The sequence below is a fragment of the Dendrobates tinctorius genome, unplaced genomic scaffold (genome assembly GCF_039654945.1).
Source record: "Dendrobates tinctorius isolate UK_male_01 unplaced genomic scaffold, ASM3965494v1 ptg000015l, whole genome shotgun sequence".
NCBI classification, from domain to species: domain Eukaryota; kingdom Metazoa; phylum Chordata; class Amphibia; order Anura; family Dendrobatidae; genus Dendrobates; species Dendrobates tinctorius.
In genome coordinates, this window is record NW_027361683.1 from 33,136,303 (window position 1) to 33,208,391 (window position 72,089).

Consider the following 72,089-nt stretch of genomic DNA (forward strand, 5'->3'; position numbering starts at 1 on the left):
CTGACAGCGATATGGATCGCTGGTGCATCGCTAAGTGGTCGCTAGTGAGCTGCCACACAGGCAGATCTCACCAGCGACATCGCAGGGGTCGGGGGTCGCTACTTACCTGTCAGACGCGGCGATCCTGACGTCCTCCCGCCCGCGTCCACGCGTCGCTCGTCAGCACCACAGGAAGCGCCGCAGTAAGCACCCGACGAGAAATGATCCAGGACGTTCTCGCGCGATCAGCGATGAGCAGCGGGGGAGCGGTCGGAGGTAAGTATCACATGTAGCAATATCGCTGCTACGTCACAAAATTGGTGATGTTACAGCGATATTGCCAGCGATATCGCTATGTGTAACGGGGGCTTTAGAATCAGCCTAAGGTCAACAGTACATATAAATCCTAGAAGTGCCATCTTCTGTCAAGGTGTAAAAAATCAGTAGGATTGAAAACTTGGCAAAAAGGTAATACGGCTGCCACTACAGACCCGGAAGATATGGCATTTCCCTAGTTCCTATACTGCTGCATAAATTAATTTAACATTAAGATCACTAGAAGGCTCTGGTCGCCAACTTGTATTAGAAATGCTTTTGTTGTCACCTAGCTATCCCAAAAGACTCTAGGACACAAGCTTATCCATAACTCTTTTTTTTGTGAAATTCCTCTATATCTTAGATAAACTTTTTTCAGTTCTTCAATTATAAATCTATCCCAGTTGTTATCATTCACAGTATCATCAGCAGAATCGGCTCTTTTGTTGTCCAAGGTTGAGTTCGTAGAATGCCCAGCTTCCCCTAAGACCACCAGCAATCTTTGTCCAGGAACTTCAGCTAAAACTAACATTGGAAAGCATGTATAATAAGTAAGAAAACTATGGATGACTTAAGGTACTGTCACACTTGGCGATGTACCAGCAATCCCGACCAGCGATATGACGCGGTCAGGATCGCTGGTGCATCGCTAAGTGGTCGCTAGTGAGCTGCCACACAGGCAGATCTCACCAGCGACATAGCAGGGGTCGGGGGTCGCTACTTACCTGTCACACTAGGCGATCCTGACGTCCTCCCGCCCGCGTCCACGCTCGTCGCTCATCTCTCCACAGGAAGCGCCGCAGGAAGCTGACGACGAGAAACAGTCCAGGACGTTCTCGCGCAATCAGCGATAACCAGCGGGGGAGCGGGTCGTAGGTAAGTATCAGACACAGCGATATCGCTAGCAATATCACTATAACGTCACAAAAACCAGTGATGTTATAGCGATATTGCTAGCGATATCGCTTAGTGTGACAGGCCCTTTAGGAAGAGAACTATGGACAACAATGAAATGACCTTTTATTAACATTCAATGAAGATCAAGTTGATGTTAAGAATTTATTCCGTAAAATGATCCTTTATATTACAACTATCCAATATAGATAACAAGGTAAGAGTGTGATGAGCTTAAAGAAATCAATGTGCCTTTACTGCAAACTAATATCCTTATATACATTGTACTGAAAAGCACAGACAAATTCATTTTTCATTATTCATGAGGCTGCAGAATGGAAACTTATCATGGCCTAGTGTATAATAAAATTACCCTATTTTGGCACATTTGCCCTTTAAAATGTACATATATAGGTTCCTCATTGCATACCTAAAAAATATCCCAGCACATAACCTTAGAGGTAAATAGGCTGTCCCTCAAAACACCAGTTATCACTAGATAGTTCATAAATGGCTGATCACTATGGATCCCATCAGAGAAAAAACACCAATCACTAAAATGAGGGTCCTGAGTCCTCTTTCCTTCCTTACTACATAACCACAGTGAAGAAACTTGATTGGAGCAGTAGTGTCCAGCTTGATTATTATTATTCTCCATTTTTAGTGTATACCAAACCACGGGCAGTATGACTCAGAACCTGTCTGTACGACTGCAGTGTGGTAAATTTTTCTCTGAAACAATCCCACGTTTCGAAGAATATATAGTTAGAAGATTCAGTTGGTGACTACTATAACTTAACTAGAGATTAAAATAGTCCAGTGCTGCCCCTCTCTTGCTATGGGAGAGAACTTTCAATCTACTACAGTAGTGCAGGGTGCCGCCAGCCGGGATCGGTGCCGGACTAGGCACTTCTCTGTGTATGAGTCCTGGACAATTTTTCTCACAATATTTTCTATCAAATTCTAGAGTCGACTCTATGGAACACCAGTGATAAATCCAACTCCTCTCTCACTCTTGGGGGGGGATCTGTCAACTATTAAAGCATTAAAGCAGTCAACCACTTGGATCCCAGATGGATTTTCTAACTGTATTTTCTATGAGACACTCCTGCATTTAAGGGAAAAATAAGATCTAGTTGCAATCATGTAGCCAGGCTCTGATTCATGCTGCCAGTGGTTTGCACAGCACAAATCACATAAGAGGTTCCTCATGACAGAAGGAACTGTTTTTACTCTCCCCCACAACCACATCCTTACCCAGACCCTTGCTTGACCCAATTCTCTATGCCTTGCTATCAATGAAGTCTCCTATTGGACTCGGTCATAGGCTCTTGTCACTCTTTCTCAAAGTAGATGGATCCACCCAAGCAAGTGCCACATGTGTTTAAAGGTCTTATAGGAAGCAGGCACATTGTCTACCTCTATTATTTCTTCACCCAGGAGCAGAACTGCCACATGAGGAACCAGTTCCACTCCACAGAGGTCCAGGTGGTAAAACTACAGCTAGCACATTCTTTCTTCCTCCCAAATTCTATATACGAGGCTGAGATTTTTAATTTCACAGCTCTCATTTTCTGGGGAATTGTTATAGAGACATGCTTCTTTATGATGAATTATTACAGCGGAAGGGGTCGATATACTGTTCTTACACAGTGGAGTCTCCTTTCTTTGTTTGCCCCTATGTCCTTGTAAGAGACACAGACAAGCACAGGAGTAATTTTTGTTTATTATCAGCTCTCCACACATTTCTATTGGGTCAGAAATCAGTTGGAGTTTCCAATTTGTCCAATTTCCTACCTTATCTATCTAGAAGTATCCATTTTTCTGTGGGACCATGCTGCTTTCTCAATGTGACCCCCTCCTTTTACTGCCTGGGATCAGGAGAGTAAGGGGCAATGACTGCTCATTCTCCAATAATGACGATGGAGAGGAAAGGTTCATCACAGATCTTATATGTGTTATATATAATATATGTGTATTAGGTAGACATTTCACATTAATTGATTAGGTAATTCATTAGGTAGACATTTCACATTAATTGATTAGGTAATTCATTAGGTAGACATTTCATAGTGCTTTCATTTGTAACAATGGACATTTGGCATAATAAATAATAATAATTTTATTTCTATAGCGCCAGCTTATTTTGCAGCACTTAAGGCGTATATACAGTAGTTATACATATGGTATATATTTATTAAGGAAACGGTTGGTTCTTGGATATGATTAAATTCATTCAATATGATTATTCTAGTTGTCATTCCCTGAGGTTTTTCCTTACAAACAGAAACAGCAGTACTACACTTACTTGATAGCAGAGCCATAAGGCATGCCACCCCCTGCCGTATACCACTCATCATCAGCCTTCAGCCGTCTGCAGCCCCTGGCACACAACTATTATCTCTGGACCCACAGAGAAGTGGTTAATAAAAATCTCCCTTTTCCATATAAAACCTTATTTAATCTTTTCTCCTCCACTTTTAATAGCCCATCAAAAATCTCTTTATTATAAGATTTTGTCGGGATTGATATAATAAAACTGTAGGTCTGTGGGCAGGGAAGATAATATCACTTATTTAATGCGAGGATCATAAATCAAAGTCAGCAGGATTCTCTCTACTCTGACAGGCACCTTGGAGAGAGAGAAATCCTATTTGGGATTAATTTAGTAGTGGCCATAATGTTTGTGATTCACATGCATCCTGTGGACGTAGTAAGAGGTAGGATAATGATTTAAAATTGAGATTTTGTGGCATTGGAATTCACTTTTGCTTTTTAATATATTGCAATCCCTAAAGCATGCTCCTAAAGAACATGGAAGAGAGAAACTGATGAAACCAAGGGGATGAGATGAAAAAGTAGCGCATTGCCGAGTCGCTAGAGTGAGAGTCTGCAGTTATTGCAAAAAGATTTTTAAAGCATTTTACCTAAAATTATGAGGAGCGCTGATGAGTGTTGTAGCTAGCAGCTATCTGCAAGACTAGGCTTGATGACTGTCCTTAAATTACACAGGGTGGCTTTGATTATTATGGGAGCATAATGTGAAATCTGTGTATAAAATTGAAGCGTAATGGATCATTTTACATCATAATTACTAACCTAGCAATTCTGTTATAGAGTCTGATTCTCACAATTGTTTTGCAGTTGTACATCAATTTTAAAAGGGTCTGCAAGTCCAAGGTGCCATTAATGGCCCTCTCGGACTCCAGACTATAAAACAGCTTGCAGTCTGCTATCAGAAAGCGCTGTATGTACAAAGTGATGAGCCAGAACCTTTTACAACCAGATCAATGTGCTGTAATCCCATCATTGTGCAAAGAAAACCTCTAGTTGGCCCCTACAGGTAACTCCCATTTTTGTCTACAATTGTTTTATACACTCACCTGATTTTTATTGCATTGTGACTGCAATTGCAATGTTTCCAGAAGTTTGTCAAATGTGGAAGACTGATAGATATGAGCTCTCTTATCCATCTGTAGATGCCTACACAACACAGTTTGACTTTATTTTCTGTTTAAAACAAAACGAATAAATAGCGGTGATAAGTAAAATAGTAATAGTACATATAAATAACACAGGGTTATTATAATAAAAAAGTATAAAGCTATGCCACCCCCACAAGGTGTACCCAATCAGGATGGTACCTAACTCTTGCAGTTCACCTCACTGTCAACAGATGTCCAAATAGATAAGAGCAGGATCGGGTCCCAACTGTGCAGCCACCTGTCCATAGAAAACTATATAAACAAAATGGACAGCCCAAAAGTGGGAGCCAATGTGTTATCTAAGTACGCTATTTTATTTACATGTTCGATTACTATTTATTCACTTATCATACGGTATTTGCTCATTTTTTTATCTTGGGTTGTGTCTATTTTATGGGGACAGTGTTATTATTGCACACCTATGCATTGCACTCATACCAACATATGCTCTGGCTTCTGGCTCATGTTTTTGGTTTTGTTTCAGTTTTTTATACTTTGTACAAACATGGATCTGCCTCCCTCTTTTGATCTACAGAATAAAAAATGCATATCTGTTTTTAGTGCATTTTCACAGCAGAAGCACATTAAAAACACATGAAATTCACACATGACACTATCAATAAAGTTTTCTCAAAGCTAAGTAATAGGAAGTATACAAAACAAAAGCAATGTTATTTAAAACATAATATATCAAAAAAGAGACAAAAACTGCAGCTAAAAAAGTTATAAAAATGCATGTAAATAAAAATTACTGTGTATACTCGTGTATAAGCTGAGATTTTCAGCCCATTTTTGGGGGCTGAAAGTCCCCCTCTCGGCTTATACATGAGTCATATACCTGGGGGTTGTAGGGGGAGAGAGGGGTGTCACAGATCATACTTACCCCCCTTGGTGTGGCCTCTGCAGCCCCCCCGCTTCTCGACGGTCTCCCCTCCTGCCTTCAGCGGTCACATGACACCGCTCATTAAACTCATGAATATGCGTATATTCATGAGTGTAATGAGCAGTATCACATGACCGCTGAAGGCAGGAAGGGAGACAGTGAAGAAGTGGGGCTGCAGAGACCACGCCAGAAGGGGGTAAGTATAGTGATATTCACCTGTCCGCGGGGTCATCGCTGTCTGCTGTGTCCTGTGTCAGTGACGTTTAGGCAGCAGGGGGCACGGTGACGTGGTTAGTGCATGCTGTGCCCTCTACTGGCTAAACAGTCACTGACACAGGAAGCGGGCAGACAGCGGTAAGCAGCAATCGACCCCGGACAGTTAAATATCTCAGGTGCCGGGTCCTGAGCAGGAGAGGTGAGTATGGCATTTTTTTGCAGCAACAGCATATGGGGGCATAATATATGGAGAATCTTATGGGGGCAGCATATGGGGGCATAGTCTATGGGGCAGCATATGGGGGCATATTCTATGGAGCAGCATATGGGGGCATATTCTATGGGGCATCATATGGGGCATATTCTATGGAGCAGCATATGGGGGCATAGTCTATGGGGCAGCATGGGGGGCATATTCTATGGAGCAGCATATGGGGGCATAATCTATGGGCAGCATATGGGGGCATATTCTATGGAGCAGCATATGGGGGCATAGTCTATGGAGCAGCATATGGGGGCATATTCTATGGAGCAGCATATGGGGGCATAATCTATGGAGCAGCATATGGGGGCATATTCTATGGGGCATCATATGGGGCATATTCTATGGAGCAGCATATGGGGGCATAGTCTATGGGGCAGCATGGGGGGCATATTCTATGGAGCAGCATATGGGGGCATAATCTATGGGCAGCATATGGGGGCATATTCTATGGAGCAGCATATGGGGGCATAGTCTATGGAGCAACATATGGGGGCATATTCTATGGAGCAGCATATGGGGGCATAATCTATGGAGCAGCATATGGGGGCATATTCTATGGAGCAGCATATGGGGGCATATTCTATGGGACAGCATATGAGGCATATCCTATGTGGAAGCATATGGAGGCATATTCTATGAGGCAGCATATGGGGGCATATTCTATGGAGCAGCATATGGGGGCATAGTCTATGGGGCAGCATGGGGGGCATATTCTATGGAGCAGCATATGGGGGCATAATCTATGGGCAGCATATGGGGGCATATTCTATGGAGCAGGATATGGGGGCATAGTCTATGGAGCAGCATATGGGGGCATATTCTATGGAGCAGCATATGGGGGCATAATCTATGGAGCAGCATATGGGGGCATATTCTATGGAGCAGCATATGGGGGCATATTCTATGGGACAGCATATGAGGCATATCCTATGTGGAAGCATATGGAGGCATATTCTATGAGGCAGCATATGGGGGCATATTCTATGGAGCAGCATATGGGAGCATATCCTATGGGGCAGCATATGGGGGCAAAGTCTATGGAGCAGCATATGGGGGTATATTCTATGGGGCAGCATATGGGGGAATAATCTATTGAGCAGCATATGAGGGAATAATCTATGGATCATCATATGGGGCATAATCTATTGAGAATTTTATGGGGGCATAATCTATGGAGCATCTTATGGGGGCATAATCTATGAAGCATCTTATTGGGGCATAATCTATGGTACATTTTATGGGGCATAATCTATGGAGCATCTTATGGGGGAATAATCTATGGAGCATTTTATGGGGGCATAATCTATGGAGCATCTTATGGGGCCATAACCTTTATGGAGAATTATATGGGCATATTATTCTATGGAGTATCTTATGGGGGCATTATTAACCTTTGTGCAGCATTATATGGGGTGTATTTTGTATGGAGCAACTTATGGGGACCATCATGAACTGTATGGAGCATTATATAGGGCTCCTGATTTAATATGGATATTCAAAAACATTTAATCTACTGATGTCTCAATTAATTTTACTTTTATTGGTATCTATTTTTATTTTTGAAATTTACCAGTAGCTGCTGCATTTTCCACCCTAGGTTTATACTCGAGTCAATAAGGTTTCCCAGTTTTTTGTGGCAAAATTAGGTAGGTCGGCTTATACACGGGTCGGCTTATACACGAGTATATACGGTATTTAAAAACGCAATGAAAACACATGTAACCTAATTAAGCGATTTTGTTACGGTTTTGTCATGTCTTCCTGGGGTTAGATGATCACTACATATTGTGAATCGCATATCTTCCATTTAGCCTGTGTGTTTGTGTCCCATGTTACATGGATTTGGTTTCCTTTGGTGCTGAAGAGGTTAAAGTCACCTTCTATGCTGTTCAGTAACTTGCAGCTCCATTTTCAGCTGCTTCTGATCTGGACATTACCTCTCCCTATAACAGCTGGCCAGACCCTCTCTGCCTTGCCAGTGAAAGCTTTGCTTCCTAGCCTCTTGAAGATGCTGTGCTGATTAGAAGTTTAGGGGTTAACAGGAGCACAGTAAGGTCTGAAACTCAGGTCTCTCAGTCTCTTCCTTCAAGAGTACTCTCAAGACAAGGAAAGTTAGGGTTCCAGTTTTAGGGACAGTTTGAGGTCTGCCCTTCCTTCCCAAAGACTATCACAGCATGACAGATTTAGTGCAGAAATGCTGCAGGAAAATCTGCAACAGTAGAAATGCAGTGAATACTCATTGTGGGAATGTTGCCTAAAGTTTTTTTTTACCTGCACAAGGATATGCCGGGGGTGGATCACTGGGACTCCTGGAATGATTTGGCGATGGCACAGTTCTCTGCACAATGTGCAAGTGCAGCATTATGCATAGGAAATATCAAAGATGCCTCAACCTTTCTTGACCTCTGGAACGCACATGATAAGCAATGACTACCATTACTTGTTTGGGTGGGATTGGATAACTAGTTTATTAAGGAAAACACTGTAACTATTTAGGTGGTGTTATATAGTATGTATTGCACTTCAGCTTTGACGAGTAGATCTTGGGGACACCACTGCTTGTTTTCATTGACATCAGCGTAAACAAACATTTTGCTGCTTATAGCTATAGTCCCTGATATCAGAGTACAGGGACAGGATTGGAAGACATAATATATTACTATAATGCTTGCGTTTATGCAGTGTTCTCTTCTGTGAACTGCTTATCCAGGTCCGCTGAGCATTTGGTCTTTCCTTCCGGCTCCAATTTAAGCCGCTGTAACTTTACACACAATCCATCTTGTTCTGTAACTCAGACTTAAGAATAGTTGCACAAACTGAAATAATTGAAAAATGCAATCCTTTACTTTCTTCAATGAGAGTGAAAGCATAAAAAGACACAAGTACTGACACGATCTTGTTTTATCACTGGCTGCAGAACATTTTTCTCTGCACATAGAGACGTGGATCACCATGCCTCTTGGTATATAATTCCAGTTAGACATCTTTGGAACCTTCCAGGTAAACCTTACATTGGAAATCCATTTTTATTCTGACAAATTAAAGTATTAAATTAATGTTGTCGACAGTTTTAGTGTTGCCTTAGGACTCCATCGTACATATCCTATAGCTGTTGCAACCTATTACAATTGGTTCTACGTTGATGTTCTGTTGGCATTTGATGAAAATTGTTTTCTTTTTCTGAAGCATATGAATGCAGGGTTGGAGAGTTATCTGCCAAATGCTACAAATATCAAAGATGAAGGCAGAAAGCAGCACAATCTTAGCTTAATATATCTTTTCCTTTACTGTTGTCCCCCATTAAGACTTCAGGTATAGTAAAAATAATCAATATGACTTTATATTAATAATAGAAGATTTCAGGGCATTGAAAATCCCACCAAGCCTCTTTGAGTGAACGCTTTAATGTGAGCAACATTGTTTATTTGCCGTGCTGTACTGGCCCATGATGTACATTGCAGCTAGCAGACTTGGAACCTGCGGAATGGGAATACGGTAGCTAAAGGCCTTGCTGTTTCATTTCTCTATGGCTGATTCCATCAGTTCTACTTTGAGATTGAACCTTCGCCACCTGATGATTTCATAGTGTTCCTTCATCTCTCGAATAACAAAAGAACAGTGAGAGAGCTATTTTTTTTTATCAGCTTTCTCAAAACAGTAGCACAAGGCCATACAATCAAATCCAAAGCCAAACTATCCTACAATATAAAAAAGCTACTACTTAGGATGGCCACGTGGGAGAAAGTTATTAGTATCAGCATTTTAGAATTACCTTAAAATGTTAACAACTTATAAAATCACAGAAGATGCAAAAATGAAAGAGCACTTTATTACTAAGCAAAAAAAAATATGAAACAAAGCTCCTCAAGGCACAAAGGAGGGGTTAACAGCAGTTGTCAATGAGTGCTGGAAAAAGCAAGAACAATAGTAAACCATTTTAGCAATTCTATTTATCAAAGAATCAAAGAAGATTCAATCAAGAACTTCAGAAATAGCATCATGATCCAAGGATCCCACCATATCGAATATATAATAGACAGACAGACAGACAGACAGACAGATAGATAGATAGATAGATAGATAGATAGATAGATAGATTATGATATACATATATACAGTGGGTACGGAAAGTATTCAGACCGCTTTCATTGCAGCCATTTGGTAAATTCAAAAAAGTTCATTTTTTTCTCATTAATGTATACTCTGCACCCCATCTTGTGCAAACAAATGTACCAGCAAAGGTCCTAAATTAAATACCCATTTTATATGGCAACTCAAATATAACTAAGCAAACGAGGAGAAACAATGATTATTTATTGCCAATATTGTATCAGAAAATCATGTAATTTATTAATTAATAGAATAATATATAAAAGTGCAAAAAATGCCTATCATACATATTACATGGGTATATTTTACAATCTAATGACTAAATCCATAGGTTAGACATGACCAAAGGATACAAAACAGGGTAAAGTTATGACACATGCAAGTAAATAATATCATAACATGCGAATTCCATATCATTGAAGAATAGAAAAACATGTGCCAACCAATACAGTGTAAGAAAGTGGATTAAAATTACCAGTGCTATGACTACCGCATATCCCCCTAACACTGTACCACTTCACATACATAATAAAAAAGTGAGTGATGAAATTTATAAGATGTTCAGTAGTCCTGTCCTGATCCCGGTCACATACAAATTCCACAAAGTCAACTATCACTGCAGCCCTCCACCAGTCGGGCCTTTATGGCAGAGTGGCCAGACAGAAGCCTCTCCTCAGTGCCAGACATATGAAAGCCCACTGTTATGATCGAGTCACCGTAGGAGGCAAAAACAGAAATGCTAGCTAAGTCCTGAAAACCAGAGAAGTTGGCAACTATCAGATTGCAGACCCCTGAACCTATCAACACAACTAGCAGTAGCCGTGGGGGGTTCCTACGATGACCTAGACCCCTCGATCACAGCCGGAGAGATACATAGGCCTAAAGAAGGAAAGGGGAAATCTAACTGCCCCAGAGCAGACCCCAAAGCAATAGGCAGCCCCCCACATATAATGACGGTGAAGCAAGATGAAAACACTTACACAGACAGAAAGACAGGCTGAGCAAAGAAGGGGCCCAAAAACTACCTAGATAGGAACGGATAGGAAGGCTGCTGTCTGCAATCTGCCAAAACCCTATCAGAGACAAAAGCCAACAAGCTGATATAAAAATGGCCCTGAAGTAACTAAGCTTCAAAAACTAAATCAGCACTCAGGTACATTCAGAAGACAGAGCTCACGGAACACTGCACACTCCAGCAGGGAGTGGCAGAATCCAAAAAGCAAGAAAAACAAAAACAAATCTTAAATGCAAAAAGGCAAAACAGAAAACTTAGCTTTAGGAGAGCAGGAATCAGACTGGCGTCCAAGGGTCCACAGAGAAATCACCCGCAGGGCAGAAAGGGTGTAGGCTGCCTTAAATCTAGTCAGTGACTCCACTCAGCCAATCGTCCTCATCAGTCCCAGGTGTCTGATAATCAGGCTCACTACCTTCCTTCACTAGCCCACATAGCGTTTGCTAAAAACCACATGAAAGACTCCCATACTATGAGAAATAAGACGTCAAGGACTTCAAGCTGTCATTGATGTTAGAGGGAGAAATACACGGTATTAAGGAATAGGGTATATACAGTTGTGGCCAAAAGTATTGCCACCCCTGCAATTCTGTCAGATAATACTCAGTTTCTTCCTGAAAATGATTGCAAACACAAATTCTTTGGTATTATTATCTTCATTTAATTTGTCTTAAATGAAAAAACACAAAAGAGAATGAATCAAAAAGCAAAACATTGATCATTTCACACAAAACTCCAAAAATGAGCCAGACAAATGTATTGGCACCCTCAGCCTAATACTTGGTTGCACAACCTTTAGCCAAAATAACTGCAACCAACCGCTTCTGGTAACCATCAATGAGTTTCTTTCAATGCTCTGCTGGAATTTTAGACCATTCTTCTTAGGCAAACTGCTCCAGGTCCCTGAAAGTTGAAGGGTGCCTTCTCCAAACTGCCATTTTTTGATGTCTCCACAGGTGTTCTATGGGATTCAGGTCTGGACTCATTGCTGGCCACCTTAGAAGTCTAAAGTGCTTTCTCTCAAATCATTTTCTAGTGCTTTTTGAAGTGTGTTTTGGGTCATTGTCCTGCTGGAAGACCCATGACCTCTGAGGGAGACCCAGCTTTCTCACACTGGGCCCTACATTATGCTGCAAAATTTGTTGGTAGTCTTCAGACTTCATAATGCCATGCACACGGTCAAGCAGTCCAGTGCCAGAGGCAGCAAAGCAACCCCAAAACATCAGGGAACCTCCGCCATGTTTGACTGTAGGGACCGTGTTCTTTTCTTTGAATGCCTTTTTTTCTCCTGTAAACTCTATGTTCATGCCTTTGCCCAAAAAGCTCTACTTTTGTCTCATCTGACCAGAGAACATTCTTCCAAAACGTTTTAGGCTTTTTCAGGTAAGTTTTGGCAAACTCCAGCCTGACTTTTTTATGTCTCGGGGTAAGAAGTGGGGTCTTCCTGGGTCTCCTACCATACAGTCCCTTTTCATTCAGACGCTGACGGATAGTACGGGTTGACAGTGTTGTACCCTTGGACTGCAGGGCAGCTTGAACTTGTTTGGATGTTAGTTGAGGTTCTTTATCCAACATCCTCACAATCTTGCGTTGAAATCTCTTGTCAATTTTTCTTTTCCGTCCACATCTAGGGAGGTTAGCCACAGTGCCATGGGCTTTAAACTTCTTGATGACACTGCGCATGGTAGACACAGGAACATTCAGGTCTTTGGAGATGAACTTGTAGCCTTGAGATTGCTCATGCTTCCTCACAATTTGGTTTCTCAAGTCCTCAGACAGTTCTTTGGTCTTCTTTCTTTTCTCCATGCTCAATGTGGTACACACAAGGACACAGGACAGAGGTTGAGTCAACTTTAATCCATGTCAACTGGCTGCAAGTGTGATTTAGTTATTGCCAACACCTGTTAGGTGCCACAGGTAAGTTACAGGTGCTCTTAATTACACAAATTAGAGAAGCATAATGATTTTTCGAACGGGGCCAATACTTTTGTCCACCCTCTTTTTATGTTTGGTGTGGAATTATATCCAATTTGGCTTTAGGACAATTCTTTTTGTGTTTTTTCATTTAAGACAAATTAAATGAAGATAATAATACCAAAGTGTTTTTGCAATCATTTTCAGGAAGAAACTGAGTATTATCTGACAGAATTGCAGGGGTGTCAATACTTTTGGCCACAACTGTAAACTTTTAAACTTTTGATCAGGGTCATTTGGATGTTTTGGGTTGCATTATGATTTAAAAAGAGAAAACAAATGGCTTCACCCAACTACTAACCATGAGTGGAGAAAAAGTTTTGGTCTTATCATTCATATTCTCTGATAAAAGGCCAAGAAAGCTGGGGTATGTAAACTTTTGAGCACAAATGCAGCTTTTGGGAAGGGCCCCTAGAGGCCATTTTCCATGTGGGCCCCAGATGTTAATCACTGGTTTGGGTGGGCTGTACAGAACTCAGCAATCTGAGAACAGGAAGATCTTTCTGCCTGAAACAGCAACAATCCTAATAAGTGATACATTGCTGGAATCAGGCTCTCTGTCTCTACATCAAGCTGCTTTCAGATGGTCTATAAAACCTAGTGTCAGATTCCCTGTAAAAAATTGTGCTGAATATTTTTCACTTTTCTTTCTAAAATACTTGCTGTGCATAGTTATGTCCAATAAATAGACTACAGTATTCACACTACAGAAGTACTTTGATCCAGATGTAGGGAGAAGGGTCCCCACAGAGTGTCCGGGCCAGAACCAAGGGGACCGCCATCTAAGTTCCTAAGGGAACTGTACCCGGGGAACAGAGGAGGAGAGTGGACTGCTGGGAGTGACACGACAGCAAGGGGAGGGGCGAGTATAAAAAGGACAGGGAGCGCGCAGAAGAGTCAGTTGGCGGAATGGCAGACACGAAGCAAGAGACTTTGGGAGTTTGAGAGAGCCAGAGTGACAGACGGTGACCAGAGGGGAGACTTACAGTGGCCTGCGGAGAGTAAGCGCCGAACTTACCATCAAGAGACTGCCGCTTCACTCCAATCCGGGGTCACTACCTGCCCACGGTCGTCCGCAGCTGTTACCGCTGTGCTCCAGCCTGTTGCGGCCTGTCCGCCGCCCCTCGCAGCCACTGCTACTTCACTCCAGCCCGCGGCTGCGGCCTGTCTGCTACCGCCCTGCTTCAGCCCGCGGCTGCGACCTGTTCATCATCGCCTGGAGTTGACGTCACCACGCTGCAGTCGACAGTTGGGGGTACTCCTCTCCTACAGAGAAACTCTTTGCCTAGGCCCAGGCCGTGCACGTGGCCTGCCAACCGCCACTCCTGGTAACTGCGACACAACCCTGCTTGGAGACTGGAGTCTCATTGAACTCGCTTACGAGCAGAACCCCGCTGTTTCTGCAGGGAGTTACCTCATCAAAGGACTTCCTCAGGGCCTGTTGTGCCCCAACTCCTCCTGGGTGCCGGGGCACCCGAAGACTACGACAGATCTTCAGCAGCTGGGCCCAGCGGCTGCGACACCAAAGCAGCCTCATCAGAGATGCCGAGGGACGTCAGGATGGATAAGTGACATTATAGGAAATAAGGACCCGTAGTCAGCCATATCGCGGCCCTATAGCAACCAGCCTTTGCCGGGTAAGGCCTCTTTCACACATCAGGTTTTCGCCGTCAGGCGCGATCCGGCGCTTTTGACATCCGGTTTTCGCCGGATCCGGCAATGTGTCGCGATCCGGCGTCTGGAAAAAACGGCTACTGTAACGTTTTTTGTCTCCGGCGAAAAAGCCGGACACGCCGGATCCGGCACGTCCGGCTTTTTCACACAATGAAAGCCTATGAGCGCCGCAATGCGCCTGATCCGGCGAAAGCCGGATCCGGTGGCCGGATCCGGTTTTTTGGTCTGAGCATGCTCAGTAGCTCTGCCCACAAGACATATATAAAAGCAAGACAGTGGGACCCACAGCCACACCCAACATGCCACCCAAGAAAGCAACCAAGCGCAGCAGGAGAAGGCAGGAGACCACTGCAGCACCATCAGCACCACCACCACCCCAAATGGAGCAGCAAATGGAACATGCTGAGGAGGGGAGGCCAGCAGCAGATGAGAGACGGTAATTATCAAATCCCCCATTCCTCCAAACTAGGGCTATTGAATATCAAGATATTCATTGGCCCTTTGTTTCTCTTTATTCAACAGCCACCCAAGAGATGCAGCAGCAGCAGCAGCAGCAGAAATGGCATCACTGGCAGCAGCAACAGCAGCAGCAATACCCACAGCCATGGAGTCTGGCCATCAACAGGACAGCACATCTTCTTCTGGGAGCCCTCCCTCGCATCGTCAGCGTTTGACGGTAAGTTTTTATTTCCAAAATCCATCATCTCTGTAATATATGTCTATTCATTGCCTTTTATTTCAAAACAGGATTCACAAGATGAAGAGGAGCTCCCAGAAGAAGAAGGAAGGGGTGGACAGACACTTGGAGTGGGCTCACAATTGGTAAGTTTTTTGCATCAAACGCAGAAACACAACATCACACTACACACAACACATAGAAAACAATGTTCTGCAGACCACACACAGCAAACAAATGCCTACATCCAAAGACATAACATTTTTTGTTTTCTTCTCTAGTCTTCCCAATCTGGTGCTCGGCCAAGAGGTCCTCGCAGTGCCTCCCAGGGTCGTCGGCGACAGCAACGCGGCGGTCACCAGCGTGTAAGTATAAATATTTTTGCTTTGTTTTTTTGCACTTTTTATTTCATTTCTTTTGTGGAGGCTAATTATGTTATTTTTGTCTTTTTCTTTAACAGCCTTCACAGCGTGCTCCCGACTCTGACGGTGAGGATGGAGGACTCGATGTGGACCACCTCATCGATCTCGTCAGAGAAAGGGAGCCGCTCTGGAATATGGCTGACTGCCGCCACGCTGACCTTATCGTTACCCGACGACTCTGGGAGGAAATCTGTTCGCTCCTTGTGGGCCGCTGGGAGGACCTCGATGTTCGGGCCCAGATTAAAGAGCGTAAGTATATACAGTACCGGTTGCTTGATGTAAACCAGTGTTTCCCGAACTCCAGTCCTCGTGGTCCCCACGGATCATGTGTTCAGGATTTCTATTTACTATGGAAATCCTGAAAACATGACCCCTGGGGACCATGAGGACTGGAGTTTGTGAAACACTGATGTTGTATACTAACCACTCCTTTCTCATTTCAGGGAACAGAATTGTGAATTGGTGGCGGTCTGTGAGGGATCGTTTCAAGAAGGAGTTCAATAAAGAGATGCGGGCCCCGAGTGGATCTGGAGGACGCAGGAGCAAGTACAATTACGCACAAGCCCTGTCGTTCCTCCGGGAAACAATGGTCACTAGAAGGTAAATATTACACACCACATGTGAAAAAAAATGTTAGATGTAACTTTTTTTTTTCAGCCAGGGCCATACCATGTCAGTATTTTAATTGTTTTTTTTTCTCTTTATTCCACAGCACGGTGAGCAGCACTCGGGAGCCTGCACGATTGGACCCTTCTGAGGCGATCCCTGAGGAGACCGGCACCGAGGGACACTTCGACCGCCCCGGTACATCTGCACCTTCCCAGCCATCCCACACATTCGACTCATCTGTCCCATCCACCAGCACAGGAGCATCGTGGCCGCCTACATTACATGAAGCTGCTGGTGAGGAGATCGCTTTCCCTTTACCCCACCCTTCTGCCCCTGCCACCTCTAGTACACCTGCGGGTACTGGGCGGCAGCGGCAGAGGGGTCAGGAAAAGAGTTATGCGCCAGAGTTCTTGCATCTGAATGCATCTTTCCAGAACTGTCTAAAAGTCTTGTCAGAGCAAATCTCCGCAGGCTTTCAGCAGATCAACTCCAGCATTCTGGAGGTGAAGACACTTCTGCAAACCATGCATTCAGAAGCAAGATCTTCGCCAAACCACACCTTTTTCAGGTCTGTTGTGGAGCGCATGGCAACACTATCTCCTACCCAGCAGATGCATGTAATGCATTCGTGCCACGGTGCTCTACAGCAGGTTACCTCCCAACCTCCACCTCCCACCACTGTAGTTCCTCCACCTGCACCCCCTCCAGCCACTTTCCATCCTCCCCCTCCTATTACATCTGCACCCCCTCCAGCCACTTTCCATCCTCCCCCTCCTATTACATCTGCACCCCCTCCAGCCACTTTCCATCCTCCCCCTCCTATTACATCTGCACCCCCTCCAGCCACTTTCCATCCTCCCCCTCCTATTACATACCAGCAACCTCACCAGTACCAGCAACCTTCCCAGTACCAGCAACCTCCCCAGTACCAGACATCTCCCCACTTCCAGCAACCTGCCCCGTACCAAACTCCTTCCCCGTACCAAACTCCTTCCCCATACAACTTTCCATCAACATCATCTGCTCCTACAGTCCCTGCCCAACCCTCCACTCCACCGCCCACCACCTCTTCTGCCTCCCACATGTCCACCCATTCTGTAGCTTTTTCCACACCATCACCTCTAACTGTTCCTTCCCCACCACGATCCCAGTCCTCTCTCCACACTCCCATTGTCGAAGTGTCCCGCAGCCCCTCCAGCAGTATTTCCACCCCACACTACACCGAGTTATAATGTTATTTTTGTAATAAAAATGCCCATTTGGTTGGTTTCAAACCTTTATTAAAAAAGTTTTTTTAACTTTAATAACAGTTTACACAAAAAAATTTTTTTAAATAAAAGTTAAATTATTGTTTACACTGGTTGTCTGTCATTTCTTTCTGCTGCGAAATATGTTTAAAAAAAAGGTTAAATACAGGGTATTTAAAAGGTAAAAAGGTATTCAAAACCAGGTATATAACTGTGGGTAAATTTTAGCTTTTTGCCACAGTTGTGTTCCTGGTTGTGTTTGAAGCAAAGTATTTCACCTGAAAAGTTGTGTTTATTGTTGGTGATTTCCTAACAATGTACACAACTTTTGTTAAAAGGTGAAATACTTTGCATAAAACACAACCAGGTACACACCTGTGGCCTAAACCTAAAAATAGAGACCATGACAAGATAGCCAACTTTGGTTGGCAAAGGTATATACTGTTGGTCCAGAAGGTACACAAGTTTGGTTAGGGCACAAATCTTTCACACTCTGTCATCCTGCCAGTGTACTCTGCCTTGAGGTGACATAAAGTATAGTGCAAAATTGTCCCTCATTACTGAAACCGTCACAGAACTTCTAGTGGTAATATTTCCAATGACAACATCCATCTTCGCCAGTAACTTGCTCTTCTCTCCAACCTGCACTTTCTCCTCTACAACCTGTCAAAGAAGGGCTGTAGGAACATGCTATATATAGTTTTCCAGTAGCCAATCCCGTTTGGAAGGCCACAAGGGTCAATTTTAAAAACCGGATCCGGCGTAATCCGTCGAAAAACGGATAGAAAAACGGATGAGACGGATCCGGTTTTGTCTGTCAAGAACAAGACGGATCCGGCAGAAAACCGGATCCGGCACATCAGGTTTTACAAAACATTTGCCGGATCCGGCATTCCGGCACGACGCCGGATCGCGCCTGACGCCGAAAACCTGATGTGTGAAAGTAGCCTTAGTCGTGTTCTCTCTGAAAGTGTTTGTTTGTGCAGAGTCCCTGCGAGGACTATAGCTGTTATTGTGTTTTGGTTGCTTTGCATAGCCCTAGAGGCTTAAATTTATAAAAGTTCTCTAGCCAAAGTTCAATCCAGTCTCGCGTCTCGTCACTGCATCCTGTGTAGCTGCTGTAACCTACACAGACATGGTCCTTCTTTGGTCAGTATGACTTAAATTTGTTCACATATTTTAGCAGGAAGACACCGCTTCAGCTGACAGTTACACCTAGCCTAGAGACTGCACACCATGCAACTTTCCGGTGCCATGCGCCCTTCATCATGCCTAAGTGGCCAGGTATTGAGTCTGGTGCACAGGTTTGGACAGGAGAGGATTCGTGTTTGACAATGTGCTCTTTCTCTTTTATGATTTGTACTATTGTAATCCAAGCATATGATTTTCATTATCCCTCCTTATATGCTATACAGATAGTCGGTGGGGGGTGATAGCACAGCAGTATTTTTCAAAGTTTAGCTCAAAAGTGATGAAAAAGAATTGTTTTTACATGATGATTTAGATTTTTTACACACAAATAAGTTTCAATCAGACATTGCAAATCTGCGAATGCTTTTTTTTGTGAAATAATGTAAAAACTCAGCATGTTTGCAGACTGTATACTCACAGATGAACAAAGTCATTGGAGCAGAGGAGGTAGCTATGTGCCCATCAGTATGAGAAGAAAAATTCCTTGTGTTTCATTCCTTAAGTCTTATCCAATAATCATTAGCCCTAGCTGACCCTTCCAAGACAAGGTCTTAATTTGTTTTGTCCCAATATCTGTAAATTACAAATGACTTGCCCTTTGTATTGGCAAACTGATTTAAATGATATTGATAGTCTGGAATATTTTCTTGCATAATTACTCTTGAATCCTTCTGGATGAGTTCCACAAGGTGCTTTATGATGAATGGTTACAGATTAGAAAAAAGCTCACACATTCCAGCAGTAGATACAATTTTTTTTCCAATGAAACAGTAACATACTAAATATATAGATAATTTTTTCAGAAGGTAGTTGATTAGAAGGAAGATTTAAGAATACAGATAATTTTGTGCTGATGTGCACATTTTACCAGTCCTCAAATCTCAGAGAAGGTTACACAGAGTGCAGAAATAGTTATCCGATTTGCAATAAGACCTTGGCTCACTAACACCGCCAAATTAATTGACTCCCTTCATTTCTTTGTCATTATCTGCATTGTGCAGCAGTCAGCTATCCCTGCCCCAGATTTACATTCAGTCTTCTGTAATGATCTGCTGCATCCAACCTGTGTTAAGCTCACAGACCAGACTACAATACCCAGCCACAAAGGGGCCATATTGAGAAAGAATATTTGTCAGAGGGATGAAAGGGTGTTCCCAACTGGCCCCATTGATCAGATAATCTAGCACACCTAGAGGACAACTATATCCACGATTCATGGCTCAGTCAAAATGGATCGAAACCAAGATTATCCTCTAAACACAGTCACAATCCTTCTGCATATTGACTACTTTCTTCCTTGTAACCATTACAAGAAATATGTGGAAGCCAAGCAACAAAAAATCTTGGCCCTTATGTTATCTTCTACTACTTGAAAATGTCCAAAACTCAACGTTGTGCCATAATCAGAGTTCAAGTGTTATGGTCTGAAATTATCATTGAATTAATTGTAAATGTCTATTAATTGTAATAATTTAATTGTTTTTTTTAACATACTTTCATTAAAACGTCCCTATCATTCCCTCTCTAATCTAACTGCTGTCGTTTTTTACCAACTTCCGTTTTGATGTTTTATTCGAGAGTCACAAGTGCTTGCTAGGATACTCAAGCAAGACTTGATCAGTGGTCACTGCCACAGTCTCTTCCCTGAAACAAAGCATCATTGGTGATGTCTATTTCAGTGGCTAGGCTAGCCCCAGCTCTACCGAGCATGCATTGGTTGTCAATACTGACATACAGTTGAAACTAGAAGTTTACATACACTATATAATAAGACACCCATGCATGTTTTTCTCAATATCTGACATGAAATCAGAATAAACCTTTCCTATTTAAGGTCAATTAGGATTACCATAATTATTAATAGTTGCCAAATGCCAGTATAATGAGAGGGAGAGAATGTTTCAAGGCATTTTGATTTCTTACTGCAAAGTCAAAAGTTTACATACATTTTATTAGTATTTGGTACCATTGCCCTTAAACTGAATGACTTGTGTCAAACATATGGGATATCCTTCCACAAGCTTCTCACAATAGTTGGATGGAATTTGGGCCCATTCCTCAAAACTGGTGTAACTGATCTAGGTTTGTAGGTCGCCTTGCTCGCACCTGCCTTTTTAACTTGGCTCATAAATTTTCAATAGGACTGAGATAAGTGCTCTGTGATGGCCACTCCAAAACATTGACTTTGTTATTCTTAACCCACTTTGTTACCATTTTTGCAGTATGCTTTGGGTCATTGTCCATTTGGAAGACCCATTTCCACCCAGCTTTAACTTCCTGGTTGATGTCTTGAGATGTTGCTTCAATATTGCCACATAATCTTCTTTTCTCAAGATATCATCTATTTTGTGAAGTCCACCAGTCCCTCCTGCAGCAAAACAACCCCGCAACATGATGCTGCTACCCCGTATTTCACAGTTTAAATGGTGTAGGTATACAGGGATAGTGGGTGCTCTTATCCGCTGGCCCAGCTATCATTAGAAAGACTGCATGGACCAGGGCTCATACCACTGAATGCCTGCTCTCTCGCCCCGTGAGCAGAACACTACTCAGACAAAACAGGGCAAGGGTAAAACAGTGTGGTAATAATTTATTGAATCACCAACACACAATAGCATATAGAACAGTCTCAGCAAATTCCCAAGATGGTGCATATTACAGAGTCTCACCCTTCCTCAGACTCACCGGGATTAGAGCTGCTTCCAGTGCCGAGTACCCCCACCATTGGCTACCCACTTTTGTCAGGCCCCCAATGTAGGTACATAACGACAAGCTTAGGAAGCTGACAGTCCATTGATGTACGAGGCCAGGTGACTTAATTGTCCCAACCTGGATTTTGTAAATGTCTTTGAGGGTTCAGTGATGGTCAATGAAGCAGTTCTGTATTTCAGCTGGAGCTATGATGCCATGGCTACTGTAATATAGAGTCTCCCAGAACACAGGCATATCCTCCTTTTTATAGTGCACAACTTTTCATTTAGGCATTCCACGACAGGCTTGGGGGAAGGTGGAAGGAAGCCATCCCTCACTGCTGGAGTGTTCAAACAACTTCATATTGCAGAGCACTATTGGATCATCAACATATTAACAAGCATTCAAATATTGTACCTTTGTTTCCCAAAGATAGTAGAACAATGCTAGGACTGCAATACTAGGACAGATACAATAGCTAATCAGAAGCCAGTCAACAAATGGCAGCTATTGAACAATAGTTCAATGACAATAAGGGTCAACAGTCATTCCCACATGAACTCTAACTTATGTCCCTGGGCCTACTGAAATCATATGTCTGGATAATTCAGATTGAATGTGGTGTTGCCACATACCTTCCCCATCTTAATTAGCCAGACTTGATAGGCTTCCAATCATCCTTTTCCACTTATTGGGGACAATCTGTTAGCATGTCTTTAAGCAGAGACAAGAGTGTAAGAGGTTTCACCTTCATGAGAACGAAACTCTGTATCATCCAGTTTCCTCAAAGCATATTTCATGTCTTCCTAATAAACTCCACAATCCCTATGCCATCCTTGTGCACATCAGAATAGCAGACATCTCCAGCTCTGAGACGAAGACTTTGTATTCAGTTCGCTGGGAAGCTGATCGGTTCCTCCAGCGGAGTCCTCCATAACCTCCCTCTGGTCTCCGGCTTGACCTGGTAAACACACGTAATCGAAGAGAACCGAACTCATCATTTGCTTCCACTCACAGCGTTTGCCGCATCCTGCGGAGCCTGGAAGCTGATGAAGGCGAATGGTGTGGCATCACCTTCCCGTGATTCTTCAGCTCGATGGTATGGATTCTCCCATACTGATGGAACTTCTTCAGCAACTTCTCCCGTACATTGGCCGGTAAATTGCCCATGTAAATGTGCACATTTCCCAAGAGCTGACTTTCAGCCCTGGAGAAGGCCACTTGATGGCATGGTAAATGGTGTTCTGGTGGGACAATATCTGGGCTCTCTAGCTTGATGGAAGACCCAGTGTTCCGAGGTCCCTGGGCCTTGATATTACTGACATTGACTGGCTGGAGATGGCTATGGATGTTGGCTGATGTAGGGTGGTCAATATGTCATATAGTGTGAACAGAATATATCACTTCATCCTTTGCTGGTGTTTCCTGGGGTAGTGCCCCTCAGACCTTGATGGTTCACCTTGGCAGAAGTTGACTGGATGGGCTAACAAATGGGCTCCAGTCATGGGGCCCTGACTCTGTAGACAATCTTTGGTCATGTGTCCAAGATGCCTCCACGTGTAACAATGCAGTGGGTTGAACAACACATGGGTCCTGTTTTTAAACCTTTGCCCTGGTGGGGATTCTGCTAAGTAGCAGGATATTCCTGCTCAAAAGTCTGGGGGCTTGAATCCTTCATTGGGGGGTCACCTGAGATTGACGGGCATACCGGGTCTCCAGTCACGCTGATTGGCTATACATCCATCAGTCAGTCGGGCTGCTTGTTCTGGGGTTTCTGTCTACCAGTCAGCTACCCACTCTCGTATTATTTGGCCCATTTTCTCCATAAATTGCTCAAGAACAATCACATCTCGGAGGGTATCAGCGGAGTGGGCAGTCCGACTATTGAGTCAGTGGATGCAGTGTCATCGTAGCTGACTGCCAAATTCTATTGAGACAATGTCCAAAACTTGCTGCGATATCTTTTGGGGTGATGGTAAAAAGGGACAACAGGGTTTCCTTAATAGTCCTGATAGTCCTGCGGCCCAAGAGACTAAACAGCATCCTGTGACTAGCCAGTCAAACTACTCCACAAATATTTGGCCAAATCAGCTGTGGGCACCTGGTGCAACATCATTAGGGTCTCAAAGCTTTACAGATGTTCATCAACCTCTGTGTTGGACTCATTAAACACTGGCATGTCTTTGTATTGAAGTTGATTTCCTTGATGGTGGGCCATTATGGAGGTAGGGTTTGGCATTGGTGATAGGGGAACTGGAACTCCCAAAACTGATTCATTAACACAAGCCCTCTCCTCACTTGAGGCTCCGGGTCCCAGTGCAATCAACAATTTGTATATTCAGGCTGGTGGCGACTGGGTATTTGATTACAGACTACCACTGGATCCTGGATGTAGCAAGCAGCTTAATTCCTCTGGGCCCACTTCAGTGGAGTTCTCATCTTCCTCTGTGGCATTCTTATCATCCCAACAAACTAGTTCCTTGATCAAATCCAACCAAGTGTGGGTGGTCCGGTATTCAATCCATCTAAGCTAGCACAGCTCCTGTAGTTGTCGTTTCTTGCTGCAGCAATACGTCCACTCTGGTCCTCTTCATAAGGCCAAGTTGGTGGGGTTGGACATGATGGTGTCCAAAACCTGCTATGTATGCCTCACTTATGGTCTGCTAGGTCTGTCTGTATGTCTCCATGGTTGTGGAGCACTGGACGGTGTCTGAGAATGCCAGTTCCCAGCAGCTCCCGCGGTTCTGCAGGGCTAAGTACTATCCCACTGCTTCCACCAAGTTATATATACGTATATAAAGTTAGTGGGTGCTCTCATCTGCTGGCCTGGCTGCCGTTAGAAAGACTGCATGGACCAGGGCTCATACCACTGAATGCCTGCTCTTTCTCCCCGCGGGCAGATCACTACTCAGACAAGACAGGGCTTAAACAGGGTGGCAACAATACTAGGACTGCAATACTAGGACAGATACAGTAGCTAATCAGCCAGTCAACACATGGCAGCCATTGAACAATAATTAAGTGACAATAAGGGTCAACACAGTCATTACCACATAAACTCTAACTCATGTCCATGGGCCTACTGAAATAATATGTCTAGACAATTCAGATTAAATGCGGTGTTGCCACAGATGGTGTTCTTAGGCTTCCAAGCTGCTCCCTTTTTCCTCCAAACATTACAATGGTCATTATAAACAAAAAGTTCCATTTCAGTATCATCAGACCACAGGACATGTCTTCAAAAATTAAGGTCTGTGTTCCTGTGTGCATTTGCAAACATTAATCTGGCTTTTTTATGTTTCTTTTGCAGTAATGACTTCTTCCAGGCAGAGTGGCCTTTCAGCCCATGCTGACACAGTACTCGTTTCACTGTGGGTAATGAGTCAATGTTAACAACTTCTGCCATCATATTAACAAAATCTTTTGCTTTTGTCCTTGGATTGCTATGTACATATCAGACCAAAGCATGTTCATTTCTGGGACACAAAACCCATCTCCTTCCCGAGTGGTATGATGGCTGGATGTTCCCATCTTGCTTGTACTTTCGTATAATTGTTTGCACAGATGAACAAGGCACCTTGAGTTATCTTGAATTTGCACCCAAGGATGAGCCAAACTTGTGCAAGTCCATAATTCTCTTCCTTATATCTTGTCTGAAATCTTGAGACTTTTCCATGATGTTACACAAAGAAGCAGTGTGTTTCAGGTGCGCATTAAAACGCACCCACAGGTGTGTCGCTAATTAAATCACTGTTAGGCGTCGGGTTCCTGCAGCCGCTCAGCAGGAATCCAGAGCCTCACATTCTGCGGTCTCTCATTGTCTATCGACCGCAGAGGAGATTGCTCAGCAGTCTCAGTGTCTCAGATGCTCTGCCCAGACCTGCTCTGTGGATCTGGCTGTTGCTGCCACCTTGGGATCAGCAATAGCAGTGCAGGTTGCTTTGCAGCAAAACGCTCCAGAAGCTAAGTCCTCTCGGCGTGCTTCTGGGCATGCTCACGAGACGATCTCCTATTGGAGTTCGGGAGTCACATGCTCAGGTCCTTCTCCTGTTCTCATTGGTCCATCTCAGAGATCTGGAAGGTCGCGGAAGCGCACGACTATAAAAGATCCCGCATGGCCACTCAGCTATACGCTAGTATTGTCTCTAGTTGCTACTGTGTGAATGATGATGGATGCATGAACCTGCGAATGACTCATTAAGATCCCCTTCCTCTGATATTACGAGTGTGTATAGGGACTTAGCTTTAGAGTCTGCGCCAGCCAGTGGCAAGCTACAAGCCACATCAGCATACTCCACAGTGCTAGCGTCCGACAGTGCGCCTGCTACCGGGCATTGTCGATTATCGGCAGTGTCTGTCGCCGAGCTGCAGTCTGCAGCTCCTCTCAGCGTCCGCAGTTGCGACGCCGCACGCATGGTAGGTCTAGACGGACTCTGACCCTCTGCCTAGGGTCCAGCTCCTGTGACCACATACCGTGCGTGCACTTCTCTGAGACCTGTGAGTCCAACAGGCTCAGTATTTATGTTAATGCCTTTGGCGTCTCTGTGAAGCCAGCAGAGTATGCCCAGCGCACACCAGGTGACGTCCAACCTGCGTGCAATAATACCGCCATATTTAGTGTTCGCCATTATTTAGCAGCAGTGTTAAAACCTTCTGCACAGTGGACCCCAAGCGGCGAACGCACTTTATTATTTATTTATTTAGTGCGTTCCGCCGCTCCCAACAATCACATCTTGCCAAAATCAGAAGCTTCCAAACACATGACACCATGATATGGGAAGTCCAGAACTGTTTAAAGACATAGTAATCTAAGTGTATGTAAATGTTGTGCAGTAAGTAATTAAAACGTCTTAAAACATTCTCTCTCTCATTATTCTGGCATTTGGCAAATATTAATAATTATGGTAATCCTAATTGACCTAAAACAAGAACGGTTTATTCTGATTTCATGTCAGATATTGAGAAAAACATGCATATGTGTCTTTTAATACAGTGTAAGTAAGCTTCTGGTTTCAAGTGCATGCTCAGTATGAACTCCCTTGTCACTGTGCGATATCCTTTTCAATGCAGTGACAGTGCGCTCCCTCACTGGCTCTAATGACAAGTGACAGCCTGGCAAGAGATTGTACTGTCAGTGCACAATCTAAGGAGAAAAAGTGGCAAGGAAGAAGAGCAGAAATCAGTCCCTTTTGGGTACTGTTCTCTGCTCTCCTTTCTTGCCTGTTTCTCTCCTTACAATGCATACTGACAATGTGGTCTCTTGCCAACTTGTCACTTCTCATCAAAGCCATCGAGGGAGCGCACTCTTACTGTGCATTCAAAAGGGTATCGCATAATGACAAGGGAGCTCGTACTGAGCATATGTCGGCACTGACAATCGACGCATGCTCAGTACAGCTGAAACTAGCCCAGCCCCTGAAATAGATGTCATCAATGATGCTTCTCTTCAAGGTGAGGGCATTGGTTGTATCAGTGTCTGCAGCTGCTGCCCCCTGTTGATGCTTTATTTAAGCATTCTAACATGCATTGAGGATTCTTATATGAAATGGCATCAAACCAGAAGTAGGTAAAAAAAAATAATAATACAAAGCAGTTAAAGATAGTAGAGAGGAACAATAGGGACTTCTTATTTAAACTCCAACCAGCTGCTACTCCATAGATGTAATGGGTGAAGGTGTGGCTCTTCTGGGACCTGCTAGCAGCTAGACAAAGTGGCTAGTGTAAGTCTGCTCAAGGTAGCCTTTTTAGAGCTGACGACCTCTGACAGATATTACAATCACCTTTTGTCCGCCATGTTCTCAGCAATATTACTAATGTACATTTTAATTGAAGGATATTTACTTGAATTTATATGTAATTTTATAATAATAGAATTTATAAATGTAAAAACATACTAACAAACAAGTATTTCTTCAGCTGTCTAGATAAGTAGTCCTAAAGATGCAGCGGCAGTGTTATCATATATACCTAGAAATAATATATATTACTTTTGTTTTAATACCAGTAATAAATATTTTTATTCTAATTGATTTATGTATACAAACCACAATGAAAACTAAAAGAAAACTTCCCAAAGTTCTTTTTTGTTTAGTTTCAGAGATTGCATTAACCTTCAGGAATAAATTGAAGTACATTGATAAAGATTTTTAATCTATCTTTATTGTGCAAACAGAAATGGCTCTTTAGGGTATGTGCACACGCTGCGGATTCCGCTGCGATTCCGCAGCAGTTTTGGCCGCTGCGGACCCGCAGCAGTTTTAGCTGCGGTGTACAGTATCTTTCAAATGAATGGTAAAAAAAAAAACGCTGTGTAGACGTTGCGGAAAAATCCGCGTGGATTTGCTGCGGTTTTGAAACCGCAGAAAGAATTGACATGTCAATTCTTTCTGCAGAATCCGCAGCGGGTTCCTATCTCCACCATTGTGGAGATGGTGAATCCGCAGGACCAAACCGCAGGCAAAACCGCAGATAATCCGCAGGTCTTTTGACTTGCGGTTTATCTGCGTTTTTTGCAAAATCCGTGCGGATTAATCCGCAGTGGATTCCGCAGCGTCTGCACACACCCTTAGACAACTGGAAGTCCACCTCAAAATGTAAAGCAGGTGTGAACATTGAGTCCCTGTATTTAACTGCTTGCTGGCCAGTGACCACTACAGCTGTAAATTAATTTGCAGGATACAGTCCAGTGGCCGGGTCAGTGATCTGTGGCTGCCAGCATTCACAATTCATCCTTTAAAGGGAATCTATTTGTAAGCTGTCTATCTGGACATGCAGGTCGTAGGAAGCTGAATAAAATTACATCTTGCATTGCGGCTGCACTGAGGACACCTGAGGAAGGCTGCAGAGCCAAACCGAGTTGTATGGAAACTAATACTTTTAGAAAATACTTTTAGAAAAAGATTTTTTGCTTATGTTTCAAATAAAATGCTTATGGAACCAGACCTAGTTTTTGATTCAAACGTGGTGACCATAAGACAGCGCTGATCCTGGCGCTCACTTTTGACGAATAACTTTTTGTGCATTTTTGACGCTGCCTATTTTTGCTGTGTCAAAAACGCAGCATCTTACAGTTTTAACAGAGTGGATGAGATTTATAGAAATCTCATCCACTCTGATTCTTTTTAACGCTGTGTAAGCTGACTTTCGGCACATTTTTCAAATCGGCAGCATGTCAATTTTTCTTGCTGGTATACAGAGTTTTCTGTGCGGAATTTCTCCATAGACTTGCATTAGGTGCTGACATTCATCAGGCAAAAAACACACCAAAGCTCATCATAGGATCATAGTCATAGGCTGGAGTCACACAAGCGTATGCAATGACACCCAGGTCCAGATCTGCTGAAGCTCTCCTCTAGCGTCAGAGTATCAGAGCACAGGTGCAGAGGAGACTACGGCCGGTTTCACATTAGCGCTTTTTCAGCGCACGCACGGCTGGGGGTAGCTCCGCCCCCGTGCCAGCTCTCTGCCCGGCGTGCCCGCCCCTTGCTTGTAGCGCCGCCTACTAGTGGACAGCGGCGCCTGCGACCGGCGCACCCTATCTTTAGCATAGGGTGCGCAGATCGTGCGCAGGCCGTGCGCTAGTTGCGCTTTGACCTGCGCTGCGCACCTTTGACGGTGCGCCGTGCGCGCCAAAATCAAACTTTTCGGATTTTGGTGCGCACGGCGCACCGTCAAAAGTGCGCAGCGCAGGTCAAAGCGCAACTAGCGCACGGCCTGCGCACGATCTGCGCACCCTATGCTAAAGATAGGGTGCGCCGATCGCAGGCGCCGCTGTCCGCTAGTAGGCGGCGCTATAAGCAAGGGGCGGGCACGCCGGGCAGAGAGCCGGCTCGGGGGCGGAGCTACCCCCGGCCGTGCGTGCGCTGAAAAAGCGCTAATGTGAAACCGGCCTGAGAAACTAATTTCTCAACTTCTCTATTTCCGGCGTCAGCGGTAATTTCACTGCACTCAGGTGATATCCAAGTGCAGTGCAATGTTTCACACACATCCACAGACTTATAAGGGTGCGTGCAATCCGATTCTCGCATGCCAAATCAAGTTCAAGTGCCATCAGTATTTTGGATCCATGTGCCATCAGTGTTTTGGATCTGTGTGCCATCGATGTTTTGGATCCATGTGCCATCAGGGTTCATTCAGTGTGTCATCAGTGTTTTGGATCCATGTGCCATCAGTGTATTGGATCCGTGTGCCATCAGTCTTTTGGTTCCGTGTGCCATAAGTGTTTTTGGATCCGTGTGTCATCAGTGTTTTGGTTCCGTGCACCACCAGTGTTTGGGATCCGAGTGCCATCGGTGTTTTGGATCCATGTGCCATCAGGGTTTTGGATCCGTGTGCCATCTGTGTTTTGAAGCGTGTGCCATCAGAGTTTGTTCAGCATGTCATCAGTGTTTTGCATCCTTGCATCATCAGTGTTTTTGTTCCATAGGCCAACAATGTTTTGGATCCGTGTGCCATCGGTGTTTTGGACCCGTGTGCCATCAGGATTTGGTCAGTGTGCCATCTGTGTTTTTCACATCTAGACAGATAAATAAATTGCAAAGTTTCTCTTATCCTTTGCAATGTTAAAGAGAAACGGCCCATGGATGGCTTGTGGATGTCATCCGTTTGCCTACATGTTTTTTACGGATCCATAGACGTCTAATGGCAGTTTTCATCTGTGTAGCCAGAAAAGAAATTGATATGTTTCTGTGATTTTTGCAAAGACACATAAATTAGCAGCATAGAAAATAATAATGGGTACATGCTCTATGGAAAATAGAATACATACATGCAACATGAACTCCTATATAAGGTGGTAGGTAGAGATTAGCAAATAAGTTACTGATCCATATCCCAATATTTCAGCCTTCTTTGTTTTATATAGGGAAAATATGGCAGATTCAATCTCTCTCACACCAATCGCCCCAGCAACAAACGTGCTGGAGGAGTTGGCTTGCTCCTGTCCGATACCTGTTTCTTTACCCCAATTCCACTGCTACACTCCACTACTCTTTCCTCGTTTGAGGTGCACTCCATCCGCATCTTACTAATCTCACTAACTCACCACTCCCCCTGTCTGACCACAGCCTACTGACATTCTCTTCCCTCTCCTCTCCTAGTGCACAACCCCTACTCCACAAACTAACTCACCCTCGCAGAAATCTCAAACACCTCAATTTACACTCACTCTCTGAGTTCCTTCTCCCTCTTACAGATATAGCTTCCTTACATGACACAGATGCTGCTGCCACTTTTTATAACACCACAATAACAGTACCACTCGATTCGGTCACCCCCCCTCACGCACACTAAAACTCATACAATCAACAGGCAACCCTGGCTAACCAGCCTGATGAAGGAACTGAGATGGGCTTCCAGGATTGCTGGGGGGAGATGGAAGAGACCCCACTCTGCCGAGCACTTTTTCGCATATAAGCAGTCCCTCGCCAGCTTCAAGTCCACGCTAACTGCCACAAAACAAACTTACTTCTCATCTCTCATATCCTCCCTGTCTCTCAACCCTAAACAGCTTTTCAACACTTTCAATTCTCTACTCCGTCCCCAAGGACCTCCTCCTTCTCCTCTGATTTCTGCTGAAGACTTTGCCTCTTTCTTTAAAAAGAAGATCGATAACATCAGAGAAAGCTTTGGCCTGCAGCCCCCAATGCCCCTCCTCTTAACTGCTCAGCCCTGTTCTTCCAAAACCAACTTCTCCACCATGACAGAATATCAGCTCTCCACCCTTCTGTCTAGATCACATCTCACCACTTGCACGCTTGACCCGCTCCTGTCCCACCTCATCCCTAACCTCGCCACAGTCTTCATCCCAACCCTAACACATCTCTTCAACGTTTCACTTACAAATCGTGTCTTCCCCTCATCCTTCAAACATGCCTCAATCACACCCATCCTCAAAAAGCCCTCCCTTGACCCATCCTCTGTGTCTAGCTATCGCCCAATATCCCTTCTCCCTTATGCCTCAAAACTACTCGAACAGCATGTCCATCTTGAACTGTCCTCCCACCTCTCCTCCTGCTCCCTCGTGGACCGGTTACAATCTGGCTTCCAAACGCATCCCTCAACTGAAACCGTCCTAACTAAAGTCACCAATGTCCTAATAACTGCTAAGAACAAGCAACACAACTCTGTCCTCCTCCTCCTGGACCTGACTTCTGTCTTTGACACTGTAGACCATTCCCTCTAGTTACAGATTCTCTCATCTCTTGCCATCACAGATTTGACCCTATCCTGGATCTCATCATATCTAACAGAGCAGACATTTAGTGTCTCCCTCTCCCACACCACCTCCGCACCTCGACCCCTGTCTGTCGGTGTTCCCCAAGGCTCAGTTCGAGGACCCCTGGGACAGCTCATAGAATCACACGATTTGCAGTATCAACTCTACTCCGATGACACACAGATCTACCTATCTGGACCTGACATCACCTCCCTACTGACCAAAATCCTACAATGTCTGTCCGCTATTTCATCTTTCTTTTCTGCTCACTTTCTAAAACTGAACATGGACAAACCAGAATTCATCATCTTTCCCCCATTTCACTCTACCCCTCCACCAGACCTATCAATCAACGTCAATGGCTGCTCACTTTCCCCAGTCCCGCATGCTCGGTGCCTTGGGGTGATCCTTGACTCTGCCCTCTCTTTCAAGCCACATATCTAAGCCCTTGCCTCCTCCTGCCGACTGCAACTCAAAAATATTTCCTGGATCCGTACACTTCTTGACCAAGAAACTGCAAAAATGCTCGTGCATTCCCTCATCAACTCCCACCTCGACTATCTGGCCTCAAAACCCTAACCATGACATACAAAGCCATCCACAACTTGTCTCCTCCATACATCTGTGACATGGTCTGCCGGTATTTACCAACACGCAACCTTCGATCCTCTCAAGATCTCCTTCTCTACTCCCCTCTTATCTCTTCTTCCCACAACCGCATACAAGATTTCCCCCGTGCTTCCCCCACACTCTGGAACTCTCTACCCCAACACATCAGACTTTCACCTACCACGGAAACCTTCAAAAGGAACCTGAAGACACACCTACAAACTGAAGTGATCCTCAGTCTACTGAACCGCCACACGACCGGCTCTACCCTCTCCTAGTGTATCCTCACCCATCCTCTGTAGACTGTGAGCCCTCACAGGCAGGGTCCTCTCTCCTTTTGTACTTGTGTGTTCCTTGTATTGCTCATGTTTATTGTACTTGTCTTTGTATGCCCCTTTTTCGCATGTAAAGCACCATGAAATAAATGGCGCTATAAAAATGAATAATAATAATATGGTTAAAAAATTTAAACATAAACTCTCTGATTCACTCATCTCTAGTTTTAAGGAACAGTTCTTGCTTCACTTTTATACCATACTAGAGATGAGCGGATCAGGCAAAATTCGAAATCGACATTTTTCGCTCACATTTTCCTGGGAAATTTGATTAACGAACAAGTTATTCTCTGCAACTTTAATGTTACTAGGCTCTAATAAAAGTAAGATTTTTAAAAAAAAATTCTTATACTTACCTTAACGCTTATCTCTCTGACCCCTCTGCTCGTCAACGTCAGTCATCTAGCCGCCATATCTTCAGTTTACTGCCTCTTGCTCTGAAATGCCCCCCTTTACACACAAGATCAGGACTTTGCAAGTGCAAGAAAGATCATGATCACTATGTATGCTGTGACCTTGCGCATGCAAGCGTAGAACCCTCTCGGATTATGCGTTAAGGTGAACATAGGGATTTTCTTCATATTTTTAAACATTTAGACTATGTGCACACGTAACGGAACTCTCACGGAAATTACTGCGAGAATTCCGGAATTCCATTCCGCGGGAAAATCGCATTTTAAATTCCCGCAATTTTCCCACGGAAAAACTAGCATTTTGCAAGCGTATTTAGCTTGCAAAATGCTAGCGTTTTCCAAGCGATCTGTAGCATCTCTTGGAGAACTGATTGACAGTTTGGTCACACTCGTCAAACACAGTGTTTGACAAGTGTGACCAACTTTTTACTACTGAGGCCGCCTATGCGGCATCAATAGTAAAAGATAAAATGTAAAAAAAAAAAAAAATGGTGTTATTCTTACCTTCCGATGTCCCGCGCATCCGTTCCCAGTAATCCTTTGCGAAAATGCCCGCGATGACGTCCGTTCTCGCGGGATCACGATGTCTCGCGGTCATTCGCGCGACGTCATCGCGAATGACCGCGAGACTTCGCGATCCCGCGAGAACGGACGCCATCACGGGCATTTTCGCAAAGGATTACTGGGAACGAGAGCGTGGAGAGAAGCGGGAAGGCTGCGTGGGATGCCGGAAGGTGAGAATAACAATATTTTTTATTTTAAATTCTATTTTTTACAGGGATATGGTACCCAAAGCCCGGAGGACAGTCTGCTCTCCTCCGGACCGTGGGTACAATCCGCAAATGTTCTGCTTACTTTCCGCATGGTGTGCACAGCCACATGCGGGAAGTAAGCGGAACAATGCATTCCTATGGGTGCAGGATCGCCGCGATTCTCCAAAATTAATGAGCATGCGGCGGTTTTTACCGCGAAGCGATTCCGCCGCGGTAAAAACCGCAGCATTAGCACAGCATTGCGGAATCCCATAGGAATGCATGGGATGCTTATTTTTCACGTTTTCGCGGCAAAATCGCGCGGTTAAAACCGCCGCGGAAACGTGAAAAAAACGCCACGTGTGAACTCAGCCTTAGTTGGCTTTTTATGGATTAGAAAAATGGTGGCCAGTGGCTGCCTTTTTGATGAATCTGCACGAAAGCAAATTATAAAAAAATTCACATTTTGGTGAACTCGTATTTTTGTAAAATTCAAGTAAAATTACATTCCAGTCAAATTTATTTGCTTATATCTACACAATACATGCAACCAAAATTATATTTTTGCATTTCTTTGAACAGTTACTCCCCTCTAATGTTTCAAAAACTGACCACAGTATAAGGCATTCATTTCAACTGGTGTAAAGGTTGTCATGTTTGATACTTAGACTAATAAATCTTCCAGGTTCTGCATTGATACTAAGGCCGGAGTCACACTAGACGTATAAAAAAATCGGTCTGTTTTTCACGGACGAGAATCGCACAAATGTTTCATGAACAGTAATCCGTATGTCTTCCATGTGCAATGCGAGGATGTGATTTTCTCACATCAAAGTATCCGTGTAACATCCGTATGACATCCGTGTGACATCCGTATAGCGAGACTTTCTCACAACAGAGCAAAATGGACATATAACGGTTTGTAAGCCTGAAAGTAATTTAAATTATCATCAAGAACTGTTATGAATGAGTCACCGTAGGAGGCAAAAATAGAAATACTAGCTAAGTCCAGAAAACCAGAGAAGTTTTCAGCTATCGGATTGCAGACCCCTGAACCTATCAACAACAACAAGCAGTAGCCGTGGGGGGTTCCTACGGTGCCCTAGACCCCTCGATCACAGCCGGAGAGCTAAATAGCCTAAGACAGAAAGGGAAATCTAAACTGCCCCAGAGCAGACCCCAAAGCAATAGGCAGCCCCCAACATATAATGACGGTGAAGGAAGATGAAAAAAACACTAACACAGATAGAAAGATAGGCTGAGCAAATGATGGGGCCCAAGCTAACTAAATAGGACAGGATAGAAAAGCTGCTGTCTGCAATCCGCCCAAAACCCTATCAAAACAAGAGCCAACAGTCTGATAGGGAAAAAAGCCCTGAAGACGCTAGGCTTCAAAAAGACTATATCAGTACTCAGGTATTTTCTGAAGACAGAGCAAAAAGGAATTCAGCTCACCCCAGCAGGGAATGGCAGAAATCCAGAAAAACAAGGCAAAACAAAACCAAAACACAAATGCAAGAAGAAGAGCAGAAAACTTAGCTTTTGAGGAGCAGGAATCAGACTGGTCTCCTAGAATCCCTCAGAGAAATCACCCGCAAGGCAGAAGGGTGTCGGCTGCCTTATATCCAGTCAGCAATTCCAGTCACCCAGTCATCATCATCCTGCACATGTGCTTGGTAATCATCCTCACTACTTTCCTTCACCAGAAGAGGGAGTTCATCAGACCTCAATGGTGAAGGGGAAAATGAACTCACAACAGTACCTCCCCCTTGAGGAGGGGTCACCGAACCCTCATCCATGCCACCAGGGCGATCAGGGTGAGCCCAATGAAAAGCACGCACCAATCTTTTGGCATGAATATCAGAGGCAGAGACCCAGGAATTATCCTCCTGACCATAACCCTTCCACTTAACCAAATACTGGAGTCTCCGTCTAGCCAGACGGGGATCCAGTATCTTCTCTACCTCATATTCCATGTTACCTTCAACCAATACAGGGTCCGGAGGTGCCACCCCAGGAACAACTGGTTCAACAAACCTCTTCAACAAGGACTTATGAAAAACATTATGGATTTTAAATGTGACAGGAAGAGCCAAACGAAAAGAGACCGGATTAATAATCTCCAAAATCTTGTAAGGTCCAATAAATCTAGGCTTAAACTTAGGAGATGCCACCTTCATAGCGATATTTTTTGATGATAACCAAACCATATCACCAACCTTAAACTGGGGACCAATGGTCCTATGTCGGTTGGAAAACCGCTGGGCCTTCTCCTGGGAGAGAGATAACTTATCCACCACTTGGTCCCAGATCTGGTGCATTCTCTCCACCACAGTGTCAACACCTGGGCAGGCAGAAGGCTCCACCTGCCCTGAAGAAAATCGAGGATGAAACCTAAAGTTACAAAAAAAAGGTGACATCAAAGTGACAGAACTAGCTCTATTATTTAAAGCAAATTCGGCCAAGGGCAAAGATGAAACCCAATCATCCTGATCAGCGGAAATAAAACATCTCAAATACGACTCCAAGGTCTGGTTTGTTCTCTCCGTCTGCCCATTGGTCTGAGGGTGAAAATCAGAGGAGAAGGACAACTGAATTCCCAGCTTGGAACAGAAAGTCCTCCAAAATCTAGACACAAACTGAACTCCTCTGTCAGATACAATATTCTCAGGAATCCTGTGCAAGCGAACCACCTGTTTCAAAAACAGGGGCACCAACTCAGAGGAAGATGGCAACTTAGGGAGTGGTACAAGATGAACCATCTTAGAGAACCTATCACAAATCACCCAAATAACAGTCATTCTCTGAGAGACAGGCATATCAGAGATGAAATCCATTGAAATATGGGTCCATGGCCTCCTGGGGACCGGCAAAGGCATCAACAACCCACTAGAGCGAGAACAAGGTTTAGACCGGGAGCAAGTCCCACAGGACTGCACAAAATTCCTGACATCACGAGACAAGGCGGGCCACCAAAAAGACCGACTCACCAGATCTCTAGTACCAAAAATACCTGGATGACGAGCCAATGCAGAGCAATGAACTTCAGACATCACTCTCTTCTTCCACTGGTCAGGAACATACAACTTTCCACTGGGACAACGCTCAGGTTTGTCCTCCTGGAACTCTTCCAGAGCACGTCTCAAATCGGGCGAGATGGCAGAAAGAACTACCCCTTCGCCTAAGATGGTAGCAGGCTTGGTCACCACAGGAGAATCAGCAAAGAAGCTCCTAGAGAGAGCGTCAGCCTTGACATTCTTAGTGCCAGGAAGAAAAGAGACCACAAAATCAAAACGTGTAAAAAACAAGGCCCACCTAGCCTGTCTAGGGTTCAAGCGTTTGGCCGACTCCAGGTAAATCAAATTCTTGTGGTCAGTGAGGACCACGACTTGATGTTTAGCTCCCTCCAACCAATGTCTCCACTCCTTAAATGCCCATTTCATGGCTAACAGTTCCCAATTCCCCACATCATAGTTACGTTCAGATGGAGAGAACTTTCGGGAAAAGAAAGCACAGGGATTCATTTTAGATGTTACAGGATCCTTTTGGGACAAAACAGCTCCTGCACCAATCTCAGAAGTGTCCACCTCTACCTGGAACGGGAGTGAGACATCAGGTTGCCGCAAAACCGGGGCAGAAGTGAATCTTCGCTTCAGCTCCTTAAAGGAAGAAACAGCCTCCGGAGACCAATTCAACACATCAGCACCCTTCTTAGTCAGATCAGTCAATGGCTTGGCAATACTAGAAAATTTTGCTATAAATTTCCGATAAAAATTAGCAAAACCCAAAAACTTCTGGAGGGCCTTCAAAGAAGTGGGCTGAACCCAATCATAAATGGCCTGTACCTTGGCCGGGTCCATTTCAATAGTTGACGGAGACAAAATAAATCCCAAAAATGAAATCCTCTGTACCCCAAAAAGGCATTTCGATCCTTTGACATACAGGGAATTCTCCCTCAAGATCCAGAACACAGTCCGAACATGTTCCACATGAGAATCCCAATCCTTGGAGAAGATCAAAATATCATCCAGATAGATAATCAAAAATTTATCCACAAAGTCTCGGAAAATGTTGTTCATGAAGCACTGGAAGACAGAAGGGGCATTAGTGAGCCCAAAAGGCATCACCAGGTACTCAAAATGTCCCTCCGGAGTATTAAACGCCGTCTTCCATTCATCCCCATGCTTAATGCGGATAAGATTATACGCCCCCCTGAGGTCAAGCTTGGTAAACCAGCAAGCACCTTTAACTCTGGAGAATAGATCCGAGATCAGGGGTAATGGATACTGATATTTAATAGTAATTTTGTTGAGGGCACGGTAATCAATACAAGGCCTTAATGAACCATCCTTTTTGGCCACGAAAAAAAAAACGGCACCTAAGGGTGAAGAGGATGGTCTAATATGACCCTTCTCCAATGCCTCCTTAATATAGGATCGCATAGCCTCGTGCTCGGGTACAGATAAATTGAAGAGCCAACCCTTGGGAAATTTACACCCTGGGCTCAGTTCAATTGCACAGTCATAACTCCTATGAGGAGGCAAAGACGCAGACTCATTCTCACTAAATACATCATAAAAGTCCGCCAAATAGTCAGGAACATCATGTGACTGAGGAGAGGTGGAAAAAACCGGAGCCTCACTAAGGGCACACCGACAACCCCAACTCACCACAGACACAGATTTCCAATCCAGAACTGGATTATGAATTTGCAACCAGGGAAACCCCAGAACAATGGTATCATGCAAATTATTCAACACAAAAAATCTGCAATTTTCTTGATGGTCTGGGGCGACCCGCATTACCACCTGGGTCCAAAACTGAGGCTTATTTTTCGCCAAAGGAGTAGCATCAATCCCCCTCAAAGGGATAGGCGTCCGCAGAGGCATCATCGTAAATCCACAACGTTTAGCAAAATCCAAGTCCATTAGGTTCAGGGCTGCTCCCGAATCCACAAAAGCCTTGGCGGAAAATGTGGATAGGGAGCAGATCAGAGTAATTGCCCGAAGAAACTTAGGTTGAACACCACCCACAAAAAACGTGTGTGCAAAACGTTTCTCTCATTTAGGACAGACAGAAATAATATGCGAGGCATCTCCACACAAAAAACACAGCTTTTTACGCCTTCTGAACTCCTGACGTTGCTCCCTGGACAAAACTCTATCACATTGCATAGGTTCAGACACTTGTTCAACAGGTGGCAACACCTCTCGCGCAGTCCTGCGTTCACGTAAACGCCGATCAACCTGAATGGCTAATGACATAGAATCGTCAAGACCAGAGGGAACAGGAAATCCCACCATAGTATCTTTTACGGCTTCTGACAAACCCTTCCGAATGAGAGCTGCCAAGGCATTATCATTCCAGGTAATAGGTAATAAGGACCGCCCACTTTCGGAATTTTTGACAGTACAATTCTGCAGAATCTCGACCCTGGCTCAATGCCAACAGGGTCTTTTCAGCCTGATCAATAGCATTAGGTTCGTCATACAACAACCCCAAGGCTTGAAAAAATGCATTCACATTAGTCAGAATAGGATCATCTGGTTTCAAAGAAAACGCCCAATCCTGGGGATCGCCACGCAGCAAAGAGATCACAACTTTAACCTGCTGCGCGGAGCTCCCTGACGAGTTAGGCTTCAAGGCAAAAAATAAATTACAATTATTTTTGAAATTCAAAAATTTAGACCGATCCCCAAAAAACACATCAGGAGTAGGGATCTTTGGTTCAGCAGCATGTGAATGAGCAAGGTAGGCGGAAATTCCCCGCACTTCCACAGCGAGCTGCTCCACACGATCAGACAATTACTTTATCTCCATTGAGAGAAAAAAAAATTCCCCCTACGGCCTCAAAGATATAGAGGAAAGAATATACACACTTTTTTTTTTTTTTTTTACAATTCTTTCCTGCTATTGAGTACCCTAGGATCTGCGGTATGGCGAGTGATTCTGTTATGAATGAGTCACCGTAGGAGGCAAAAACAGAAATACTAGCTAAGTCCAGAAAACCAGAGAAGTTGGCAGCTAACAGATTGCAGACCCCTGAACTTATCAACAACAACTAGCAGTAGCTGTGGGGGGTTCCTATGGTGCCCTAGATGCCTCGATCACAGCCGGAGAGCTAAATAGCCTAAAGACAGAAAGGAAAATCTAAACTGCCCCAGAGCAGACCCCAAAGCAATAGGCAGCCCCCAACATATAATGACGGTGAAGCAAGATGAAAAAAACACTAACACAGATAGAAAGATAGGCTGAGCAAATGATGGGGCCCAAGCTAACTAAATAGGACAGGATAGAAAAGCTGCTGTCTGCAATCCGCCCAAAACCCTATCAAAACAAGAGCCAACAGACTGATAGGGAAAAAAGCCCTGAAGACGCTAGGCTTCAAAAAGACTATATCAGTACTCAGGTATTTTCTGAAGACAGAGCAAAAAGGAATTCAGCTCACCCCAGCAGGGAATGGCAGAAATCCAGAAAAACAAGGCAAAACAAAACCAAAACACAAATGCAAAAAGAAGAGCAGAAAACTTAGCTTTTGAGGAGCAGGAATCAGACTGGTCTCCTAGAATCCTTCAGAGAAATCACTCGCAAGGCAGAAGGGCGTCGGCTGCCTTATATCCAGTCAGCAATTCCAGTCACCCAGTCATCATCATCCTGCACAGATGCTTGGTAATCAGCCTCACTACCTTCCTTCACCAGAAGAGGGAGTTCATCAGACCTCAATGGTGAAGGGGAAAATGAACTCACAACAAAGAACCCTATTTATTGGCTCTGCAACAGGTGGCAGCCTCAAATCTTTGCAGTAGAGTCCGTGCTTGTGTTGGCGTATTTCTGGTTTGTGTCAAACATATCAGACAGGCTAACTCTTAACACAACTGAGCGGGTGCTTTACAACTGGATTTTGTCACGACATCTTGGGGAGCCATACCCAGTGATTGTGGATCCGAGGAGGCGGAGTCGAATGCAGGTCCATCGGCTTTTGTGGCGACAGCTCACTAAAGGCCATTTCCACCATCTCTATGCATCAATGCATAGCCATCTGAACAAATTCTTCCAATATTGTCGGATGAGCCTTGCCACATTTGACATTTTGCTAGAGATTGTGCATCCTGGAAGCACCTTTAAGGAAACCAGGATGCGCAAGTGTGTTTCTGCAGAGGAGCAGCTTATCCTTACGTTACGAAAAGTATTCATCCTCTATGTTGATGATGTTTAAAACATCCTTGTTTATTTCATGGCCTTATACCTTACTTATTTTGCTCCTTATTTTGTATGTATCAAAAACTACATTTGTACATTCACAATATATGCTTGTATAATAAAGACCAAGGCCATTGCATGTAGTTTAATGTTGTAAAGGCATGGCTTATTAGTTATAGATATAACTTTTAGCAATGATTAAACTTGTATTTGGTGGCATGGATTCTAATTTTTTTTTCTGTTTCTGTTTACTTTTAGCTTCCTTTCTACTGGGTTTACCTATGCGGCACTGCATTTAGAATTTTTAATAGGAAAATCAACCATCTCAGGCATTGTCCCGTCTACGTGCTCAGAAATCTGGTCCCGACTACATCAAGTGGTCATGCCTGAGCCCAATATGGCAGACTGGTTGCGTATAGCCCGTGAATTTCAGGACATGTGCCAGGTTCCACACTGTATTGGATCCCTGGATGGGAAGAACATCTGTGTGCGTAAGCCGCCCAACTCAGGGTCCCAATATTATAATTATAAACAGCATTTTTCTGTAGTGCTGTTGGCCCTGGTCGTCAGTGCCTACATGCTTATAATTGTAGATATTGAGGCCTACGGAAGAACTGGAGACTCCAGAGTATTCAATTATTCCATTATGGATCGGCGGTTGCACAATAATGAGTTGGACCTCCCACTCCCACGTCACCTACCAGGGGCAACTATGGAAGTGGTGCCTTACGTGATGGTTACAGATGAGGCCTTTCAATTATCACGCAACCTCATGATGCCCTATCCACGGAGAGGCCTGGACCACCGGCGCAGAATATTTAATTTTCGTCTTTCCTGTGCCCAACGTCTGGTGGAGTGTACCTTTGGCATTCTCTGTGCCAAATTGCGGGTCCAGCAGTCCGCCATTCAACTTAGTGAAGGCAATGGGAATGTGGTGAATAAAGCGTGTGTGGTACTTCACAACTTCACCAGATACCTTGACTGTCTATCCAATGCTGGTGATGAAGTGGAGTATGCAAATACTGTCTTGTCTACTACACATGTCCTTCATCCATGTCATCAGCATCTGGACTTAAATGAGTGATGTGTTAACAAATGATTTTGTTTCACCAGAGGGATCTACTCCCTGACAAGACAATGCTGTTTCTATGTAGTGATTTTTTCCTTTGTTAGAAATTAAGTATAGTAATGTTACTGTGTGAAGTGTGTTTTGTTTGCAAAAACCTATGTGTAGACTTGGAAAATAAGCACATCATGTATGTCATACTAACAACACATGACACTCATATTGTTTCAAATGTTTTTACTCAGAAACTATTTTTTATGAAAAAAATAAACCATCATATGGCATTTTAGGCCTACTAACCAGGGCCAATAATAAAGTATGAAATGACAACGCAAATAATAAAAACACCAAAATAAAGATCAACCTTACAGGACAGCAAAAAAATTAACATTACATGTTCTGGTAGGTTGGGTGTGGTGATGGCGGGAGGCCAGCATGTGTCGAACTAGGCCTAGGTGGTTGCCCAACCTGACTGTCAACCTGTGGCATGGCAGATGGGTAAGCAGAATTCTGGACCAAGGCTCGATCCTGTGGCTGAGCATAATAGTGTGGTGGAGGGTATGGCTGCATTAACTCCTGGGTAGTGGAGTGACCCATTTGGTCATACCCCCCAATATGGCCATGTCGAGCAGACACATGTTGGGACCAGCCTCCAACAGTTGGTCTGCTCAAATGGCCATATTGGGCATGGGCCCAGGTTGGGGTTGATGTTGGGTTTGGGCGACCTGTGGCTGCGGTACCATGCATGGCGGAGATGCTGCAGCGACTGTTCCTGCCTGCTCTTCTGGAATATCTTGCAGCGGCAGAAAATTGCTTGATGACATTTGCCACCTTTCCAGAAACAGAAACACAGGAGTAGGGTTGTTTGGGGGTGTGCACACATCAATGATGATTTGTATAGCACCTCTGGCTCGCAGGCTCACCGAACGAGGAAGGGGCCGCAAGTAGCGCACCAGACTGAGGAAGTAACATAGTAACATAGTTATTAAGGTTGAAGGAAGACTTTAAGTCCATTTAGTTCAACCCATATCCTATCCTAACTTGCCCTAACATGTTGATCCAGAGGAAGGCAAAAAAAAAACCCATGTGGCAAACAGTAAGCTTCACATTGGGGAAAAAAATTCCTTCCCGACTCCACATACGGCAATCAGACTTAGTTCCCTGGATCAACGCAATATTAAGGAAACTAGTGTATATACCCTGTAATATTATACTTTTCAAGAAAGGCATCCAGACCCTTTTTAAATTTTAGTAGGGAATCGCTCCTCATATGGCAGAGAGTTCCATAGTCTCACTGCTCTTACAGTAAAGAATCTGCGTCTGTGATTATGCTTAAACCTTTCTTTCCTCCAGACGTAGAGGATGCCCCCTTGTCCCCGTCACAGGTCTAAGAGTAAAAAGATCATTAGAAAGGTATTTGTACTGTCTCCACATATATTTATTCATTGTAATAAGATCACCCCTAAACCTTCGGTTTTCCAAACTAAATAACCCCAAGTGTAATAACCTGTCTTGGTATTGCAGACCCCCCAGTTGCCTAATAACCTTGGTCGCTTTTCTCTGCACCCGCTCCAGTTCAGCTATGTCTTTCTTATACACCGGAGACACAGTGTATGCTTCCTCCCCATCGTCAAGGACAGCCCTGGACAAATAGTCCAACACCCCTGTGTCCACTTGCCTCTTGGTGCCAGTGGTGGTAAGCTCCCTTCTGCACCGCCCACGGCGTAGTATTGCAGAAGGCTGGGGTGAGGTATCCAGAGGCAAGGTTGGACTGCTGCTGTGGGCCCCTTCCTGTTCCTCTGGATTAGCCTCCTGTGTGGTAGAAGATGCTGGTGGTGGTGGAATGGGTGGTTGCTGCCTGTTGGTGGTGAAAATGGGCCAGCCACTTAGTCATCTTCACCAACGGGGTCAATGTTGACCTCGGAGTCAGAAGCTGTCTCCCTTTCAGTAAGATTTAACTCCGTTCTGTTGTAAAACATAAATTTGAAGTTATAAACAATTTCATGTATGCCCATTAGAGCATGGGTAAAAGATGTGGGGTCATGCATGTGTGGCGCCCCCAGGAGTATGGTTGCCACAGTGGCATTGCCTTCCTCCTAGGGAGCGTGATGTCACGCCTGGAAGCAATGAAAGGTCTCTCTGGCAGTTAATCACTGCATGCAACACAGTTCCCACTCTGGGTTAGCAGAGGGAGCTCTGAACCCAGAACTGAGAGGAGGAGCTGTCTCTGGGGGGCCAGGAAGGAGTGAGTCAGTTAGTGTGAGGAGGGTGTCGTGTGGAGACATGGAGAAGAGCTGATGAGACTGAGGAAAGTGGAGAGCTCAGTCCCAGTGATAGCGCATGATCTGGAGCCTGGTCTCCAAGGGTGTATGGATACTAACGGTCCTGCACCAGAAACCAGAGGAATAGGAGGCTGTAAATGCTCTATTCCCACATAATCCTCGGAGGCACAACAGCGACGGGTGAGCCAAGAGAGATAGAAGGCTATGGCTGTCTGCCATGCGAGTGGAGATAACATCAGAAAGGAGGAACTCCAGTGTAACTCAGTGCTGGGAGTACTTCATAGAGAGCGCTAGTAAGGAGACTGCACAACCCATCTGCCAGAGTGATTCCTGATTTGCTTTCAGGCTAACCAGCTCCTGTGCCATCTGTACTCAGGACCCTGGACTGCATTTGCCAAGTAATGATAAAGAAACTGCAACCTACTGTGTCCTTGCCTTCTTGCTGCAACCTCCCCGGCACTGCTACATCTCTGTGCCTGACACTGCATCTTCCTTCCCAACACCCATCTACACTGCTCTGGGACAACAGCCCTGCTTGTAGAGGGTTATAACATCTTGGCTGCACCAGACCATCTGTCCCAGCGGATCTGTCTGCAGCGTCGGCCTAACATCTTCATTGTCGAACACCAAAGGTGGCGTCACAATTCATCTATTCATAAACTTTATTCCATCACTTCACTCCCTTACATGGACACCCAGGGCCATGGACCGGGTCACCGCTACTGTGACACTTCCCTGTGAAATACCGGCCCGGTACCGAGTACCCCACTGCCCTGGCGGGCGATCCACATGCACTTACTGTTAGGCGTCGGGTTCCTGCCTCTGCACAGGAGGAATCACGAGCCTTGCCTTCTGCAGTCTCCCATTCAGGCCTGACTGCAGAGGAGGCTGCTCAGCAAAGGCGTCGATCTTGACTTCTTGCTCAAGCTAGTGCTGTCGGGTCAGTTGCTGCTGCCACCTCTGGTTCAGCTTTAGCAATTCGTACTATTCAGCAGCGAGCAGTTCCGGAGGCTAAGTCCTTTTTGCAGCCTACTGAGCATGCCCGTGGGACGACCTTTCATTGGAGGTCGGAGATAACATGCTCAGGTCCTCAAACAGCTTGGATTGGACCTTCAGGAAGGTCTCGGAAGGACGCTGCTATAAAAGGCTTGCATGGCTGCTCGGCCATGCGCTAATATAGACTCATATTGTCAGTGGCATGTGTGATAATGGATGCATGAGACTGGTGACTGACTCCTTATGACTCCCTCCCTCTGGTTGTGCTTGTTACAGGGTTTAGGATATAGCGTCAGCACATGTTAGTGGCAATGTCTAGCGCCACTGTGCTATCCAGTCACAGCACCTCACTCAGCACCATTTTGTGCCATTTAGTCCTATGCACATTAGTACCACATTTAGCAGCTGCATCCACCAGTGCGGCGCCGTGCGCAAGTCTGGCACTTTCCTCCCTAGTCTGGGTGGTTAGTGGCGTTCGTCAGAGCGGTGCAGTGGGCACTCGGTGCACTATATTTCTGATACCCTCTTGCTGGAACCGCAGCCGCAGCGCCGAGCGTTGGTGGTCTAGAGGGACTCTTTCCTTTGTCTCTGGGGTGGAGTCCTGTAACCTTGTACTAGTGGTCACCCTGCCGAGCCCTGTGAGGTTAACAGGTTCCGACGTTTGTTTCAGCGGCTCTGTGGAGTAACAGAGTTTGCTTTTGTACAAACCGGGTCAGCGGTTATCCCGCCGGTGTTCTGTCAGTACATTGCGACATAGTGTCCGCCATTACCGAGCAGTAGTTTACCATCTCTGCACGGTGGACGCCAAGTTGCGATCTCACTTTCTCATATTTTATGTTTAGTGCGATCCGCGAACCCTAACACTTACGGTCTGAGATCCATCACCGATGCCAGAAAATTGAGAAAGAAAAAATAAATATATTTTCGCTTCTTGGGGGCTGCATCGCCACTCCGCCCCAAAAGCTGCCGTTCCCGCTGGTACAGGTTCCGGCAACTCTATCTAGTGACATCAGTCACTGCAAAGAAACAAAAGAAATGTATTAACTATCAATCACATTGTCTGGCTTCCAACATGTAGGCTTCAGTGTAATGTGGCCTGATACTTTTAGCATGTGTATAGTCTGAAATATGCCACATATTACATATTAAGTCTAGCCTTATGGTGTTGGTTATATAAATTGTCATCTTCTGTCGATAATTTTACAATTGGGTGGTGCAATAAGAGAAGTTTTTTTGATGTGCATGGCGCATTGCCTTTTCTGGGTTGAGCAACTTTGCATTTGATCTGAGTAATCTACCCCTGTGGCCGTGTGTGCATATATAATTATAAATTATTTGATTTTTTTTTTAGGTGTCTCGGGGTAACTATCCATTCATTACCCATTAGGAACTATGTTTTCCAAAATGGTTTTCATTATTGACCACATGCACGATGTGCGCCGTTGGTGGTGATGTGGCTGGCACTATAGGAATTCACCTATTCACATGTTGCGGTATGTGGTGATATTTCCACTTAGCTGTGGTTAGAGTGTTGCCGCTGATTTATATACAGAATGGCTGCAGTGGTTTAAAGCACTGTGATGTTATCTCTGACTGGGGCTGACATTGTTTGGATCCACCTCTCTGTGCAGTCAGTATTATACATGGAACGCGATTTTTGCTCGGTTCTAATTGCGGTGTTATTGCTGACTATTGCATAGGGCGGACGCAATACTAGAATTTGCATAGAGCACCGACATGTGATTTCCTGCCGTTTGGCACATACGATCCCTGGCTTGTGGACCACAAGCGCGTCATGGAGTATTAACACGTCACTTCCTGCCGTCTGAAACGCATGATTGTCCATCTGTGAACCGCATGCGTGCCTCTCACTGACGTTTGGAACTTTCCATAAACCATTTGCACTTGCGCCACTACGAGAACTCATTCACATTACTTCCTTCACTCAGCAGATGCCGCACACAGGTGTCGGCACCCTCTGTGGTGATTTGCAATTGCACTATTTAAGGGTCATATACACACCTCATAGCTACACCCCTGATGAAGCTGCAGGAAGCAGCGGCACGTGTTGGGCGTAGTGAGCAGTGTGATCTTTTCCTCTGGGTAACTATTATGTGATTGATTATTGCATGTTTCTTTTTGATCTGGTCAGCACGAGAGCAAAACCTGGGCACTATGGATTAACCACATAGATGTCCACGATGAAGGACACTATCAACAGTAGCTGGTAGTATTATTCAGCCTCTTAATATATTGCTATTTATGTGATTGTGCCCCATATACATGTTTTTCTCTCTTGCTGGGTAGTGATTTGTCACTTTCACGTGTTACCCTTTGTCTATTGGAATATGAATATGTATACTCTATTATGATTGTGTATCCACTAGCCCACACATTTTTTCACTTGTTTTTAATAATTTTTTATTGTGCATGTTTGTCTGTCTGGTATATGTATGTTCAATACAAGCCTTTTTTGATATTCATTTATGCTGTAAGTGCACGTTCTTCTGTACTTCTTTTCTATTTCTGATTTCCAGTCTTTTTGGTACAGAGTTGCACCCAGCAGTAATATTATATGTCAAATTCTGTGGTGCCCGCCTACTCTATATATATTACTAAACACATCACATATATTATGGTAATTTGTTACATCATGTTAAACTATAAAGATTTTTTTTTAGGATTGTACTTACTAATTTCTTGCTGGACCTCACGAGGTTGCTCCTCAATATCGGGGAGAATGTGGCCACAGATTGTCCTCCATGCTGCATCCTTACGTGCACGGTCCACATAATGTGCGTCACGTTGGTCCTAAAGTTCTGGCCTCTCCTGGACCAGAACTATCAGCTTCTCAACATTGATGTGTCTTGCAATGCTGCTACACTCCGTAGAGGCGTGCATCCTGGTTTTCTCTAGAGTGTGCCAGGGTAATTTCCATGCCAAAGCTTCCAGATAAGGGATGAATCCATTTCCTGTCACCTGGAGAAGTGTTCGGTATTCCTCGCAAGTCACACGCATAGTCCGTGTGTAATCCGATTGCATTGGTGAGTCTCGGCTGTGATACGGCAGAAATCGCAGCATGCTACGATTTCGCTTGCACGTATAAAACGGGCGAGAAAAAAATCGGTTGATGGGAGCTGCCCCATAGATTAACATTGGTCCGAGTGCTATGCGACTTTTTCTCGCATAGCACTCATTCGTATTTCTCACAAGTGTGACTCCGGCCTAATACGCCTGCTTGCATTGCTGCAATGCTTGGAAGATTAGTCACTCTACTCTAAGAAAAATAAGTGTCAACCTACAATATGTAATGGCAGTCACTTCCTGTTGTCACAGAAGCAAGAAACAGTCATAACTTGAGAGAATCTTGAACATAAGGTCTTGTCTCCTGGGCAGGCATCCACATCAATTGTAGAGGCATGAAGGAAAGTGGTTGCTGAGGATCAAGCACAATTACGAAAAGGTCAACTAGAGCAATTTTGTGTCCAAACATGTGTTTGCAATGCTTCAGCCCAAACAATCGCCTCTCTGCTTGCCTCTGTAGAGGAAATGCCTTTGTGTCCAGGAGAGAATCATACAATCAAGACATTTTATTATTTCTTGTAAAACTTGATTCAGAAACAACCAAATTTGTTTTGCTCTTGTGTAAGATTTGTCTTCAATGCAAATGAAGATTTTTATTGCACGATAATGTGAGAAAAACACTATTTTATTAAAAAAAATGTCACTTGAAGCACACAGATAATGAATAGCACAGAGTGCATTATACTATGGATATCTACTGTACGTGAGTTACCCAGAGGACTTGAAAAATATTGGTCAAGAACCTGAATCAATAGCATGAGGGGAGTGAAAGAGGTGGGAGGCAGAAGATAAGCTTTGTACTAAGATCTCACACATAAAAATACAGAAGGAAAAATTAGCCAAAGACCGATATAGAGCTGAAGGTACATGGAGGCAGAAATCAATGATTCTGCCAGAAACAAAGGCAAACATGGTAATTCATAGGGGGTTTTGTAAATAAAACACATAGCAAAGAAGCCAAGACTTTTTTTCTATTTGTGCAAATTGCTAAAAAAAATTACTACCGCCGTTTTAAAAATTGCAAAACATGAAACAAGTAATATAAGGCCGACATGACTTCAGGTGCAACCACATAATGCCATTGATATAGTGTAACCAATCATGAGGGAATATCATAGAATGCATGAACGCCTAAGCAGGGAATGTAGCAGCCCAGAATTTTAGGAGGATTCCAGGATAGTGACAGATTGTCAGAATTCACAGCTCAGAAATAGAGATAAGAAGAGAAAGCCCTACATACTCCATACCATAATAAGTTGTAAAATTGTGAAAGTGAAGAAGATGAGTTTAGTAGTCTGTAAATAATACAGAGATTCAATTGATAGGGGGAGGGAGATATAGAAGTGCCATCAGTTCCATAAGCAGTGTGATTTATCAGTGATATTGTGTAGATGGCATTTGTCCTGCTGCATTTGACTTACAATTACACATTTTATTTTCTTCATTTTTAATGCACTAAATAGCAGAAGCAATGTGTCAGGAAAATATGAGTTATTTCTTAATACCCCAGATACACACCCAGAGATGAATTACTGCCCTTACCCCCATTGGTTTGTAAAGAGCAAGCTTCACCAGCAATTCCCCCTCGCAGCTGCAGTGCCCCCTCTCGCTGCTCCTGTGAGACTCTATCCACTCCCCCCTTCCTTCAGTAGATGTTAACTTTTACTGCATTTTACCTCATCTGGCCAGTTAAATGTGGTTTTTTCCTGCCAAGATTTCCTTTGTCCATTCCAGGTCGAATTTAATAACACATAATAATCATAGAGACAAGAAAAATATATTTCCAGAATCGGTAGTATTAGAGCTATGCACGGCAGCATTTTGCAGCCGCTGTGAACCTAAGAATCCGGTAAAACAGCTTCTGCCCCCCAGTAAAATATGTTACTGTTGGGGGTGATTAAGCTGTCCAAGAGCACGTAGGCCTCACCTGTAGTCCTACTGCCAAAGAAGGATCGGATCACCTGGTGCTGTGTGGACTGCAGGGGGCTCAACGCCATAACAGCCTCCGATTCACACCCAATGCCAAGCATCGAGGAGCTGCTTGAGCGGTTAGCTGGCGAGCGCTATCCATTATGGATCTGAGTCGGGGATATTGACAGATTCCCCTGAGCCCTGAGGCACAGGAGAAGTCTGCCTTTATCACCCCCTTTGGACTGTACGAGTCCATGGTCATGCCTTTTGGCATGAAGAATGCCCCTGCCACATTCCAGAGGATGGTCAACCACCTGCTCTAGGGACAGAAGAGGTGCGCGGTGGCATACCTGGATGACATCGCCGTCTTCAGTTCCACCTGGGAGGATCACTTTGAGCATCTCCAGGAGATACTCAGGCACATCACCAAGTAGGACTGATCATCAAGCTGGGAAAGTGCCAGATGGGCATGAGCGAGGTCCACTATCTGGGGCACTGGGTAGGCGGGGTGACTATGAGAACAGAGCCTGGGAAAGTGGACGCTGTCGCGTCCTGGCCCACCCCCAGCACAAGAAGCAGGTGATGTCCTTCTTAGGCACTGCAGGGTACTATAGGTGCTTTATAAAAAACTATAGTAGCCTTGCAAAGCCCTTGGCGAACCTCACCAAGAAAAACCTACCCCATATAGTTGATTGGACAAACGACTATGAGGCGGCCTTTCGGGCTTTAAAAAAAGCCCTCAGCAGCTCTCCTGTGTTAAGGGCAGTTGACAGCAGTCGGCCATTCTTAGTACAGAACGATGCTAGCGGGTTTGGCCTCGGTGCTGTGCTCAGCCAAGTCGACTCGTGTTGTACCTGAGCCGGAAGCTCCTGCTGAGGGGAGTGGCCTATTCGACCATAGAGAAGGAGTGCCTGGCCATGGTCTGGGCCCTGCAACATTTGCAACCCTACCTGTACCTGCGCACCTTCACCATTGTGATCAACCACAACCCCCTGAGTTGGCTGCACACTGTGTCTGGTACCAACAGAAGGTTGCTATGCTGGAGCCTTTCCCTCCAGCAGTACGACTTTACCATTAAACACAAAAAGGGCAGCGAGTATGGCAATGTAGACGGGCTATCCCGGCGGGGCAAGCCCGCAGAGGTGCCCATGAAGGAGTACCAAGAGGTCCTGCCTGCGTAGCGTGCAGCAGAGTCAAAAAAGTGGAGGTGTCAGGAAAATATGAGTTATTTCCCAATACATTTCCAGAGATTAATTACTGCCCTTCCCTCATTGGTTTGTAAAGAGCAAGCTTCACCAGCGATTCCCCCTCACAGCTGCAGCCGCCCTCTCTGCTCCTGTGAGACTCTATCCTCTCACCCCCTCCCTTCAGGAGATGGTCACTTATACTGCAACGGTGTCACGTGGACCCATCCTGTGTGACGCGACCAGCAGGCCGGGAACTAGAACAACAGGACGCGGCACGTGATTCTGTCCTGTGTGACATGGCTCGCAGGCCGGTAACTAAAATGACAAGATAAGGGGTAGGGAAACAGTTACAACAGTGGGCCCTGCGATAGGGAAAGGGGATGTGGAGACCTCCTGCACTCCCCTGAGTCAGCATCCCTACCGCTCCTAACGTTCCCTATGCCGGTTCTGCACCGGGCGCCAATCAGGAACCTGTTGCCCTAGCACACCCTACACCTATCCCTTGCTAGGCCCCACTGCTGTACTAATACACACTAAAGAAAAAACACAAACGGGGAAACACAACTTAGCTTTACTCTGTTGCACTTGCTCCTGGCAACAGAGTCCACCACCAGCATGCAGCTCTCCTCCAGAATCGCTGCCACCAAGCTCTGTCCGAGCTACAAGGAAATCCCCTATGATTCCTTCCACACCAGGGCTAAGACATAGCTGCAAGGAGCGCTCTCCAGCTCCTTCCTCCACCAAGGATGGCTGAAATGAACACTATCACCAACACTGAATGCAACACCTGTGACTCTTTTATAGCAGAGCCAGCAATCACACCTGTAATATAATCATGTGCACTTAACTAAAGAAACTAGAGTGCAATGACGCTCACCACCACCAGGGGCAAACTTAGAACAAACGACACCACAGTGCAATAATCCTAATGGCCACTGGGGGCAAAAACTAACTTTAAGCACAGCTTAGGGAAAAAAAGGATACCTGTGCTTTATATCAGTCCTGATCCAGCATGGATCATGACAGTACCCTCCCCTTAATGAGGGGCCTCTGGACCCTCAAGACTGCTCCCAATCAGGGAACCACCTACAGTGGGGATGCCCAGACCCAGAGTTTACCCCAGCAACTACCTGCATGTCAGGTTGATAAGAAACGAGCCCGCTGGTATAGGCAACGTATGTTCTGGAGGAAACACACATTTCCGAAGCGCTGACCTGGGGAACGGGTTGTGTATGTGTATGTTTGGTATGAGCTGGTAACACTCCACAACACACTTCCACTGAATGTTTTTTATTTTGGCCACCCATATATGCTCGTTCACACACAGGTCCGGACCTGAACGTTTATTGCCACTCGTTCATTTGTCACCACTTGGAGAACTCTTTCTGGGATTGACAACAGAGGCGTCCCCCTGTGTCACCACACTCACACCCCCGCACCTCACCAAGGGGTACACCACCCTCCAACCCCTTCCACCACGAGGTCTGCACCTCCCAGGGTGGTCAATGGTGAGGGTTGAGACTTGACCCTACTCTCCTGCAGCACATTTGTTGCCCTCACTGGAGAGGAAGGGGTCCGTTGCAGAGAAACGGCAGAGACAGTAGTTCCTAGGCAGCAGCTCTCGCACTAGTGCCCCCAGCTGACCACTTCCCTCGCCCGCCAATCTATTACTGGGTTGTGTCTCTTCAGCCAAGGGAGGCCTAAAACAATAGGTACTGGCATTCCCTCCAAGACGTAGCATGACAAGGACTCCTCATGACGTCCTATACGCAGATGGATATTCTCTACGAGCTTGGTCAAGCTCCCCTGGCTCAGTGGAACAGAGTTTATGGCCTGGACGCTTATAGGCTGTGCTAGCGTCCTACACCTCAGACCATGAGCTTGGACAAAGCGAGAATCCACCAGACTGACTCCTGCTCCGCTGTCCACAAACACGGGTATCACCTCCGGGACCCCGCCAGCCAAGACCTCTGCTGACTAGAGTTGAGCGATACCGTCCGATACTTCAAAGTATCGGATCGGAATGGATCGGCCGATCTTAAAAAAAAGTATCGGTATCGCCGATTCCGATACCGGAAGTCCCATTCAAGTCTATGGGACTTCCGGTATCGGAATAAGAAAAATCCTGTTTTTCCCTTGTACAGCCTCTCTGGGGTCTGTACGGGCCTTTCGGGGGGCTGTGCCGGCCTGCCAGGGGGTCTGTGCAGGCTCCGGTGGTCTGTGCCGGCCTGCCGGGGGGCTGTGCCGGCCTGCCAGGGGGGCTGTGCAGGCTCCGGTGGGCTGTGCCGGCCTGCCGGGGGGCTGTGCCGGCCTGCCGGGGGGCTGTGCAGGCTTCGGGGGTCTGTGCAGGCATCGTCCGATGGGACTACAAGTCCCATCGGGCGATGCCTGCTACCATGACAGTGATTGACACATTAGCCAATGATGGGACAGTAGTAGTCCCATCATCCGGCTAATGTGTTGAATGTAAAAAAAAAAATAAAAAAAAAAATTACATGCTACATACATACAACATGCATACTACATACATGCTACATTCATACTACATACTACATACATGCTACATTCATACTACATATATACTACATGCAACATACATACTACATACATACTACATGCATGCAACATGCATACTACATGTATACTACATGCATGCAACATGCATACTACATATATACTACATGCTACATACATACTACATATATGCTACATACATACTACATATATACTACATGCATGCTACATACATACTACATACATACTACATATATGCTACATACATACTACATGCTACATACATACTACATATATACTACATGCATGCTACATACATACTACATGCTACATACATACTACATATATACTACATACATACCACATACATACTACATACATACTGCATGCTACATACATACTACATATATACTACATGCATGCTACATACATACTACATGCTACATACATACTACATATATACTACATACATACTACATACATACTACATGCATGCTACATACATACTACATGCTACATACATACCACATACATACTACATACATACTACATGCTACATACATACTACATATATACTACATGCATGCTACATACATACTACATGCTACATACATACTACATATATACTACATACATACTACATACATACTACATGCATGCTACATACATACTACATGCTACATACATACCACATACATACTACATACATACTACATGCTACATACATACTACATATATACTACATGCATGCTACCTACATAATACATGCTACATACATACCACATACATACTACATACATACTACATACTACATATATACTACATGCATGCTACATACATACTGCATGCTACATGCATGCTACATACATACTACATACATACTACATGCTACATACATACCACATATATACTACATACATACTACATACAATACATTCATACAATACATACATAGACATACAGTACATATAACATAGAGTAACATACTTACCAATACTTGTCACATTGTTCCCCGAAGCCATTGTCTTTTACGGAATAAATATTAACATAACAAACCACAAAAATACTCACCCACGATCCGAAGCAGTCCACGAGTGTGTCCCATGACGATCTTGGGTAGAGAACTGCAGCATCAGCTGTTGCTGCCGTTCTCTACGGGCTGCAGGAATCCAATGACGGAAGGTAGGTATCCTTCCGCACTGTATTCCTCCGCCACTTAAAAAAAAAAAAAGTCCCTAGTCTCACTTTATGCCATTGCTGTGTGGGAAATTCCCACGCAGCAATGGCATAAAGTGAGACTAGGGACTTTTTTTTTTTTAAGTGGCGGAGGAATACAGTGCGGAAGGATACCTACCTTCCGTCATTGGATTCCTGCAGCCCGTAGAGAACGGCAGCAACAGCTGATGCTGCAGTTCTCTACCCAAGATCGTCGTGGGACACACTCGTGGACTGCTTCGGATCGTGGGTGAGTATTTTTGTGGTTTGTTATGTTAATATTTATTCCGTAAAAGACAATGGCTTCTGGGAACAATGTGACAAGTATTGGTAAGTATGTTACTCTATGTTATATGTACTGTATGTCTATGTATGTATTGTATGAATGTATTGTATGTAGTATGTATGTAGTATATATGTGGTATGTATGTAGCATGTAGTATGTATGTAGCATGCATGTAGTATATATGCAGTATGTATGTAGCATGTAGTATGTATGTAGCATGCATGTAGTATGTATGTAGTATGTATGTAGTATATATGTAGTATGTATGTAGCATGTAGTATGTATGTAGCATGCATGTAGTATATATGTAGTATGTATGTAGCATGTAGTATGTATGTAGCATGCATGTAGTATGTATGTAGTATGTATGTAGTATATATGTAGTATGTATGTAGCATGTAGTATGTATGTAGCATGCATGTAGTATATACACTCACTGGCCACTTTATTAGGTACACCTGTCCAACTGTGTGTTAAGACTTAATTTCTAATCAGCCAATCACATGGCGGCAACTCAGTGCATTTAGGCATGTAGACATGGTCAAGACAATCTACTGCAGTTCAAACCGAGCATCAGTATGGGGAAGAAAGGTGATTTGAGTGCCTTTGAACGTGGCATGATTGTTGGTGCCAGAAGGGCTGGTCTGAGAATTTCAGAAACTGCTGATCTACTGGGATTTTCACGCACAACCATCTCTAGGGTTTACAGAGAATGGTCCGAAAAAGAAAAAAAATCCAGTGAGCCGCAGTTCTGTGGCCGGAAATGCCATGTTGATGCCAGAGGTCAGAGGAGAATGGGCAGACTGGTTCGAGCTGATAGAAAGGCAACAGTGACTCAAATTGCCACCCGTTACAACCAAGGTAGGCAGAAGAGCATCTCTGAACGCACAGTGCGTCGAACTTTGAGGCAGATGGGCTACAGCAGCAGAAGACCACACTGGGTACCACTCCTCTCAGCTAAGAACAGGAAACTGAGGCTACAATTTGCACAAGCTCATCGAAATTGGACAGTAGAAGATTGGAAAAACGTTGCCTGGTCTGATGAGTCTCGATTTCTGCTGCGACATTCGGATGGTAGGGTCAGAATTTGGCGTAAACAACATGAAAGCATGGATCCATCCTGCCTTGTATCAACGGTTCAGGCTGGTGGTGGTGGTGTCATGGTGTGGGGAATTTTTTCTGGGCACTCTTTGGGCCCCTTGGTACCAATTGAGCATCGTTGCAACGCCACAGCCTACCTGAGTATTGTTGCTGACCATGTCCATCCCTTTATGACCACAATGTACCCAACATCTGATGGCTACTTTCAGCAGGATAATGCGCCATGTCATAAAGCTCGAATCATCTCAGATTGGTTTCTTGAACATGACAATGAGTTCACTGTACTCAAATGGCCTCCTCAGTCACCAGATCTCAATCCAATAGAGCATCTTTGGGATGTGGTGGAACGGGAGATTCGCATCAGGGATGTGCAGCCGACAAATCTGCGCCAACTGTGTGATGCCATCATGTCAATATGGTCCAAAATCTCTGAGGAATGCTTCCAGCACCTTGTTGAATCTCTGCCACGAAGAATTGAGGCAGTTCTGAAGGCAAAAGGGGGTCCAACCCCTTACTAGCATGGTGTACCTAATAAAGTGGCCAGTGAGTGTATGTAGTATGTATGTAGCATGTAGTATGTATGTAGCATGCATGTAGTATGTATGTAGTATGTAGCATGTAGTATGTATGTAGCATGCATGTAGTATATATGTAGTATGTATGTAGTATGTATGTAGTATGTATGTAGTATGTATGTAGTATATATGTGTTATGTATGTAGTATGTATGTAGTATATATGTGGTATGTATGTAGAATGTATGTAGTATGTATGTAGCATGTAGTTTGTATGTAGCATGCATGTAGTATGTATGTAGTATTTTTTTTTTTTTTTTTAACATTTAACACATTAGCCGGATGATGGGACTACTACTGTCCCATCATTGGCTAATGTGTCAATCACTGTCATGGTAGCAGGCATCGCCAGATGGGACTTGTAGTCCCATCGGACGATGCTTGCACAGACCCCCGGACATCAGCACAGCCCCCCGGCAGGCCGGCACAGCCCCCCGGCAGGCCGGTACAGACCCCCACAGGGTGCACAGACCACCGGCAGGCCGGCACAGCCCCCCGGCAGGCCGGTACAGACCCCCACAGGGTGCACAGACCACCGGCAGGCCGGCACAGCCCCCCAGCAGGCCGGTACAGACCCCAGGCAGTCCACACAGCCCCCCGGCAGGCCGGCACAGCCCCCCGGCAGGCCGGCAGAGACCCCCGGAAGGCCCGAAATGGCGGCGCATCATGATGCGCACACACCGCGCATCATGATGACGTCAGGCTGTCAATCAACTTTGAACTTCCGATTCCGATGCCGACTTCCGATATTGAAAAAATATCGGAAGTCGGTATCGGAATTCCGATACAGCAAGTATCGGCCGATACCCGATACTTGCGGTATCGGAATGCTCAACACTACTGCTGACATGGTACTTTGGGAGGGCAAAATGGAGGAAATGCATACTCCAAGTGACCAGGGGAATGCGGCTTCTCAGATGGCACAGATAATTTGGCACGCAATGGGTAAGCCTTCAGGACATGACCAGTCTGCCCACAGTACAAACATGCCGACACCACTCCCCGAACCGTAGGCAGCTCCGAATACAACTTAGCTCCTCCTGCTTGCATGGGTTCATCAGGAGACTTGGCATGAACTGGGCAGGCTCTCATAAAATGGCCAGGCTTCCCACAGTAAATGCATACCACCCCACCACGACGAGCCGCAGACACCCCCTTTTTTGTATCAACAACACCGGGCTGTCTGGGTTCCTCCGTCCGCACTGGTGCGTCCTCCTCCCTAGCGAGGACATCAGGGGGCACTTTTTGTATATGTCTTTCCCTAAGGCGTCTATCCACCCGGATGGCAAGGGACATGGCGGCCTCCAGCGACCTGGGGGCAGCGTACTGCACCAGAGTATCCTGCAACTTTGGAGACAAACCCTGCATAAATTGACTCCTAAGTGCAGGGTCATTCCACTGAGTATTAGTGGCCCATCTCCTAAACTCTGAGCAGTACTCCTCAGTGGCCCGGGCTCCCTGTTTACACCTACGGATTTGGGATTTTGCCAGGGCGACGCCATCAGGATCCCCATACACAAGCGCCAAAGCCGCAAAGAACTCATCCACGGACTCTACAGATGGAGAATCGTCCGGTAGGGAGAAGGCCCAGGATTGGGGATCCCCTTTATGAAGGGACATAATGATTCCCACCCGTTGCTCTTCACTCCCTGATGAACGAGGGCGCAGCCTGAGATACAATTTACAGGCTTGTTGAAACACCAAGAATTGATCTCTCCCTCCAGAAAATCTGTCAGGGAGGGATATCTTGGGTTCTGGCTGAGCCTGTCTCTGAACCAAGCCCCCAAAGCCCACCAACTGCTGCAGTTGCGCAGCCCCCTAATCTCATCAGTAAGGGTCTGCAGCATTTGGGCAAAGGTCCGAACTGGGTCCATGGCTCAGCAGAAAAAAAAGTTTGGTTGGTGATAATGTCACGTGGACCCTTCCTGTGTGACGCGACCAGCAGGCCGGTAACTAGAAAAACAGGACGCGGTAATAGAATTGAGCGAAAAGGGTTGGTCAATTTCAAAAGTCGCCGACTTTCGCAAAAGTCGGGTTTCATGAAACAAAACCCGACCATAGCGTGAGGTCGGCCACGAGGTCGGCGACCATGTTGCCAAAGTCGCGTTTCAAATGATGCTTCAGCGCCCTTTTTCAGCCAATGATGGAGGACGGACACTGTGGGCAACACGATGACATAGGCAGCGGTCACCACCATCTTTGAGAAGGGCATGCAAGTGATTGGCTTGCTTTGTGTGGCATCACAGGGGCTATAAAAGGGCGTGCACGCCGACCGCCATCTTACTTCTACTGATCTCAGAATAGGGAGAGCTGCTGCTGCTGCTGATTCTGTAGGGAGAGCATTAGGCAGGGAAGAAGATACAAAAAACTCCTTCTGCTGCTAGCGATTTTGCCTGTATAACACACCAGTTAGTGTGCAGTGCAAGGAGAGGCTGTTATGAATGGGTCACCGAGGAGAAAAAAACTAAACAAGCTAAGTCACAGAAAACCAGAGAGGTTGGTAACTATGCAGATTGCAGATCCCTGAGCCTAACCACACAACTAGCAGTAGCCGTGGAGAGTGCCTACGATGATCCTAGACGCTTCGTCACAGCCGGAGGACTAAATAAGCCTAAAGCAAGAAAAGGGGAAAACTAACTGCCCCAGAGCAGACCCCAAAAGAAAGACAGCCCCCACACATGTATTGACGGTGAAGCAAGATGAAAGCACAAACACAGGCAGGAAAATAGGCTGAGCAAACGATGGGGCCCAAACTAACTAGAAAGAATAGGAAAGGAAAGACACTGTCTGCAATCTGCCAAAAACGCTACAAAAATAATGTCCAACACTATTGATAGCAAAATTAACCCTGAAGTCACTAGACTTCTCCCACTATATCAGCACTCTTAAATATTCTGAGACAGAGCAAAAAGAGGCCAATCTAATAAGGGACAAAAAGCAAATTGGCAAATACAGATAAATAAGAGTGGAAATTCAGCACAGCCCCAGTCGGGGATGGCTGACCACACAAAAAGCTGAATAGACCAACAAAATCAAGTGTGAACATTAACAGAAAAACTTAGCTTGAGATGACTGGAACAGAGCTGAGAACCTAGACCTGAAAAGCAAGAAGGAATCACCAGCACCAGAATAGGGCGTCGGCTGTCTTAAATCCAGTCTGAGATTCCTGAGGTCCAATCGTCATCTTCATTATCAGGTGGCAGATCTCTACTGATTAAATCTGCCTCACTACCTCCTGTTACCACCAGAGGGAGCCTGGAAGGAGAACTCACAACTGGTGGACCAGAGAATGAACTCACAACAGGAGGCTATATTTTGGTGCATCAGCTCTGTTGGTTATTAGGCTGCCTTATAAGGCTCCCTGATAGCTGCATTGCTGTTTTCACACTGCTGTGCAAACTGCTTTTTTAAAAGCAAAAATACTTTTCATCCTCTTTTTTGCCCAGTTACCAAGCGTTCATTTTTCCACACTTTTGTGTGCAGCAGTCTTGCTTATTCGGCTTCCTGCTGCCATACTTGGGACTGAGAGCATCATTGTCAGCTTGCTAAAATCTCTAGGGAGATTCAAATTCACCCCAGTCCTATAGTGACATTTTATACACCATCCAATTTCAGCCTGTTATATTGAGGTGTAATCTACACTGGGTCTGAGATATTAGTTTAGTGTCCTCAAGTCTGTAGGGAGATTCAAATTCTCCCCAGTCCTATATAGACATTTTATACACCATCCAATTTCAGCCTGTTATATTGAGGTGTAATCTACACTGGGCCTGAGATAATAGATCAGTGTCCTCAAGTCTGTAGGGAGATTCAAATTCTCCCCAATACTATATAAACCTTGTACCTTGTTTTACAGTACCATATTGCTGGTGGTATTTTGGGTACATTTTCCCAAAAATGAGGAAGTGTGTTGGAAGAGGACGTGGAAGTGGGCGGGGGTTGCTAGCTGGTAATGATGGTGTTGGTGGTGGTGGTGGATCTGCTGGTAGTGGCAAAAGCACAATAGCACCTAATGCAGGAGGTGTTGAGCCTGCATCATCGTCTGGCTCCACAAGGCCTCGAAGGCTCCCTTTTCTGGGAGTAGGTAAACCGCTTTTAAAGCCGGAGCTTCAGGAACGAATTTTGGCTTACATTGCTGACACAGTCTCCAGCTCTATCGCCTCCTCTTCTGAACTTTCAAAAAATAAAAGCACTGAGTCGTCATTGGAGGCTCATGGTCAGGAACCACACCTTTCCTTGTGTCCTTCACCCCTACCAAAAGTAAAGGATGCGGCAGGCCACACTAGATTACTCCATGGAGCTCTTTTCACATACCATGCCTGGGTTATCAAGTCAAATCGTGAATTACCTAGGCCAAGAAGAATCTGACATGGAGTGCACTGATGCACAGCCACTGCTAGATTTATCTGCTGGTACATTCACTCAGAGCACTACATTGTTCTCACAGTGTACTGAGCCAGAATCTGACCCTGATGAAACTCAAGTGTCCCTTCCCGCATACTATGCCACCTTACATGGTGACACAGAGGAAGGTGACCAAGACATTGAAGAGGAGGTGATGGATTACCCAGTTGTTGTCCCAGAGTGGTATCCATTGGGGGAAGAGGGTGCCGCTGCCAATAGTTCAGAAGAGGAGGAGGAGCATCCGCAGCAGGCATCAACATCGCAACAGCTGTTATCTGGCAGGCCCGGAGCAGTCCAAAAACGGGTTACAAAAACCAAAAGAGTTGCAGGACAGCTAGGCCAGATGGTCAAATTAGCACAGCGTGCAAGGCCTCAAAATGTCTTCCATAGTAGGAAGAGTGCAGTGTGGCACTTTTTTGAACAAAATCCTAATGATCAGGCAAAGGTTATCTGTAAGAAGAGTGCAAAGACGCAAAGACCTTTAGCCGAGGGAAAAATCGGAGAAATTTGAATACCAGTTGCATGCTTAGACATTTATCCACCATGCACTTGCAAGCGTGGATGGACTACCAAACCTCACGTACCACATGTGCAACTGCTAGCAATGAAGGTAGTCAGCAACGCTACATCATTTCCCCCACTGTAAGCCCACCGGTTAGCACACCACCAGCAGCAAATGTTGAGGTGTCGTTGCAAGGCCAAAGCAGTCAGGGAATCACAATGTTATTGCTACCAAAGACTGAATCTAGGCCATCAGAAAGAACACCAACTCCATCACCATCATCAACCCTCTCTCAGTCCGCCATGTCCACTGCTAGTTCCACCATATGCAGCTCTCAAGTCCAGCTCACCCTACCAGAGACTATAAGTAGGACAAGAAAGTACTCATCCTCTCATCCACGTACACTGGCTTTGAACACCCACATTGCCGAACTAATCTCGTTAGAGATGATGCCCTACCAGCTGGTTGAAAGTGAAGCTCTCCGCGAACTCATGGCCTACGCAGTACCACGCTATGACCTACCCAGTCGGCACTTCTTTTCTCGCAAAGCCATCCCAGCCCTCCACCTTCACGTGAAAGACTGCATTGTCCATGCACACAAGCAAGTGGAAAGGTGCACCTCACAACAGATGCATGGTCCAGTAGGCATGGCCAGAGCCGTTACGTGTCCATCACTGCGCACTGGGTTAATGTGGTAGATACATGGTCCACAGGGGACAGCAGCGGTGGGACAGTGCTGCCTAGCCCACGGTATAGGAAACAGTTGGGTGTAGGCGTTCGACCCGCCTCCTCCTCCAGCAGCGAAAGCTCGTCCACACAGCGCAGTCACATGAGCACTCCATCCACAGCTGCCAGTGTTGCACACTCGGTGTCTCACTTTCGAACAGCTAGTGGTAAGCGTCAGCAGGCTGTGTTGAAGATGATGTGTTTGGGCGACAACAGACACAATGCGGAGGTACTGGCCGTCTACTTGCAGCGACAAACTGAGTCATAGCTGGGCAGTCTACATCTTGAGGCAGGCAAGGTAGTTAGTGATAACGGCTGGAATTTCGTGGCAGCCATAGCCCTTTCAAAACTCTGACACATACCTTGCCTGGCTCACACCTTGAACCTGGTGGTGCAGTGCTTCCTCAATAATTATTCGGAGTTAACAGCCCTGCTCCATAAGGTGCGAAGACTGTGCTCGCACATCTGCCGGTCGCCCGTACACTCAAGTCGTATGCAGAAGCTGCAGCGATTGCTCCACCTTCCCAAGCACCGCCTAATTATCGACGTTGCAACATGGTGGAACTCCACCCTGCACATGGCTGAGAGGCTGTGCGAACAGAGGCAGGCTGTAATGCATTTGTGGGAGGATACACGGCCAGGCATTTTGAAGGCAGACATGGAGTTTTCGGGTGTGCAGTGGTCGAAGCTGAAAGACCTTTGTAAAGTCCTTCAGTGTTTTGAGGAATGTACACGACTGGTAAGCGCAGACGACGCCATCATAAGCATGAGCATCCCACTTATGCGTCTGCTCATACAAAATTTGACGCACATTAAGGAGCAGGCGTCTGCAGCCGAGGAGGATGAGGAAGAGGAGGAGGGAAGCCTTGATGACAGTCAGCCATTGTCTGCTCCGGGACCTCTCCTGGACGAGGTGGAGGAAGAAGAGGAAGAGGAGGAGGAGGATGATGATGGGGATGATTATTTAGGGGAGGAGGATGCTTCTCGTGGGGCAAGAGAAAATGTTGGCGTGGCAAGGTCTGGTACAGGGTTTGTGCGTGACTGGAGGGATGTGGATTTGCCAGAAAGTGCTCCTCCACCCAGCACTCGCAGTGCATCATTGACACCTGGAACATTGGCCCACATGTCAGATTATGCCTTGCAGATCCTAAAGCAGGACCCCCGCATTGCCAAAATGATGAACGATGACGACTACTGGTTGGCCAGCATCCTGGATCCACGCTCTAATGGCAAATTCCAAAACATCATGCCACAGGAGAACCTTGACCTAATATTGGCTTACAAACAAGCAACTCTGCTAAACCGTTTGTTTGAGGCATTCCCAGCACACAGCAGCGGTGATGGTTGTCACACGAGCCATAGGGGTCGGAGGCAACTTGGAAGAGGTGTTGGTGGTGCACACATCACAAGTGGCGTTGGAGACAGGGGTTTCATGACCATGTTGTGGACTGACTTTTCAAGTCCCACTCACACGACTGGTAATACTGCATCGATTGAAAGTGACAGGAGACAGCAGTTGTCAACTATGGTTACAAACTACTTCTCGTCCCATATCGATGTTCTCCCTCACAGGCCATTCCCCTTTGACTATTGGGTCTCTAAACTGGACGCCTGGCCTGAATTGGCGCCATATGCCTTACAGGAGCTCGCTTGCCCTGCTGCTAGTGTGCTATCGGAAAGAGTCTTCAATGCTGCTAGCTCAATCCTGACAGAAAAAAGGACCCGTCTGTCGACCCAAAATGTTGATGATCTAACCTTCATTAAAATGAACCATGCATGGGTTTCAAAGTATTTTGTCCCACCTTCCCCTGATGACACATAGGTTGCCAGAAAAATGGCTCGCTTTTGTCCTCCTCTTCCTCGCACTTCTCCGATTCCTCCATTTGCAGCTGCTGAATGTCCAACATCAACATATACCATTTTTTAAACCACCCTAACTGGGCTGCCTCCCCCCCCATGGCCGGGGTCACCACCTAGCGCACGCAACTGTGCGAGTGCCATTGCCCTGGACAGGTGGGTGGGCCGACTCTTGGGCGCCGGCACTGGCACAGGGTCCCTCATAGTGCAATCAAGTGTCTCTGACGGTGGGGGTGCACACCCGCAGTCAGACACACCGGTGTACTATGAGGGGCCCAGTGCCAGTACTGATGCCCACGAGTGGGCCCCCCTTGCTTAGGCAGGGCCCCAGCATTTGCAAAATTTACCTCTCCCTGCTCCTCCGCTGTGTATTCTGGGCTGTCAAATCCTTCCCTGGGACTGCCACTACAAATTTGGTGAACTGATAGATGATGGTTAAGATGTAGCGGCCCTGTCCTGCTGGCCGGGCTCTAGCTTCAGATGATCAATGGCTTCCATTTCTTATGGACGTCGACTCACAATGAGATGCAGTGGTGGTTGTTTATCATCAGCTTTCACAGTTTTCCTACTCACAGACGTGTGACATTCCTGCCCACATTTTTAAATGTGCCCTCTCATGCCAATCCAATAGAATCGCCTACAGCCTGTGGCTTCTGTCTTTTGCACGCCAAAGTTACCTGACAGATCATGATAGGCAGTGAGGACCATGTCTACATTTCTCCCTGTGATCAAAATTTGATGGAGATGAGTAACGGTGATGGGATCAACGGTACTGCGATACAGCAACCCTTTCTTCACAAAGAACTGTTTTCGCTGTCTCCACACACAAAGTAATTGAGGGTCAGCATCGCCTCTGAGAATTCTCCAGGGAGTTTTTCCCGTGATTAGTAATTCCTAAATTTCTGCAATCACTCGACTTTATGTCTGTACTTTTATCCATCTCGTTTCCTCTTGCGAGTGTCTTTGTCGTACTCCGGAAATAAACACGGAGATTTTAAATGTTTAAACTATGCTATATATACCTGTTATCCGGTGATACTGTACCCTTTCTCAAGTTTCTGCAATCTTGTCGAATCCATACTGTGCCTGAGACCGTCTGAGTCTGCCTCCTGATTACAGATGAGTGGTGTTTGAGTGGAACTGTTGGCCAAGTTCAAATTCTAGCTGTTTTGGGCGGTGTTAGATCCGTTCGTCGAACTACAACACTTTGGTTAAAATTCGGCAGTTCGAGTCTCCGTTCGAGAACGTTTCGTTAAACAAAAGCGTATCTTTTTTTCACATTAATAATGGTTTTCAATGATAATAGACAGTTTTAGGGCATAGTAGCGGTGTCTGGTAGCCAGCGGTGTAGTACACCTGTGAAGGAGCTACACCGTGTGCGTTTCTAATAATTTTTTACCGCATATTGTCCTGAAAATCCTTTTGGGCCTAGTAACTGTGTCTGCTACTCAGAAGAGGAGCCCACCCGTGAACCGTGCTATGCCGCCTGTTTATGAAAGAACCAGTTTTTGACTGCATTTACACCATTTAATACTTTGGGCCTAGTAACTGTGTATGCTACTCAGCAGAGTTGGCCACCCGTGAACCAAGCTATGCCGCCTGTTTATGTAAGAACTGTGTGCTACTCAGCAGTGGAGCCCAGCTGTTAAGTAAGCTACAGCACCTGTGGATTGGACACTTAATTTTTTCACATTCTTTCTGGAATGCCATTTAGGCCTAATTCCGGAATTACGGTTGACCTGAACTTACTGGGAAATGCTTGTTCGCGGGGAAGAATTGTAATCCCAGATCCCCATCACTAACGGGGTTCAGCGTGTTATCCGCACCTGTAAGCGATACACGCTGGTCCTTTCATTGTAGCACGCGTGCAGCCCCGGACATTTAAGGGCATGACAGACCTGTTATTGGCCGATCTCGCGTGCCAGAGCCTCGCGTGTCCCTCTAGTAAGCTGGACGCGGACCGTGGGGGCATGCCTGAGTCTCGTTCGTTAATGGAATTAAGCTTACAATCTGTGCAGCTTTTTTGTGGTTGGCATGGTTGAGGTTGCCCGTGTTGAGTCCAATTAAGCCGCAGGCTACACTCCTGGTGGTGCCCTTCTGGACATTCCTTTAAGGTTCAGCTTTGCAACCATACTGCCCCCGGAAACCAAACACTTTTCCTGACAGTGACATTCTGGTCAAAGAGCGCGATGACATCACGTCTGTACGCCCTCTGACTAAACAGTCCAAGTGCAGAGAGATGGAAGATGGGGATGATGAGGAGTCCAGAGTACAGGGATTCCCTAGTGAGGAGATTTATTTAATTGTTTTAAAGGTTGGGAGCAATTTTTGGGGAGCACAATACTCTGGAGAATGATATCTGAGTCCCACCATACACTGGAGCATTCCAAAGGTGGACATCAGTCACTGGAGCAGCATTTACAGGGCCCATTATACACTGGAGCATTAGAAATGGGGCCCATTATATATGGAGCATTATTTGGGACCATAAGACACTGGAGCTTCATCCATGGTGAACAACATATACTGTAGCATTATGTGGAGCTCATCATATACTGTATGGAACATTATATGGGACCAATGATTCTGTATGGAGAAATATATGGGCCTCATTACCCTGTATGGCGCACTATGCGGTGGCCATAATACTGTATGGAGGAATATACTGTCTGTTTTTGGAGCTAGTGGAGAATTTAAAATGGTTATCAGTCATGTGATGTAAGAAGTGAAGTATTTTTCATTGTACTGTACCGCTATTTCTCTGCCGTATCAAAGGATCATGAATTGTGTCATGTGTTAAAGGAGCCCAGTGACACTCTTTGGCCCTGGGCCCATGAAAATCTGGAGCCAGCACTACCCCCCCACAACTTTAGCCAAATAACCCCCAGTTTTCAATGCCTAACTATTATTATAAAGTAAATTAAGGTTGACAAGCTTAAGGAATAAGAATTGTTGTTTTGGGCATTAAAATGGGCACTCTAGATGTGTTTCCTGTCCTCCACTCACTGCCGACTTTTCTTCCCCATTGACTTACATTGGGTTTCGTGTTTCAGTCGGACTTCGACTTTTCACAATAATCGGCTGAATTCGTTTGACCAGACTTTTGCGAAAGTCGGGTTTTGTTCGACCCGAAAAAATGCAGTGGCTCATCTCTACGCGGCACGTGATACTGTCCTGTGTGACACGGCTCGCAGGCCGGTAACTAAAATGACAACACAAGGGGTAGGAAAACAGTTACAACAGTGAGCCCTGCGATAGGGAAAGGGGATGTGGAGACCTCCTGCACTCCCCTGAGTCAGCGTCCCTACCGCTCCTAACGTTCCCTATGCCGGTTCTGCACCGGGTGCTAATCAGGAACCTGTCGCCCTAGCACACCCTACACCTATCCCTTGCTAGGGAGCTGGGTGGTGCAGGCACTGGCCCCACCGCTGAACTAATACACACTAAGAAAAAAACACAAACGGGGAAACACAACTTAGCTTTACTCTGTTGCACTTGCTCCTGGCAACAGAGTCTACCACCAGCATGCAGCTCTCCTCCTGAATCGCTGCCACCAAGCTCTGTCTGAGCTACAAGACAAGGAAATCCCCTATGATTCCTTCCACACCAGGGCTAAGACATAGCTGCAAGGAACGCTCTCCAGCTCCTTCCTCCACCAAGGATGGTTGAAATGAACACGATCACCAACACTGAATGCAACACCTGTGACTCTTTTATAGCAGAGCCAGCAATCACACCTGTATTATAATCATGTGCTCTTAACTAAAGAAACTAGAGTGCAATGACGCTCACCACCAGCGGGGCAAACTTAGAACAAACGACACCACAGTGCAATAATCCTAATGGCCACTGGGGGCAAAAACCAACCTTAAGCACAGCTTAGGGAAAAAAAATGGTTACCTGTGCTTTATATCAGTCCTGATCCAGCATGGATCATGACAAACGGCCAGTTAATTGCGTTTTTTCCCGCAAAGAATTCCTTTGTCCATTCCAGGTCGAATTTAATGACACACAATAATCATAGAGACACGAAAAATATATTTCCAGAATCAGTAGAATTAGGGTTCTGCACGGCAGCGTTTTGCAACTGGTGCAGCCATCAGAATCTGGGAAAGCAGTTTCTTCCCCCCAGTAACATGCAGGCATGTCATATTTGGTCTCAAAAGAATGGTCACATTGCAGGGAAAAGGTAATGCCCTTGTCATCACCCTGTGCGCCCCCAGTCAAAGATATGGAAGGATAGTAATTTTAATAACTTTTCAAAAAGAGCGTAAGTCCCTTAACACAGCCCATCAAGTGACGTCAGCAAGGTAGGAGTCCCCTGGGTTTTGGGCCAAAGCATAAAACTGAGATGCTTACTTGGGGAGGTGTCAGATGCCAGGTGAACTAGCTAAGATGCTGTGCTGATGATCCATTTTCCTTGAGAAGGCCCTCCTCCCTTTTATTGACACGTCATACCTGTGACTGAGATAGAGTAAGTTTCTTATGTTAATCCGTCTTATTTGTAACTGTCTGAACATACTGTATTTTGTCTCCTTTGTAATATCTTTTATATTTTTTCAAACACTGCCTATATTTTCTGGAGTAAACTTATAAATGTACTAGTTTTGTTTTTTTTGCTCTATAATCGAACCGACACGTAAAACGTGTCAAATCACGCTACCTGTGGGTTGGTTCCTAACCCAATATAGGTTTTAGTATCAAATGAGGAACTGGTGGCAGCATAGCAGCCTGGGGGTATTGGGGAACCCAGACAGTGATGGATCAGGGGTTTATGTGTATATTCCCTGCCTGGGGCTGGTGATATACATACTGCCCTCACTGCAGAGTGACTGATAACCAGTACGCGACAAGGCAGCCTTTCCGGCGACTACTTATCCTAAGTGCAGTTCCTGACTGACCTGAGGATAAGGGGGAGCCAGAGAGCTAAAAATTCCTAATCGGAACTGAAAGTGGAAACAAAAGCTGTGCGGTTATATATCTCATGAGAAATTGATCATATATTCACGTTAATTCGTGACACAAGGCAATACAATAATTTTGTAGAAATAAAAATCTGAAATCAGTGCCATTCAAATACGGTGTGCTTACTTGTCTCAAGCGACTGTACTGAGTATTTACATTTGTTGTACAATGCTTTTTGTTTTTTAAAAAATATATAAGAAAATTCCCCCAAATCCAGACATTTAACTGCCACTGACTACCTCACAAAATTAGTGTGTCGCAAACAATTTTTTTCCACATCTATTTTACTAGTCAATTTTGTACAGTCATGGCAAAAAGTTTTGAGACTGATACAGATCTTTTTTTACAATGTTGCTGCTTCAGTTTTTGCATTAGCAATTTGCATTTGTATTGAGCGGGTGGACACCACACTACAGAAAAATAGGAAAAGAGGGAACCTCGCTGGGTGAGTGGGCTGTTATCTTAGCTACAGTATATGCCTCTGCAGACTGCATGCTTGACATGGCAGTCCAGAACCCAATGAAGCAGAGATGAATGAGGAAGAACAAAGTCCAAGAATAAACTTTTCTTTACTTTACAAACCGATGAGAAGTATGGTATATATTTCAGATAGCAGGCAGAACACTTAAATACAGTAATACATCTTTTGCATAAACCAGAGGCAGGAACTTCACGCTTACACATGACAGTAAATTACTTTTTTTACATTGCAGTAGGCCAGCTAATCATTATGGGTGAGGATCTCACCAGATGAGGTTTGTCACTACGACGCCTCAAGATAATTCTCAACTTTCAAATGAGATGGGCCATAGACCCATCGATACGCCCCTGCGTCTTCAATTCCCCTTAGGAGAACTCGTGTCCCAGCCTGGCCTCTTCCCCTCTATAACCCCAACGTTTGATTACACTTCCACTTCTTATCTAGTATACTGTAGGCAATGCTTGCTGTAGACTCCCACTTGACTGAGATAAGGAATCCTTCTGCCACTTCTGCAGGTATACAGTATAACAATAGGAACTTAGGTTCTTCTCTTGTCAGTACTGTTTCCTGTATGCCTGACAAACAAGAAACTAGTTACTTCTGCAGTATGAAACTTGGCAATCAAAATGATTAAATAAATTATTGTTATTTTTATTGCTATCAAAGTATGAACGTTTTCGGTCTTGGTATTAGACCTTCATCAAAGCTGTGGGGAGAGGGACGGGTCCACAAAAGAAAAAAGGGAAAGGGGTAAGGAATGGATAATGAAATAACCTAAACTACATTGTGACATACTTATTAAGTGGATAATTGCGATAAACATGGAAACACTGTGCAATAGATTGTTAATGTGCATACAGTCATGTCCTCACTTCATATTGATATGCAATGTTTTAACCTGCAGTACAACAATCAAGATAATGGACAAGCCGCAGGCAACATGACCAAGTGATGGCAAAAGACGTGCAAAGAAGGGAAGCAGGTGAATTCAAAAGGATACAGGAATGTCATGGGAAGGAATTTGAAGAGATATTTCAGTAGTTGTCTTTCCTTGCCAGCAGTTTCATATGGACAGCAATTAAGTGCATGGGAGAGAGGACTATGGTTTAGATTAAATGTGCAGACATCCAATGAGGAGGGTGTGATAGCAGTACGGCAAAGTGGGGACCTGCAAAAAAGGGGGATGGTAAAAAAATAGAATTAAACTTAGGGCCCCGTCACGCATAGCGACTCACCAGCGATCCCGACAACGATATCAACTTGTCAGGATTGCTGGTGTGTCGCTACATGATCGCTGGTGAGCTGCCAAACAGGCAGCTTCACCAGCGATCAGCACCCGCTACGCCGAGCGGGTGCATCGCTGTGTACATTAGTTACCAGCGCGCTGTTGCAGGGAGCTGGTAACCAAGGTACACATCGGGTTTCTAAGCGGCGCGCGTCACTTAGAAACCCGATGTGTACCTTGGTTACCAGTTCCCTGCATCTGCGCTCTGGTAACTAAGGTACACATCGGGTTTCTAAGCACCGCACGCTGCTTAGAAACCCGACGTTTACCTTGGTTACCAGCGCGCTGATCGCTGGTCGTTGCTCTCCTACCTGCCACACGCAGCGATGCGTGCTGGCCAGCGGGAGACCAACAACCCAAAAAAAGTCCTGACCTTTCATCAACGATCAGCGATACCCGGCAGGGGGGCCGGTCGCTGATAGCTGTCACACACAGCGATCTCGCTGGTGAGATTGCTGTTGCTTCACAAAACTTGTGACTCCACA